The 62418-nt window shown below is 47.2% G+C and overlaps 2 protein-coding genes and 1 non-coding gene across 3 annotated transcripts; 2 read left to right on the top strand and 1 right to left on the bottom strand.

The window, feature by feature from the left end:
* The first annotated feature begins 7710 nt into the window (after positions 1-7710).
* MPO (myeloperoxidase) lies at positions 7711-18559 on the top strand. Its single transcript, XM_061140951.1, has 14 exons — positions 7711-7727; positions 7885-7962; positions 8112-8205; positions 8513-8688; positions 8877-9000; positions 9095-9224; positions 9296-9502; positions 10316-10634; positions 12725-12885; positions 14814-15069; positions 15508-15678; positions 16623-16860; positions 17606-17820; positions 18377-18559. The coding sequence occupies exons 2-13, from the start codon at positions 7887-7889 to the stop codon at positions 17811-17813; spliced, it is 2160 nt and encodes a 719-aa protein (XP_060996934.1). The 5' UTR covers positions 7711-7727; positions 7885-7886; the 3' UTR covers positions 17814-17820; positions 18377-18559.
* Positions 18560-20556: 1997 nt separating this feature from the next.
* On the bottom strand, positions 20557-47287 carry LOC133055574 (lactoperoxidase-like). Its single transcript, XM_061140727.1, has 12 exons — positions 47215-47287; positions 45400-45487; positions 40570-40730; positions 38790-38904; positions 38231-38370; positions 37281-37489; positions 35491-35836; positions 33712-33872; positions 23061-23313; positions 21816-21989; positions 20972-21209; positions 20557-20786 (listed from the first exon to the last, which is right to left on the bottom strand). The coding sequence occupies exons 1-12, from the start codon at positions 47285-47287 to the stop codon at positions 20579-20581; spliced, it is 2166 nt and encodes a 721-aa protein (XP_060996710.1). The 3' UTR covers positions 20557-20578.
* LOC133058092 (U6 spliceosomal RNA) lies at positions 42801-42907 on the top strand. Its single transcript, XR_009693216.1, has one exon. It is a non-coding gene; the product is annotated as a U6 spliceosomal RNA (small nuclear RNA).
* Positions 47288-62418: the final 15131 nt, after the last annotated feature.

The following is a 62418-nucleotide window of genomic DNA, read 5'->3' as shown; positions in this document are numbered from 1 at the left end:
AAGGGGTTGCAAGAGTCGGACACGACTTAGCAAGTAAACCAATGTTTTATAACTAGTTCTTTCCTTTCAGCAGCATATCTTTCTTTTTAAAACGATCTTTTTAAAAATCATTTATTTGTCTGTGTTGGGTCTTAGGAGCAGCAAGCTGGATCTTTCGTTGCAATGCAGAGTCTCTAGTTGTGCTGCGGGCCCCCCCCAGTAGTCACAGCAGGTGGGCTGAGTTGCTTCGAGGCAAGTGGGACCTTAGTTTCTGGACCAGGGATCGAACCCTCATCCTCTGAACTGAAAGGTGGATTCTCAACCACTAGACCACCAGGAAGTCCCAACGTAGCTTTATTGATACATATAGACCTCCCTCGTTAGTCTTAAAGGCTGCATTTATGTAGTAGTACTGTTGCAGGAAGGGGGACCCCTTCCAGGGCTCGAAACTGGGCTCTTGTCTAACACTCGGAAATGAATTGTCCAAGGAGACACATGCTGACAAAGCAAGAGATTTTATTGGGAAAGGGCACCCGGGTGGAGAGCAGTAGGTAAGGGAACTCAGGAGAACTGCTCTGCCATGTGGCTCGCAGTCTTGGGTTTTATGGTGATGGGATTTGTTTCCGGGTAGTCTTTGGCCAATCATTTTAATTCAGAGTCTTTCCTGGTGGCACATGCATCGCTCAGCCAAGATGGATGCTAGCAAGAGGGATTCTGGGAAGTGGACAGACACGCGGTGTTTCCTTTTGACCTTTCCCGAACTCTTCCGGTTGGTGGTGGCTTATTAGTTCCGTATTCCTTATCAGGATCTCCTGTCATAAAACAACTTATGCAAATGATTACTATGGTGCCTGGCCAGGGTGGGCGGTTTCAATCAGTGTGCTTCCCCTAACAGTACCGCAATATGGCAAAAATTTGTTGAGGACATTTGGCTTGTTTATAGTCTTCTTGATTGTTGCAAGTGAGGCTGAAATGAACACTCTTGTGCAGGTATCTTTCTGTTTTCCTAAGAATGCATCTGAAAAATAAATTCCTTCCTGGAAGTAGGAATGTTGAGTCAGAGCAAGTGTTTGGATTGTGACTGATTGTGCCAAACTGCCTTCCCATGGCACAGAGCCAATTTATACTTATTTTTTCACATGTTATCTGGCACTGGCTTTATCCATTCTTTTAAATTTTAACTAGTCTGTCTGACTGATAAAGATGCTGTTGAATTATTTTACTTTGAGTTTTGTGCTTCTTATTTTTAGTGTCATTTTTTAGAACTTTGTCTCATGGAAGCTTACCGCCCATCCCCGCTCTCTGCCCTCCCCCCCACCAAAACCCATCGGTATAAAAGGAATTAACTGAATAACCATTAAATATTTACGTAGTCATGTAGGTTAACCTGTCTTTACTTTTACTATACTATCCTACACAAATTTGAAAGTCATTATTTGAAACTAACAAGTCTGAATGCTCACTCTTTAAAAATTTTTACTCCTGTTCATGAAGTAGGAAGTGCAACCTTTCTAGAATAGAGGGTTGAAATTGTCCAATGCTTTTCAGCTCTATGAATCTACCTTCTAAAGAAAACCAAAAGAAATATGCTAAATTCTTTTCTTTAAAAATACTTACACTGAAAGCTTTGAAGGGAAAGAGAATATTTATTATTATAGATTTTATACGTTTTATGCAGAAACTCAAAGACCAAATTTATATACATTTTTCAAAAAGAAAGCATTTAGGAATAAACCTAACAAGAGGGTAAATCAATAACACTTCAATGAAGACTATAAAATAGACAAATAAAATGGTGTACTCTATTTCTTAAGAATGTAAACTCCATGAGAGCAAGTAATTTGTTAGTTACTCCCCAGTGCCAAGAATAGGGCTGGCACAGGCATGCTAAGTAAATACATGTTAAATGGATGAATGTGCGTGGATGGAAAGATATAATATCATAAGATGCCAATAGTCACCAAATTTATGCATAAATTGAATGCAATATTAATAAAATTCTATTGGATTTCTCAGGGAACTAGACACTCAAAAATTCACAAGAAGGAGTAAATATGTTAGAATGTTGAGGATTCTTTTGAAAAAGAAGAATGAGGAAGGAGAATTTATCTTACAAGAAATCAAAACATATTAGAAAGTTATGGCAACTGCAATGATTAGGTATTACGATAGAAACATATAAATAGCCTAGTAGATCAATAGGACAGAATAATCTAGAAACACACACATTTATGGTAAATGATAAAAGTAGCATCTCAGTTCAGTGGAGAAATAACAGATTATTCAGTTAAAGGCATTGGGACAACTGGTTTTCCATTTGGAAAGAAATGAAGGTAGCTCTCTCCCTTAAACTATTCACACACAAAAATTGCAGATGATTTAGCAATCTAAGCTCCAAAAGTTTCATCATCTGATGCAGAGAACTGACTCATTGGAAAAGACTGATGCTGGGGAAGATTGAGGGCAGGAGGAGAAGGGGACGACAGAGGATGAGATGGTTGGATGGCATTACCGACTTACTGAACATGAGTTTGAGCAAACTCCAGGAGCTAGTGAAGGACAGGGAAGCCTGACGTGCTGCAGTCCACGGGGTCACGAAGAGTCGGACACAACCTAAGAGACTGAACAACAACAAAGCTTTTAGAAAAATATACAGGAGGATATATATGCTTATGATTTTTGAAAAAGGGTAGATCCTCTTAAGTCTGAAAAGAAACTCCATAGAGGAAACGATTGATAAATCAGACTGCCTCAAAATTGAGACCCTACAAAAATTTAATGAAAAGTGACAAGATTGGAAAAAAAATATTAGCAACACACAAGACAGGTGACAGATTACTGTTTATCCAGAGTATATAATAACTTTGTACTTCAATAAAAAGAGTGATAATCAATAGGAAAATGGACAAAACCAAACACAGGAAATTTACAGAACTAAATACAACTAAAATGATGCACAAACTATTAATCGAAGAAGTAAAAACTGAACCACTAATGTGATTCTAATCTTTGCCTACAAGAATTTTACTTTTTTGGAAATATCTATTAAACATTTAAAAGGCATATGACCTACTTCTCCATCTGGAGAACACGTGTGCGCACAAAGAGGCTCTTGCTACATTGTTTTTAATAGTGAAAAATGGAAAAGTATCAGCTTCCAACAAAGATGAAGAGTTGCATAGTAGTGGTATATCATCTAAAGAATACTGTGTGTGCATGCTCAATTGCTCAGGAATGTCTGACTCTGCAACCCCCTGGACTGTAGCCTGGCAGGCTCCTCTGTCCATGGGATTTTCTAGGCAAGAATACTGGGGCAGGTTGCCATTTCCTACTCCAGGCGATCTTCCCAATTCAGGGATCAAATCTGTGTCTCTTGGGTCTAAAGTGAGACAGTTTTGTAAGTAACACATGATTACAGATCTGCAAGAGGTATTGTTGAGTGAGAAGAAGCATGGTGCTGAACAGTATGTATAATGTGATATCATTTATGGAAACATAAACAAACAAGAATATTTCCCACAGATCTACCCGCATAAATGAATGTAAGGTAAAAAGATTTGGAAGGACAAACACAGAAATGACAATAGTATTTATGTCTCAAGAGTGAGGGGAAAGGACTATAATTGAAAATGATATAATAACCTAATCCAGAAACTGACCTGTAATATTTTAATTTTATTCCAAATATACCCAGGTACAAATTACTTGCATACATCTATATTAATTTTTTTAAAACTTGAAGGGGAAAGAAAGCAAAGACTTTGGACTGGGTGCAATTCGGGTATTTGAGGGGTCACTGTCCCTACCCCTCCCCAGCTTCCATAACCTCCTTCACTCCAGCCACACACACACACACACACAGGAAATCTGACTGTAATCCCAACTGAACTGTTTCCTAAACAGTATTAAGAAAGAATAAACTGTTTCGCAAGCAGTAGCAGAGAGAGCCCGTTATCCCACAGACAGGTAAACTTTTTTGCAAGCAGTAGCAGAGAGAGCCCGTTACCCCACAGACAGCTGGACTTCACCCTAGGAGTGGGGATGTTTGGGAAGGTAAAGTGGGGAGAAGGAGGGCAGTGTGTGTGGGTGGAGGGGGTCTCCAGCAAAGGACTATAGTCTTAAAATATAGCAGTCTCAGCAGCGCCCTCCAGAGGCTACCCCAGGATGGGACGCTAGGAGTAATCTGGGCCATGAGGTTTGTCAGAAACATCTCTTCTGGCACACACATTCTCCTGGTTACTCTGCACGCTGAGAAGCCCTCTGAGCCTCAGTCACACCTGGGCTTTCCAGGTGGCGCCAGCGGTAAGGAACCCGCCTGCCAATGCAGGAGATGTAAGAGATGAGGGTTCGATCCCTGGCTCGGGAAGAACCCCTGGAGGAGGGCATGGCAACCCACTCCAGTATTCTTGCCTGGAGAATCCCATGGATAGAGGAACCTGGAGGGTTACAGTCCATAGGGCCGCAAAGGATTGGACATGACTGAAGCAACTTAGCCTGCATGCATTCAGACAAACAGGGCTGAGATGAGGAATCAACAATGATACAGACTGGTCAGCCTTGCAATGATGTCACTTGGCCCATTATTAATTAGTTGCAAACATCATAAAGAGCATCTCACATCGTTGCAGAGCATCTCAAACCTCTGCACACAAATGCAGGCCCACAGCCCCCACCGTGGGTCAAAGGCAGGTGGTTTGGGATGGTCCATCTTGAGAATCACCCCCATCCACACAGAGAATTTAGGGCATCTGAGCATCATTCTGTGAAAATGCTTCCGTTTTTCAGAATTCACTGCTTCATGCCACGTGTGTGTGAGAAATCAGGCCAGGTCTCTTGATGCCTATGAATCATTGTGATGCCTCATGCCTGGCCCTGGGGCTCTGGGACGGTCCCCGAAGTTCCCCTGTGAGCTTTCTAAAATGAACTCTGACCATGCACTTCAGGGCCTCCATGGCTCCCTGGAGCCTTCAGAACAAGGACTTCTCAGGAGGTCAGCAAGAGTGTTGTGTCCTAGACCTCGGGCCTGCCACAACCTCTCCCCCATGTTGGAACCGTCTGGATGAAGCCCCCCAGTGTCAAAGCTTTGCTGTGTCATTCTTAGGGGCCAGAGCGCTCTTCCTTCCTGTGTCCAACTTCTAAACACTCTTCAAGACAATCTCAAATACTAATTCCTCAAAAAGGCCTTCTTTGATGCTCCTGAAGAAGTCTGCCCAAGGTTGTTGGGGTGCTGTTGGTCCGCACCCTCCTGTGCCTGTTGAGGTCAGGGTCTTTGCTCACTACAGGGCACGGCCCCTGGCATGTGCAGCGGCTTGGCAATTACTCGTTGAACAATCCTGGGTGAAAGGTCAGGAACAAACTTTCAGAGGCCATTGGGTAAAGAGCACTTGTTTGTAAGTCAAGAGATCTGGCCAGTAGATTATTCTGAGCTGTGTCACACTGCTGCTATAGGCAAAGTCATTTCCTTTCCAGACCTCCATCTTTCTCTTCTGTGCTAGGAGGAGCTTGTATTAAATGTCTCTTCCCTCTTGGGCTCTGACCATTCCCTTAAAAGAATAAAGGGCCACTAACTGTCAGAGCTAATGAGGGTGATGGGGTGTTTCCACGCATGGCTGGGAGGGTGAATGCTTTAAAAATGTGGATACCCATATATGCAGCAATTTTACTTTCATGACTTTTCACCTAAGGAAATAATCGAAGAGGTGACTAGAGATTTACATGGACAACGATCCTAGTACCGCTTCTAACAGTGAAAATAGGAAATGACCCAAGTATCTGAACAAGAGAGGATTAGTGAATAAAACATAGCATCTCATACAAATATTATGCAGACATAAGAATGAAATAAATCTGTTTATTGACACAGATGTCCAGGCTAAATTAAGTATTAAAAGTCAGATTATAAAATAATATTTAAGGTATGTTCTTTTTTTTTTTTTTTTCTTGATCATACCTTGCATCTTGCAGAATCTTAGTTCCCTGACCAGGGGTTGAACCCAGGGCATGGCAGTGAAAAATGCCAAGTGTTAACCACTGGACCATCAGGGATAAGTATGTTCTTGTCACTGTTTGAAATACACATTGGACTTCCCTGTGGTCCAGTGATTAAGAATCCACCTGCCAATGCAGGAGACACGGGCTCCACCCCTGGTTTGGGAAGATTTCACATGCCAAGGGGCAACAAAGCCCAAAAGCCACAATTACTAAGCCTGAGCTCTAGAGCCTGTGTTCCACAACTACTAAGCCCTCATGCTGCAACTACTGAAGCCTGCATGCCTAGAACCCAGGCTTTACAAGAGAAGCCAATGCAATTAGAAGCCTGTGCGACGAAACTGGAGAGTAGCCCCTGTTTGTCGCAGGCAGAGAAAGCCCACAATCAGCAGCAAAGACCCAGGGCAGCCAACATGAAATAATAAATAAATAAAATACATATTATATCTACATCTACATATCAAATTATGAGATGGGATGATTAGTCAGTGCTAGGAATATGGGAAATTATTTTCCTTCCTGTTGCTTATTTATGTGAAAGATGACAAAGCTGGAAAGAAAAAAAATTACCCATAATCTCACCTGTTTGTAAATGATTTATTTATTCTATAACATTTCATGAATGGAAATACATTAGAGGATTTGAAAAAAAAAGTATTTTTCAAAAGCCTATAAAATTCTAGAACCTGATTCACAGAGAGCCACTTGTCCAAGTTCACACATAGCAAGCCCTGGAAGAACAAGGCTGGAAGAATGGCCCCTTTTCTCGTGGGGCTTCCTGGCAGGTGGGAAGGTACACCGGGAAGATGTCGCTATTCCTTGTTCCTGGGCCAAGAGGTGGTCTGGGGATAGATGGCAAGAGTGAGTGCAGGAGGGTGTCTGGAGGTAGGAGGTGTGGGTAGACCGAACAGGACACAGGGGCCACGGTGGGCATGTGCCCAGCCTGATGAGGGCACAGGAAGGCAGATGAACAGCGTCATGAGTCGTAGGGCACCTTTCCTGCTGGCACTCCCTTTGCCAGCCTTCCTCTGGGTCTGGGCTGCGTCACCCAGCTGACCACTAACCACAGCCAGCTCTGTTCTCCGCTGGTTCCTGAAATCTGGGAGCAGAGGGTGGGGGTGTTGGAGGCAGTCCCCTACCAAGAGCCAAGAGGAAAGGCGATGCGGAGAGGGACAGAGGAAGTTCCCTTGGTCCTCAGCCTGTAGCCCCCACACTCCTCTTTCTTGTGAAGTTCAACGGTCTCCAGTCAGATATCCTGTCCCCTTAGCCTGCTCCAAGAATGGGGGGCTGCCCACCACGGTTGGCCACAGGGGCCTGGTTACTGTTGAGCATGGGGGATCAGTGTCCGGAGGCAGATCGGGCCGTCATCACACCAATTTCTGTTTCCCATTATTCCTTGGGCTGTCAGTTCCTAACTTTCTTCCCTTGCAAAGGAACCCTAGATACTCAGGTGAACCAGAATTTTGGAGAGGGGGATACAATTTTGCACCCCCAGGGGACAGCACATGGGGAGCTGAGACTCTCCTGAGGTGTGCTAAGCTCAAAGGTTGGAGACGGTTTTCGTCCCTCCTCCACTGCCTGTTTCTCCCTTATGAGGGGGCTGTTTCTGTGCTCCCTGGCCCCAGTGGGGGAGGAGAGAGACTTTCGTCTCCAGGGGCGGGACCCACCTGTCCTGTCCCTCCTCCAGCCTTGAGGACATAAAAGCCCAGATTCAGCTAAGAGGTGATGCCAAAGCCAGTTGGAGCCCTGGAACTTCAGAGGTGGGATCCTAGACTCTGTCTGTAGGCAGAACCCACTGTGGGGGGGCTGGGTGAGAAGGAGCGGGTGAGGGGCCTGGGAGGAAGCGGCTGTGGGGCGCTCATCTCCCCAATGCACTGTGGGCTTTGCACACTTTGTGGGCACGGGGTCTTGTTGCAGGGATGAAGCTGCTCCTGGGCCCGGTGGGACTCCTGGCGGTTCTGATCATGCTCCAGCCCTCGGAGGGTGCCCCTCCAGGTAACGCTTCAGAAAGAAGGGAAAAGGTGGCATGTTGAGGGTAGTTCTGAGTCCCTGGGAATCCTTGCCTCCTTGTAAGCCACCCAGGCTCTGGGGCCCGAAGGGGGCTTTGGGTCCGTTCCTGACCTCCTGACCTCTGGTCTGGGCAGCTGGCCTGGGAGAAGTGGAGACCTCGGTGGTGCTGACCTGCATGGAGGAGGCCAAGCGGATAGTGGACAAAGCCTATAAGGAGCGGCGGGAAAGGTGGGGCTTCTGGGTGAGGCTGTCCCCTGCCTTTCAGAGAAGGAACACGCAGCAGGGAACGCGTGGCTGGAGGTGGGGCCTTCTGCCAGTCAGTCTTGCCGGTCGGTCTTTCTATCTTTGGGTGTGAAAACGTCTTCAAGACCATGCCTCCCACGGCCTTGTCTTTGGACTCCCAGCTCCAAACTGTGTTTACAAAGACAAACCTGCTTCCCGGCTCTGGGTCCTTCGAGCCCACAGCTCTGGGCTGGGGCCCTGCAGAGCGTCTCCCGCTCCGTTCTCTGGGCTCACCCTTCCCTCCCCCAAGCAGCATCAAGCAGCGGCTTCACAGCGGCTCGGCCAGCCCCATGGAACTCCTGTCCTACTTCAAGCAGCCGGTGGCAGCCACCAGGACTGCTGTGAGGGCAGCTGACTACCTGCACGTGGCCCTTGGCCTGCTGGAGAGGAAGCTGAGGGCCCTGTGGCCAGGCCGCTTCAACGTCACAGGTACAGTTCCCGCTGCAACGCCAGCGCCTCACTCAATCCCTGTGGTTCTCCCAACCCCTCCTTCCGGGGGGTATTCTAGCATCCCCACACTATGTCCTCAGACCACATCCCCCAAGCAAGGCTCCCCAGCTGTGGGTAGAAAACAGGGGCTCAGCACCCACTTGCCTCCTACGTTGCCCGGTCCACAGACGTGCTGACCCCGGCCCAGCTGAACCTGCTGTCCAAGACTAGCGGCTGCGCCCACCAGGACCTGGGGGTGACCTGCCCGGAGAAGGACAAGTACCGAACCATCACCGGGCAGTGCAACAACAGGTGCGGCCGCTGGGGGCTGGCCCTTGATGGGCGGTGGCTGGAGGCTGGGGACCCTACCAACTGGAGTCAGCGCCCTGTATTTCCGCCCCTGCAGGCGCAGCCCCATGCTGGGGGCTTCCAACCGCGCCTTTGTACGCTGGCTGCCGGCGGAGTACGAGGACGGCTTCTCGCTGCCCTTCGGCTGGACGCCCGGGGTCAAGCGCAACGGCTTCCCAGTGCCCCTGGTGAGCCCCGGCCGGGCGGAGGGGGAGCAGTCCGGCCGAGACTGTGGTTCCTGATGTCCCATGTTCCACAGGCTCGCGCCGTGTCCAACGAGATCGTGCGCTTCCCCACGGAGAAGCTGACTCCGGACCAGGAGCGCTCGCTCATGTTCATGCAGTGGGGCCAGCTGCTAGACCATGACCTTGACTTCACCCCTGAACCAGCTGCCCGCGCCTCCTTCCTCACCGGCATCAACTGCGAGATCAGCTGCCTGCAGCAGCCGCCATGCTTCCCGCTCAAGGTGCTTCCTCTGGACCCACCCTGCAGCCCGCCGGGTCGGGGAGGGGGGCATCATTCCCTAAGGGCCCCCCCTCCCTTCCTGCCCAGCTTTCCTTCCCCGGGTCCTAGCAAGCCTGGCCCTGACCACCACCCCCAGCATCTCCCACCCTCCCTGGGCTGATGACCTTCCCACTGTCCCTCAAACTTCTGTGTGCAAGCCTTGGGGGGGCTCAGTCGTCTTCCCTCCGCACTCAGGGGGCCCCCACCCCCAGCCCACATCACACAGAGCCTGGTAGTGGGATTGGAGCGGGCCTGAGAGTGGACACGTGCAGAGTAGGTAGCAGGGGAGAGAAGGAAGGAAGGAGGGTCCCAGAGAGAGGCGGACAGAGGCAGACAGGGACTGGAGTGAGAGACAGAGAGACAAAAGGGGGAAGGAAAAGAAGAGGCCACAGGAGACAGCAGACAGCGCCAGAGACCCGAGGAGAGAGGAACAGAGTCAGAGAAGAGGAGACAAAGGAGGCTGAGGGGGAGGGTCGGAGGACTGGTCAGCGAGCCTCCAGGGGGTCCAGCTCCCCCATGCCCCTCCAGCTCAGAGGCGCTCTGCCGGTGGGACCTTAGGCTCATCCCTGGGGGCCTTGAGAAGCCTTCCTGCCAGCTGAGGGGGCCCGAGGGGCGCTGTTTACTGTCTGGGTGACCCGCTCTGGTCCTGGCTTCCAGACAGCTTCCCCGGCGGGAATTCAGGGCCTAAAAAGGTGGGTGGACCAGAAAGAGTGGACCACTCCTGACCTCTGTTCCTGGCTGCGGCGAGCCCGCGGGGCCTCTCTCTGCACCTCAGATCCCACCCAATGACCCCCGCATCAAGAACCAGCGGGACTGCATCCCTTTCTTCCGCTCCAGCCCGGCCTGCACCCAGAGCAACATCACCATCCGCAACCAGATCAACGCGCTCACGTCCTTCGTGGACGCTAGCATGGTCTACGGCAGCGAGGACCCCTTGGCCAGGAGGCTGCGCAACCTGACCAACCAGCTGGGGTTGCTAGCGGTCAACACTCGCTTCCAGGACAACGGCCGGGCCCTGCTGCCCTTCGACACCCTGCACCATGACCCCTGCCTCCTCACCAATCGCTCAGCGAACATCCCCTGCTTCCTGGGAGGTCAGTCACCGGCAGGGACCTGGACTGATGCAGGGCGCCCCCTACTGGAGCCACGGCGAGCCTATTGCAGAGCCCCTTGTGGGATTGCCATTCAGAGAAGCTCCCCTCACCAAATCACATGATGTGAATCCAGTTGCCTTGGTAACAAGTTGGAAGGAGTCTGAAAGGCAAAACAAAAACAAACCCCCAAAACGACAAGAACAAAAAACCTCAAACCCAAGAAGGAGACTCAGGGACGACCAAGGCGCTTGGCTCCATCTGTCTAGCCCTTTTTCTGTTGCTCCCTTTCCATCTGGGCTCTGCAGGAGGGGAAAGCTGAATCCTCAAGGGACAGGAAACCAAAGGGACAGAGAGCAGGATGGCGCCCTCACCCTCTAGAACAACAGTACCCAATATGGCAGACACTGGGCACACGTGGCTATTTTCATTTATATGTGATTTAGCTTAAATTAAACACAAGCTTGCTCCACTGTGCTAGCTACCTTTCAAGTGCTCATTTCGAGTGTTCAGTAGCCCCACAGGCTAGTGGCTTCTATAGAGGACAGCTCAAATGTAGAATGTTTTCATCAGTGCAGAATTTCTGTGGGACAAAGCTGCTCCAGAACATCACCACCTACCCACCTCGATTCCCTGTAATAAAAGAGGGTGGGATTTTCGATTTAGACAACTGGCAGTCCTGAGGATAAGGCTGGGGCAGTGATGGTGGCTGTGCCCAGAAATTTTACTTGATACAGTGTTTTTAACTATGAACCCAGCAGCGAGTCTGAGGCCCTTCTCTCTGGCCTCTCAGCCTCTCCTCATGATGGCTGCTGCTGGCTGGGCCCTGGAGAGAAGAATCAAGGTCAGCCCCACTGTGGACTTTTCTGGGCTAGAGGGGAAGGAGTAGCAGTCTTCCGCCTCCACATGGTGTTGAGTCACATGTCCCCGGCCCGGGTGGTGTTGACCTCTTGTCAAGTAATGACAAGGAAAAGCTACTCTCAGGGAATTTCCTTGCCACTGACTTTTAGAGCTGGGGAGGACTGAACCCAGTGTCTTGCAGAAATGGGCCTGGTCCTGATCGTCCAGAGCAGGGTTAGGGGAGGACTAGAGGGATCAGAGGGTCACTCTTGGTTCTTTTGAACGGTCTCAGGTGTGGCCTTCAAACATCCTGTGCCCTGACGCCCTCTGCCAAGCAGGCTGCAGAGTTAGCATGTAGAAAGGTGGGAATGGCTGCTCTGAGCAGGTGGTAGTGCCTTTCTAGAGTCCTGTGTTAAGAAGGATTCTGAGGCTGCATCAAATTTCTTTTTTTATATTAATTTTTATTTTTGCCTCACTGGGTCTTCAGTGTTTCATTGACATGCTCAGGCTTTCTCTAGTTGTGGTGAGTGGGAACTACTCCCCAGTCACAGTGTGGGCGTCTCCCTGTGGTGGCTTCTTTTGTTGTGAAGTTCAGGCTCTAGGGCACACAGACTTCAGCAGTTGTGGCACACTGGCTTTGTTGCTCCATGGCATGTGGGATCTTCCCAGACCAGAGATCACACCCATGTCCCCTGCATCGGCAGGTAGACTCTTAACCACTGGACCACCAGGGAAGTCTGCGTCTAATTTTATCACAAGTAAAGGCTGTGATCATGTGCTGTGTCTGACATGGCGGGAAAACAGGGAGAGCCAACATGCATGCTCTTTTTGGCCTTCCCTAAATCAAGAAAATGTCAATGAAGCAGTGCTCATGGATCTCCTATTTTGTCCCAGGCAGTGTGTTAAAGCCCATGTGTTTGTGTGCACGTTGGGTGGGAGGGTCAGATGCAGAAAGGCACAAGCCATGGTCCTTGTCCTCCAGGTGCTAGCAGTCTCAGGTATGGGGAGGTGGCAAGTCTTGTGTCAGATCTGATGCTTAGTAAATAAGCATCTCCGGCCAGCGCTGAAGAGCTGGTATTGTGGACCAGGGAGTCAAAAGAGGCCTCCTGGATGGGGTGCAGACTGAGCATGGGGTGAAAAGTTGAGTGGCAATAAGCAGCGTTTGAGGCCTTGGCCCCGGAGGGAGTTTCAGCGGAGCAAGTCCTTTCTGGGAAGGAGGTCTTAGGAATGACAGTAGCTTTTGCTTCCCTAAGGGGACTCCCGTGCGAGTGAGATGCCTGAGCTCACCTCCATGCACACGCTCTTTGTGCGGGAGCACAACCGGCTGGCCACAAAGCTCAGGCGCCTGAACCCCCACTGGAACGGAGAGAGGCTCTATCAGGAAGCCCGAAAGATGGTGGGAGCCATGGTCCAGGTAGGCAGTCCTGGGCATCTGTGATAATACAGGTAGGCAGACTTGGGATGCCAAAGTGCCTCTACTGCATCTTAGCTGTGCAAATTAACCCTCATGAGCTATATGAAAACACCTGGCAGATACTAAGTGCCTGACAAGGGTCACTTGCCTTCATCCCCTCTTTCCCAGGCTTGCTCTCCTTTCTCCTGTCTACCAGGAATGATACTGACAGGTTTAAACAGGTGGGTCTAAAATGCTTGGCACAGTGAAAGTGGAAGTTGCTCAGTCGTGTCCGACTCTTTGAGACCCCATGAACTACACAGTCCATGGAATTCTCCAGGCCAGAATACTGGAGTGGGTAGCCTTTCGCTTCTCCAGGGGATCTTCCCAACCCAGGGATCGAACCCAGGTTTCCCGTACTGCAGGTGGATTCTTTAGCAGCTGACCCACCAGGCATACAGTAGGTATTCAGTAAATTCTTCTCCTTTCCTTCATCACATTGTCACTCTTGGCTCCTTTACACACTCCCTCTTCTTTATGGCTCTATCATAGCTCACCCACTCTCCTTATCCTCGCTTATCCCTGAGGGGTGTTCTCCCAATTTAGGGGGAAATATTTAAATGCTTTATTTATTTATTGGCTGTGCTACTTAGCTTTTGGGATCTTAGTCCCCCAACCAGGGATTGATCCTGTACCCCCTGCAGTGGAAACGCAGAGTCCAGACCACTGGACTGCCAGGGGATTTCCTTTCTCCCAAGTTTTGATGCTCCAGCATCCTCATCCTCTCCCAGGTCGTGAACATGCACTTGAGTGCACCCTCCACACACACACACACACACACACACACACACACTGCTTGTTAATACTCCTTAACTTTGGAGTAGAGAGAGTTGCTGGTGCTAGGGTGGCCAGTTTTCCATTGGCACTAAGAACTTAAATGAGATTTGTTTAACTCTGAGAGGAGATTCCAGAGTCTAGAACGTAGAGTGTGTCTTTTCCCTCTCCTCTCTTTTCACTGTGAGAAATCACCTGGGGCGGCCCTTTTCCGTTTTGCCTCCCCTCCGTCTACAGATAGCAGATTGAACCCTCCTGTGCCTGTGAGCCAGGCACTTTGTTGCATAACTGAGTAATTTCAAGAGAAATGAGATCCAACCCTTGCCCTCAAGGAGCTGGTATGCTAGTTAAGAGAAATGCTGCTGCTGCTAAGTCGCTTCAGTCATGTCCGACACCCAGAGACCCCATGGACTGCAGCCCACAAGGCTCCTCCATCCATGGGATTCTCCAGGCAAGAGTACTGGAGTGGGTTGCCATTGCCTTCTCCACATAAGAGAAACGAGACAGGAATAACTCAAGGGCAACGGAGCTATGAAAGGACTCACAAAGACTTTTATTTAATTCTCTAAGCAGAGTGCAGCATAATTACCCGTAATTTACATTTGAGGATCTGGGGCTCAGAGAGGTTAATAACTTGCCTAAGGTCACACAGCAGGCAAGCACTCGAGCCCGGTTTATGCCACTTGGTCCCAATCTGTGGGACCCAGGTCCAGTACTGTGGGAGGCAAATCCTTGGCCTTAGATGAGGGAGGGGAGAAGGCAATGGTACCCCTCTCCAGTACTCTTGCCTGGAAAATGCCATGGATGGAGGAGCCTGGTAGGCTGTGGTCCATCGGGCTGCTAAGAGTTGGACAGACTGAGCGACTTCACTTTCACTTTTCACTTTCACACATTGGAGAAGGAAATGGCAACCCACTCCAAAGTTCTTGCCTGGAGAATCCCAGGGACGGGGGAGCCTGGTGGGCTGCTGTCTATGGATCACACAGAGTCGGACACGACTGAAGTGACTTAGCAGCAGCAGCAGCAGACGAGGGAGGGATCCCCCCGAGTCAGGAGCAGGTGAAGATCCGCAGGGAGGGTGAGCGGAGAGGCCACTCTGAGTGACTTTCCTTTAGATCATCACTTACAGGGATTACCTGCCCCTGGTGCTGGGCCGGGAGGCCATGCGAAAGTACCTGCCCCGGTATCGCGGCTACAACGACTCGGTGGACCCGCGCATTTCCAACGTCTTCACCAATGCCTTCCGCTACGGCCACACCCTCATCCAACCCTTCATGTTCCGCCTGAACAGCCGATACCAACCCATGCAGCCCAACCCCCGCGTACCGCTCAGCAGGGTCTTTTTTGCCAGCTGGAGGGTTGTGTTCGAAGGTGAGCAAGACCTCGGCCGGGAGTGAGGGAGTGAACTGGCAGCCGAGGGTGGGGCGGGCGTGGACTTGGTCCCAGGGAGCTAGGGTGGAATAAATCGTCTTTCCTTCCGTCCTCGGGGCATCTGATTTCTGGCCTGCTTGCACTTCGAACAACAGAGAGTGGGGCAAGATGGCTTACAGGGAGCTGGCTCCTTCCTGTGCGTTGTGATCCTCAGGGACCCAGGAGGCCAGGGGTTGGGAGCATCTGAGCCTGACGAGTTTGAATGGCTTCATCCCCGAGACCGCAGAGCCTCAGTGAGGATCTGCCCACCGGGGGACCTTGGTGCCAGGGGCCACGTGTGCTCAGCGCTCTGTGCCACCGCCCCCGGGTCCGGCTCGCTGCAGTCTGAGCTCCGATACCGAGCCGGACCCTTCCCGCGGCGTGCTCCTCTTGCTCCAGGTGGCATCGACCCCATCCTGCGCGGCCTCATGGCCACCCCTGCGAAGCTGAACCGCCAGAACCAAATCGCGGTGGATGAGATCCGGGAGCGGCTGTTTGAGCAGGTCATGAGGATTGGGCTGGACCTGCCCGCCCTCAACATGCAGCGCAGCCGCGACCACGGCCTCCCTGGTGAGGGAGCTGCCCGGGACCCCCGGGCCCACCCACTTCCCAGTCCATGGCCTGTCCTCTCCAGTGCCCCCAGTTACCGGAGCACCGCCCCCTCCAACCCTCAGAACCTGGCTCTTAGGATGCGGCCTGAGGTCAGGCCCCTACCTCTCCCTGGGCCCCTCTGCCCCATTTCCAGCACCTTCCACGTCCTTTGTATTCCTGGAACCCCCCAACTTAGGGCATCACCATAATAACAACAAGCCCCTAGTGCCCTGAAAACCTGTCTCCATTCTATTCCATTTTGCTTCATTTTATGTGGATTCTGGGGGGGAAGAGATTATTATCATTTCCATTATACTGGTGTGGAGAAGGAAATGGCAACCCACTCCAGTATTCTCACCTGGAGAATCCCATGGACAGGGGAGCCTGGTGGGCTACAGTCCATGGGGTTGCAAGAGTCGGACGCGACTTAGTGATTAAACCACCACCATTTTACTGATGAGGAAACTGAGGCTTGGAGAAATTCTGAACCTGCCCAGCAGGTTCTCCAGTGGAGTCAGGGACAGAGCTGGAATGGGAGCCCAGATAGCCTACCATCCTGCTGATGCCTGTGCTGTGGGACAGCTGGCATGGGGCTGATCCTTCCAGACACACCGCACCCATCGCGGGTCTGAGATCTCCACAGGGGCAAGGAGATGCTCCTGTTCTTGGACTCAGCGGGAGTGATGATCATTTAGGATTTACCTTAGAGTGGGACGGGTAGGGGAAGACAGAGAGGCTCCTGGAGAGACCCAACTGTGCCCAGGCTCCCGGGGAGGCCAGAGGATTCCCTGGGGGTTTATAGATGGGTAGCAGCCCCTTTGTGTTCCCCTTTACTGCATGGACCTCTGTATGTAGCCTCACTGTTTTGGGAGGGTGAGCTTTCTGGGACCCACCCACAATTACCCTCTGCACCTCCCATACAGGGTACAATGCCTGGAGGCGCTTCTGTGGGCTCCCAGTGCCCAACACGGTGGGTGAGCTGGGCACAGTCCTGAGGAACCTGAACCTGGCGAGGAGGCTGATGGCCCTGTACCAGACGCCCAACAACATTGATATCTGGATAGGCGGCGTGGCCGAGCCATTGAACAAAAAAGGCCGTGTGGGCCCACTGCTCGCCTGCCTCATTGGGACCCAGTTCAGGAAGCTCCGTGATGGTGACCGGTGAGGACGGAGGCCCCGCAGCTCTGGGCCTGGCCCTGACCCTCAGGGGGACCCCCAGCTTCCTCGGGCTGGAAGGAGTCCGTGATTTTCCAGTGTGTTCTGGGGAGCCTCAAGGTCATCACTGATGTACCCTGAAGCTGTTGAGGGTGCAAAAAGGAGTTATCTGGACCTGTGGTTGTCAAGGAATGGGGAGAGAAAATGCCACCCTTAGTCACTGCTTCTCCGGGTCCCGTGTGCAGTCACGGGGCCACCAGTCTCCACTGGAAGGTCCCATCTTTGCTTCACCCGGCTGCTGCTCCTGTTTTCATTCCACCGTGGGCCTGTCCTCTGTCACACCCAGTTCTCACCTGGCCTGAACTGTGCCTTGGGGAAACTTTTTAACAAGGTGTCCCTCTCTGGGTGGACAAAGGAGACACCACTCCCTAGATCCTGTCTGCCCGCCTGGCTGTAGCCCTGTCCAGGGTGCAGGGTCTCATGGGGGAGTGGGCCCGTCTATCATTAGAGATGCCTGGAGGCTGCTGGGATGGCAGTGGGTTTGGGGGGGCACCGGGCAGCTGTGAGTGGGGCTCTATTTGTTTGAATCCCCCCCTCCCTGCCCCGGGCTGCCCGAGGGCCTGGAGCTCTCCTGTGCCATGGAGCCTCTGTCCGCCGTGGCCCTCTGTCACCCAGGAACAGCTCCAGCCAGTGGGTGTCCTCCCAGCCCAGGAGGGCCTCAGGCACAGTGGCCGTGGGTGTTCCCGTGCAGGTTCTGGTGGCAGAACAACGGCGTGTTCAGCAAGCGGCAGCAGCAGGCCCTGTCCAGGATCTCCTTGCCCCGCATCATCTGTGACAACACAGGCATCACTGTCGTGTCCAAGAACAACATCTTCATGTCCAACAGATTCCCTCGGGACTTTGTCCAGTGCAGTAGACTCCCGGCATTGGACTTGGCTCCCTGGAGGGAAAAGAACTAGAGTCAGGGTAAGGGGGTAGCGGGGAAGTGAAGGCTGGGCACCTCTGGGCTGGCTGGTTGGGCCCACAGAGCTCTCCCTTCTCTAGGTGAGTCCTCCCTGTTCTGGGTGCCAGCCAAAGACACCACTAACAACTAGACATTCATGTGTGTGTGTGTGTGCACAGTGAATCAAAATTGCATTTTGTGTGTGTTGCATGTGAACGTGGGTAGTTTTGTGTGCTGTGTGTACATGAGTGTGTATTTGCTGATACTAGGTGTGTGGAAGGCAGCAGAGTGGATTGGTGAGACGCACAGGCTAAGGAGCCAGACTGCTTGGGTTCAGATCCTGCAGCCTACCAGCTGTGTGACCTTGAACAAGTTCCTCAACCTTGCTAAGCCTGATTTTCCTTTGTAAATAACTGCTGTCATGGCTCCTTAGAGGGTCCGTTTGCATCCTCTAGTATTGGGTTTATTGAGCACTTATTACCTGCCAGGCACTATGGCAGGCATGGGAAACACACAGAAAGAGTCAGACACCATTTCTGCCCTCATGGAGCTTACACCTTGACTGTGTCCTGTTAACAGAGGTGAAGCAGCGACCCTGGAGGAGTGACGACCCCGGAGGAGTGGCTATTAGCAGTTGGGCTGTCCATAGGCTGAGTTATGGGCCCAGGCTCTCCAGGCTCAGTCCACGGCTCCCCTTTTTCTTCCTTACCCTGTTCTCTTGCTTATTCACAGGAGCTGCCTGGAGAGCAGCTTTATACCACTTGTTTATACCTGATGACTATGATAATAAAGCACCGCAGATGAGGATCTTTGTTCTGTGTCTGCAGTGGGGCTGGACCCTCAGCAAGAGGCTTGCTCTGGGCTCTGAACTTGAACCAGAGTGGTCTGGGCCCTTTAAACTGGGGGTGAGGATGGCCAGGCGTTCTCCTCGGGCTGATTCATACAGGGAAGGCCGTCAGTCCTTGGACGCCTAGGAGCCAGGCCAAACTGAGCAGACCCTCTTCCCTCACCTTCCCCGGAGAACGGGAACCGTGGGCACCAAGCCCTTCTGTTGGTGCGCTGCCCCGGGAAGTATCACGCTTGCTACATGCTCGCTACATGCTCGCTCTGCATCAGGCCTGTGCTAAGTGCTGGGAAACAGGGGGCACTCAGGAGAGGCAAGAGCAGGAGGTTGATGGGAAGGTGGTTCCCTCCCCAGGTGGCAAGACACCTGGGGACCCCGTCAGCTGGCCCGGGGGGTCAGAGGCTCCAAGACGGTAGACGCCTTCTCAGTCTTGCTTTCGCGTGGCCGGGTGCCCAGACCAGGAGAGCAGGCAGGGCTGAGGGAGGGGAAGGACCAGGCTCCCCTGATGAGCGTGCCTGGAACTTAATCCCTCTGCCTGCCTGGTGGAGTCCCTCCCGTTCTCTCCCTTCTTCCCACATTTGGGGAGGAGGGCACCCACAGCTGGGGCCTGAAAGGATATAAGGCTGGCGTGCCCACGGGCGCCCCGGACATTAGCACCTCCCCCAAGTGGGAGAAACCCTGCTCAGCCCCCTCTCACTGAGGGCAGGAAGGGACCCCGTGGGGTTAAGGGACTCATGAGACCTCCAAGAAGGGGGTCCCAGAGCCAGGGCCGCCCGGGTCGCCCGGCTCCCCAGCTCTCCTGTAGGATGGCTGCAGGCCTCCCACCCCCGCCCCGCCAGTCAGGGGGCCTCGGGATCCCCACTGGGCTGACCTTACCCAGGAGGGTCTTTGAGAAAGAACTCATGAGTGTGTATTGGGTGGCAAACTAGGAATATTCTGGAGCTGCCAGTCAGAGGCCTCACAGGCTCCCAGGACTAACCTAGAAGAAGAGGGTATTTCCCTGAAAGACCCCTGGAAAAGAAATTAACTGTTTTTTTTAAACTGCACATCATGGTAGGTGGGAATCTTAGTTCCCTGACCAGGGATTGAAACTGTGTCCCCTGCAGTGGAAGTGTGGAGTCCTAAATCACTGGATTGCCAGGGAATTTCCCCAAACTAGCTCTCGGGGAAATCCAGCCTTGGATTTCTCTGCCCCTGTGGCAATGCCCTGAAAGCTCTCCTGCCACCCCATGGCCATGCCTTCTTTTCGCAGGAGCCCCTTCCTTCCTCCTTTTCTTTGAGAGCGTTTTGAAGCTGAGGGGACCAAACCGGGCCCTCTCACTCCCTAGACTCATGCATGTGACCTCTTTGTGGTGAGACATGTCCGAACTGTAAACACCATTACTCCTTTGGCAGTGATTCCAAGGCCTGCCTTCCAGAGGGGAACAAGGTCATCGCCAGCATCTGTAGTCAATCATCAGGTGTTTATTGAACACTCACTGTGTGCCAAGCACTATGCTGGGGGCCCCAGGACATGCGTGGAAGCAGGCTGAAGGCAGAGCTCAAGAAGTTTACAATCTAGTTCAAGGGGAGGAGAGATACGTGTGTCAAGGCCACAGCCTCAGCCAAGACATTTTGGGGAAAGGATGGGTGACATCTGGCAAGCAAGATGGGAAGGCATCTTGGAGGGTGTAAGTCTTGACAGAAGGAGGGTTTCCGAAGATGGAGAGGATGCGGGTGGAGCGATGGGACTCAAGAGGAAGAGCTGGAGAGGCAAGGCAGCTGCCTTGGGCTTGAGCAAGGTGTGTGTGGGGGGCGTGTAGAGAGACTCAGCTGGGAAGAAGGCCTGGGACGGGGTAGGGAGCCCGAAGGGGCCAGGTCACTGAGTCTACTTGAAATGGCATCGTGGCCAAGGACAGCTCTACTGCACAGTGTGGGAGGCTGTGGAGTCCGGGCCCCTAATTCTCCCTGGAGGCCCAGGGTGAGAGATCCAGCTTATCAACGGCTGAGCAATCCACAAAGTCATGTGGGTAGTTGTTGGCCTGGAAGGCGTGCAGTGGGACCTTGGTGATGTGGGTGTTGTCACAGACGAGGCGCGAGAAGGACACTTTCTGGAGAGAGTCCCGCTGCTTCTCAGTGAAGACCCTGGGGTTCTCCCACCAGAACCTGCAGAGACACAAGCAAGGTCTCCACGCAGCCCAGCTGCTGGCCCCTTCCCACTCTGCCAAAGGGGAAGGGAGGAGGTCCCTGGGAACATGCCAAGGTCTGGCATCGGTCCTGCAGGACCCACCCCAATGCCCACCTCCGAGAAGGGCCTCCCTCCCCGCCCTCCCTGCTGAGGTCTCACTCACCTGTCCCCATCATGGATCTGCTGGAATTGCCTCCCTAGGAGGCAGGCCAGGAGAGGCCCCACCCGGCCCCTGTCTACCATGGGCTCGGCGTTGCCCCCGATCCAGATGTCAATGTTGTCGGGGGTCTTGTAGAGATCCAGTAACTTCTTAGCCAGTATCTCATTCTTCAGCACGGCCTGCAGCCCCTTCAGCGTCTTGGGTTGTGAGAGGCCACAGAAGCCCCTCCAGGAGTTGTACCCTAGGGCAGAGCGGTGGAAGCTGTCTAATGCCCTTTGAGGACATGCCCACTCCAGCTCCATCAGCCCCAGAGAGTCTGCGTTCACAGCCTCTGGGAACAGACAGGCGGTGAGCCATTGTTTATCCTGTGGCACTCGGGCTTCAAGGGAGCCAACAGGATATGTGGTGCTTACTGTGGGTCCAGGCCTGCTCTAAGCCCTGTACCCATATGTAAACTGAAGAACAGAGATGCTAAGTCACTTGTCTGACGTCACACAGCTAGAATTTGAAACCAGGCAGTCTGGCTCTTAAAGTTCTACATTTAGGAAGGTCCAGTAGTCATCGCTTTCCCTCTTTTCTTAATATTTTCTGGACTTTTAAACTGGTTTCACAAGTCAGTGGTTGATCTCTTTCATTTGAGGAGCCCGGGAATAGTACCAGATATGTTCTCTGGCCTCTGTCTTAGGGACACTGGAAGATGCCATTTCACAGGTGACTTTTTAAAACAGGCATCTCTGCCTTCTGTTTTAGAACTGATCAGCTCCTCGGGGCTATAGAGGAGAGTCCCTGGGAACCCCAGAAGTAGCAAAACATTCCCCAGGCCTGGCTGGACCCTGGGCCCACTCACCAGGCATCCCATGGTCCCGGCAACGCTGTAAGTTGATAGCAGCCAGGTCAAAGCCGTGGATCTTGTGAGTGGGCTGGAAAAGCTTGTTTCGCAGCTCACTCGTCACCATTTTATCCTGATTCATCAGCTTGGACTTCTTGGCCAGCAGACCCCGCACCAGAGGGTCAATTCCACCTGCAAGGGAGACCCGGAGGCCATGCTGGGGGTGGGGCAGGTGGGGATATCCTCCATTGCCGGGCACACCCTCCTCCTGACAGGTTCTCTTTCTCAGGTGAAAGACGGGCCAACTGGCCCTCTGGGGCTGGAACTGGGGAAAGAAGAGCCCAGTGCGGCCCACAGGGTGTGTGGGGGTTGAAGGCCTGTCCATACCGCCTGCCATGCTGCGGTGATGCATGAGCATGAGCTTCAGGGTTTCTTCCAAGCTCCCGTTCAGAGACTTGGCTCCTTCTCCATATGGTCCCCCAAGAAACTGTGCACCATGAGAAGAGATGGCAGAAATCTCTAGAAATGCCCTGACTTGTCAGGCCTTAAGTGAAAGCCTGTTTCAACACAGCCCAGCCCAGGATAAAGGGGTGTGGGGTCCAACCTTTGGCACTTAATGGAGGTGGAAAGTTATAGAGAACAGCAGAAGAGAGCAATTTATTTACTGTGCGTGTGCGTCAGCTGCTCAGTCGTGTCTGGCTCTTTGTGACCCCATGGACTATAGCCCGCCAGACTCCTCTGTCCATGGGATTCTCCAGGCAAGAATACTGGAGTGGGGCGCCATTGCCCTTCTCCAGGGAATCTTCCCAACCCAGGGATCAAACGCACGTCTCCTGCACAGCAGGCAGTCTTTACCATTTGCGCTGCCCGGGGAAGCGCTATTTATTTATTGGACACAGGAATTCTTTCTGCAAGAGTCAGGGAAGCCTGAGGGAGGGAAAGGAAGCAGGGAAAACTTGGTACCTTAAAGGCCAGTGCAGGAAAGAAAGAATAATAACTAATACTTGGTGACCACCTCCTGTGTGTCAGGAGCCACCGTAGGGCGCTGTATATATATATATTTGATTTCCCTAGTATCCTAGTGAGACAGGCATTATTAGTGTCCCTGTTTTACAAACGAAGAAACTGAGGCTCAGTGAGGTGAAGTCGCTTGCCCAAGGCCGCATAGGAAGTGGCGGAAGCCTGACTTACATGCCAGGTTTTTCTACAAGCAGGCTGCAGAGTGAGGCAGCCAGGTGATACTGTGTCCCTGAAGGGACATACCGTCTTTGATTATCCTCCAGGTGTTGAAGAAGAGGGTGTGCAGGGGGAGCTCCGCTTCCGGACCCCATGGCTGGTAATTCTCATCCAGGCGGGACACAGTGGGGGGAACCTCTAAGTGGCCAAAGCGGAAGGCAAAGGTGAAGACATTGGAAATTCGGGGATCCACAGAGTTGTTATAGCCTTGGTATGGCGGGACCCACTTCTGCATCTCACCACCTAGCACAATGGGCAGGTAGTCCCTAAAGGTGATAATCTGCAAGGAAAAACAAGTCATGAAAAAAAGGATGTGAGAAGACTTAAAGCTTTGTGGAGTGAGGTCGGAGCCAAGGACGCGTGGTCAAAAATCAAGGATGGCAAAGGGATTGCATGTGTGTCCTACGGACTGCATGTGTCCAATTCTCCTTCCCATAACCCTAGCAGACACTACTAACTGATCATGACATACTTTCTGCTGATCTTCCATGATCTGTCTCAACATAGGCTCTACTGATCAGTCACTTGAATTTGACGTTTGAAATGTACTCTCTTGGCCATCTTTGCTCTAAATTTATGATGAAGCTAACATCACAGTCTCTGTGTATCACTTTAACATAAAATTATATTATTAAACTTTTTCCCAAAGGCCAGGGCAAGAGGAATGGAGAACCACAGGAATGAGTCACAGGGTAATCAAGGGGAGTTCATTCCATCCCCCATTCTGAAAGAAGTGCTGCTCCATAGAGAGGTCAGTTTCTTGTTTTGTTTTGCTCAGAAGAGTGAATTAACACAAACTGAGAAAATTTTGAAAAAATAAAGAGTCATGCCATCCCACCACACAATAATTATATTAACTGTTTATTCTTTCTAATCTTTATAGTATACATATTTGAACTTGGTCGTAATCCTAGAAAACATTTATGTGAAATGCATTCTGCTTTTTTACCTAACATCTCGAATGTTTCTACCTAGCTCACGATTATTATGTCATTGAACGTGTATAATATTCTCTTGCCCTCATGGGTCCTTCCCATTCCCTCAGCAGCATAGACTCTGGGGACACCATCCTTGGGGCAGGCCACCTGCTCCTCAAGCTCTGGGAGGCAGCAGAAGACAGAACCCTGCCCCTGGCCACAGTGGCCTGGCCTGACTGGGGCCCCAGACTAAGCTGGTTAGTCAGATTCTCTTGCTCAGGGAATTTAGATTTCAGATGCAGCTATCCTAGACTGTTTCTGATGGTGCTCGATTGAGTGATAGAGTGATATGGGTTGTCATTTTCTACCATGAGCAGAAACGCAGAGAAAACCCGTCTGCAGAGAAAGAGAGATGGGAGGACAGGAGAAGAGGGGAGGGAGAGACAGTGAGAGTGACTTGCCTTAATTCCAAATGATTTCCAGTCTCTGGCTCTCACCCTTGCTGAGGCCTGACTACACTACACTCATTGCCCTGAGGTTCCAGGAGAAACCCTTAGGAGCTCCCATTTGATTTATGTGTAGGGTGAACGGACACTGAACATCTCAATTATCCTGAGTGGGTTTCTTTTTCTTGTAGTCCAAGAAACCCTATGCTGAAGCTCTAACTCTCTCAGGTGACTGTATTTGGAGATAGGGCCTGTAAAGCGGTAATTAAGGTTAAATGATGTCATAAGGGTGGAGCCCGAATCCAGTAAGACTAGTGTCCTTATAAGAGAGCAATGCACACGGGGGGTGGGGGTGGGGTACCACTTGAGAAAAACGTAGAGCGAAGGTGGCCAAGCAAAGGAGAAAGGCTTCAGGAGAAATCAAACCTGCTAACTCCTTTAATCTTGGATTTCCAGTCTCCAGAACTGTGAGAAAACACCGCTCTGTAAGCCACGCAGTCTGCATTACTCTGTTATGGCAGCCCAACAAACTAATAAAAGCCTCAACTCAGACAGCCTTCAGGTAGATATTTTTTATCCTTTGATTTCCTATACACATCTCCAGCAGCAAGATTTATGGGTCTACATTAAAAAAAAAAAAAAAAAGTATTGAACTGTAGAGATTTTGCTAAGAAATGAATGGAAATAGTTCTCTTTGATGGTTAAAAATATGTGCATGGGGCTCCTGGTTCCAAAACAAGATGGAGGTCACTCAGTTTTCCTTACTGAATGTAACTAAATAAACCTAAATGTATTCTCCACTAAACAGAACTAAATGCCCTGCAAATTATCCAACAGACAGCACTAAATAGGCTCTGAAAGCTGGAAAGATGGACTGGCTAAAGACCTTGTCAAGGAATGACAAAATGGTGAGTCCCTACATGCCCCAGACTAGGTCCATGAGAGGATGGTAGTCTTCAGCCTCCAACAGAAATAGACAAAAGCAGTTAAGAAAAACCTTCTCTCTCATTCTACAGAGGACCTGGCTAGGGGGAAGTTCAGCAAAAACCTAGTAAAGAGTCCCCAAATCTGCTTCACAATTCAAGCCATTAGCCATCTCAACTCTTGATCCACAACCCAACCCACGATCTGCCTGCAGCAGTGAAGCCCCGTGTCTCTGTTCTTCACCCAATGGTATAGAGACTCAGGCACAGTGGCTTCTACAACTCTAGAAGGTTAACCCATAACTCTAGAACGTTACTCAGCAACAGAAGGCAGCCAGGAATGTACCTTCCTGCCCCGCAGACAGAGTCAGCAGGGATTGGGTGGGGACCCCAGAAGAACAAAGAAGAATGAAACAGACCAGAATAGCATTGCAAGGGCTCAGAAAGCTAAACTGTCATTGGAACTAAAGCTTGCAAAAGCATTCCAGAACCTACAACCAAACCTATACAGGGTAACTTATTATTGAACAATATATGCCTAAATAGAAGATTTAAATAGGATCAGGAGTCTCCTAACATAATAACTAAAATGTCCAGGATAAAATTGAAAATCACCCATAATACCAAGAACCAAGAAAGCCACAAGTTAAATGAGAAAGATAATAAACTGATGCCAATACTGGCATGAATCAGTTATTGGAATCATCTGATAAAGATTTTCAAGCAGCTGTCATTAAAATGCTGCAATAATCCATTTTAAGTTCAGTTCAGTTCAGTTCAGTCACTCAGTTGTGTCTGACTCTTTGCGACCCCAAGAATCGCAGCACTCCAGGCCTCCCTGTTCATCACAAACTCCCGGAGTTTACTCAAACTCATGCCCATCGAGTCGGTGATGCCATCCAGCCATCTCAGGCTCTGTCGTCTTCACCTCCTGCCCCCAATACCTCCCAGCATGAGGGTCTTTTCCAATGAGTCAACTCTTCGCATGAGGTGGCCAAAGTACTGGAGTTTCAGCTTCAGCATCAGTCCTTCTAATGAACACCCAGGACTTATCTCCTTCAGGATGGACTGGTTGGATCTCCTTGCAGTCCAAGGGACTCTCAAGAATCTTCTCCAACACCACAGTTCAAAAGCATCAATTTTTCGGTGCTCAGCTTTCTTCACAGTCCAACTCTCACATCCATACATGACCACTGGAAAAACCATAGCCTTGACTAGACTGACCTTTGGTGACAAAGTAATGTCTCTGCTTTTCAATATACTATCTAGGTTGGTCATAAATTTTCCTTCCAAGGAGTAAGTGTCTTTTAATTTCATGGCTGCAGTCACCATCTGCAGTGATTCTGGAGCCCAAAAAAATAAAGTCTGACACTGTTTCCACTGTCTCCCCATCTATTTCCCATGAGGTGATGGCACCAGATGGCATGATCTTAGTTTTCTGAATGTTGAGCTTTAAGCCAACTTTTTCACTCTCCTCTTTCACTTTCGTCAAGAGGCTTTTTAGTTCCTCTTCACTTTCTGCCATAAGGGTGGTGTTATCTGCATATCTGAGGTTATTGATATTTCTCCCGGCAATCTTGACTCCAGCTTGTGCTTCTTCCAGCCCAGCGTTTCTCATGATGTACTCTGCATAGAAGTTAAATAAGCAGGGTGACAACATACAGCCTTGACGTACTCCTTTTCCTATTTGGAACCAGTCTGTTGTTCCATGTCCGGTTCTAACTGTTGCTTCCTGACCTGCATACAGCTTTCACAAGAAGCAGGTCAGGTGGTCTGGTATTCACATCTCTTTCAGAACTTTCCACAGTTTATTGTGATCCACACAGTCAAAGGCTTTGGCATAGTCAATAAAGCAGAAATAGATGTTTTTCTGGAACTCTCTTGCTTTTTCGATAATCCAGCAGATATTGGCAATTTGATCTCTGGTTCCTCTGCCTTTTCTAAAACCAGCTTGAACATCTGGAAGTTCTCGGTTCATGTATTGCTGAAGCCAGGCTTGGAGAATTTTGAGCATTACTTTACTAGCAGGTGAGATGAGTGCAATTGTGCGGTAGTTTGAGCATTCTTTGGGATTGCCTTTCTTAGGGATTGGAATGAAGACTGACCTTTTCCAGTCCTGTGGCCACTGCTGAGTTTTCCAAATTTGCTGGCACATTGAGTGCAGCACTTTCACAGCATCATCTTTTAAGATTTGAAATAGTTCTACTGGAATTCCATCACATCCACTAGCTTTGTTTGTAGTGATGTTTTCTACGTCCCACTTGACTTCACATTCCAGGATGTCTGGCTCTAGGTCAGTGATCACACCATTGTGATTATCTGGCTCGTGAAGATCTTTTTTGTACAGTTCTTCTGTGTATTCTTGCCACCTCTTCTTAATATCTTCTGCTTCTGTTAGGTCCATACCATTTCTGTCCTTTATCGAACCCATCTTTGCCTGAAATGTTTCCTTGATATCTCTAATTTTCTTGAAGAGATCTCTAGTCTTTCCCATTCTGTTGTTTTCCTCTATTTCTTTGCATTGATCACTGAGGAAGGCTTTCTTATCTCTCCTGGCTATTCTTTGGAACTCTGTATTCAAACGGGAATATCTTTCCTCTTCTCCTTTGCTTTTTGCTTCTCTTCTTTTCACAGCTATTTGTAAGGCCGCCTCAGACAACCATTTTGTCTTTTTGCATTTCTTTTCCATGGGGATGGTCTTGATCCCTGTCCTCTGTACAATGTCACGAACCTCCGTCCATAGTTCATCAGGCTCTCTGTCTATCAGATCTAGTCCCTTAAATCTATTTCTCACTTCCACTGAATATTCATAAGGGATTTGATTTAGGTCATACCTGAATGGTCTAGTGGCTATCCCTACGTCTGACAGGATGTGGCCCACTGGAGAAGGGAATGGCAAACCACTTCAGTATTCTTGCCTTGAGAACCCCATGAACAGTATGAGAAGGCAAAATGATAGGATACTGAAAGAGAAACTCCCCAGGTCGGTAGGTGCCCAATATGCTACTGGAGATCAGTGGAGAAATAACTCCAGAAAGAATGAAGGGATAGAGCCAAAGCAAAAACAATACCCAGTTGTGGATGGGACTGGTGATAGAAGCAAGGTCTGATGCTGTAAAGAGAAATATTGCATAGGAATCTGGAATGTTAGGTCCATGAATCAAGGCAAATTGGAAGTGGTCAAACAGGAGATGGCAAGAGTGAACGTAGACATTCTAGGAATCAGCGAACTAAAATGGACTGGAATGGGTGAATTTAACTCAGATGACCATTATATCTACTACTGTGGGCAGGAATCCCTTAGAAGAAATGGAGTAGCCATCATGGTCAACAAAAGAGTCCGGAATGCAGTACTTGGATGCAATCTCAAAAACGACAGAATGATCTCTGTTCGTTTCCAAGGCAAACCATTCAATATCACGGTAATCCAAGCCTATGCCCCAACCATTAACGCTGAAGAAGCCGAAGTTGAACGGTTCTATGAAGACCTACAAGACTTTTTAGAACTAACACCCCAAAAAGATGTCCTTTTCATTATAGAGGTTTGGAATGCAAAAGTAGGAAGTCAAGGAACACCTGGAGTAACAGGCAAATTTGGCCTTGGAGTACGGAATGAAGCAGGGCAAAGGCTGATAGAGTTTTGCCAAGAGAACGCACTGGTCACAGCAAACACCCTCTTCCAACAACACAAGAGAAGACTCTACACATGGACATCACCAGATGGCCAAAGCCAAAATCAGATTGATTATATTCTTTGCAGCCAAAGATGGAGCAGTTCTATACAGTCAGCAAAACAAGACCTGGAGCTGACTGTGGCTCAGATCATGAATTTTAAGTTGTCTTAAAACAAATGAAGAACAGAACATTCCATAAAAGAAGTGCTAAATCGCTTCAGTCGTGTCCAACTCTTTGCGACCCCATGGACTGTAGCCTGCCAGGCTGCTTTGTCCATGGGATTCTCCAGGCAAGAATACTGGAGTGGGTTGCCATTTCCTTCTCCAATAAAAGAAGTAGAATTTATATAAAAAAGGAACAAATTGAAACTATATAACTGAGAATACCCTAACTGAAATAAAAATTTGTTGACTAGACCCAGTGGTAAGGTGGACATGGCAGGATAGAATTGAGAACAGATCAACAGAAATTAGTCAATCTGAAAAACAGACAGAAAATAGACTTAAGAAAAAAAAGTCAAACAAACCAGAGCCTCCATTTTCTGTAGCACAATAACAAAAGAATCTAATGTTCATATTAATGGAATTCCATATTTAGAAGAGAAATTGGATGGGACTGAAAGGTATTTGAAGAAATAATGTCTGAAAACCCCCCCAAATTAGTGACAGACATACATCTACATATATAAGAAGTTGAATTTCAAACAAAGAAATCTACTGTAAGACACATCATAATCAAGTTTGTGAAAACTAAACACAAACATTCTTAAAAACAGCCAAGGAGAAATGATATATTACCTACAAAGGAACACCAATTTGAATAGCTTTACTCATAGCTCAGTTGGTAAAGAATCCACCTGCAATGCAGGAGACTCTGGTTCGATTCCTGGGTCGGAAAGATCCCCTGGAGGGGCTAGGCTACCTACTCCAGTTTTCTTGGGCTTCCCTTGTGGCTCAGCTGGTAAAGAATCCGCCTGCAATGTGGGAGACCTGGGTTCGATCCTTGGCTTGGCAGATCCCCTGGAGAAAGGAAAGGCTATCCACTCCAGTATTCTGGCCTGGAGAATTCCATGGACTGTATAGTCCGTGGGGTCACAAAAAGTTGGGCAGGACTGAGCGACCTTCACTTTCAATTTGAATAGCAGTGAATTTCTCATTTGAAACCATGGAGGCAAGAGGGAAGCAGCACAACATTTTTCAAATGCTGAAAGAAAAGAACTGTCAACCTTGAATCTAGTATCTGGTAAAACTATTCCTCTGGAATAAAAGGGAAATAAAGACATTCTCAGATGAAGGAAGAGAAGAGCATTTACTGCGAGCAGACCTAGCTTCAGAGAATGGCTAAAAAAACTCTTTAAATATAAAGAAATGATAACAGAAGAAGGCTAGGACCTTCAGAAAGGAAAGAACAATGTAACAGGTAACATTCCACCCAATAGCAGAATGCACAAACACTTCTTAAGGATCTGTGGAACATTCAACAAGATAACTGTACCAGAGTTATAAAGTAAACTTGAACAAATTTGAAAGAATTGAGATCATATAGAGTATATTATCTGACAACGATGGAATCAAACTAGAAATCACTAACAGAAAGGCAGCAGTGAAATCTCTGAACACTTGGAAATAAAATAATTTACTTCTAAATAACCTACAGGTCAAAGAGAAAGGAAGTAACAACAACAAAACATACATAATGAATTAAAATGAAAACATAGTGTATCCGCATTTGTGGGATACATCTAACAGTGCCAGGGGGAAATTTATATCACTTCTAATACTTCTATTAGAAAAGAAGAAAGCTCTCAAATCAATAATCTAAGGTCCCACCTCAATAAACTAGCACTAAGAGCAAAATAAACCTAAAGCAACCAGACTAAAGAAGAAAAGTCATATAATTATAAAAATCTATGCAGGAAAACCACTTGACAAAATTCCACATCTATTCATTTAAAAGCTTTCAGTACACTAGGAGAAGAGCAGAATTTCCTCAACTTCATGTAGAGCATTTACCAAAAAATTCACAATTAACATACTTAATGGTAAACCTTGAATGCTTTTCTTTTACTGTTGGGAAGATGAGAATGTCTGCTGTCACCACTCTTATTCGGTATAGTACTGGAAGTTATACTTTTCTTGCCTGTAATAAGGCAAGATAAAGAAATGAAAAACACACAAATTAGAAAAGAAGGAATATAACTAATTATTTATAGATGACACAACTATCTGTAGAAAATCCCAAGGAATCTACAGATTCCTAGAACTGGGTTTAGCAAGGTCACAGGATACAGAATCAGCACATAAAAATCAATTATATTTTTACACACTGATAATGAATAAGTGGAAACTGAAAAAAGAGATGTAACACCATTTACAATTCTTCCAAAGGAAGTTAATATTCAGGTATGTAACGAGCATGTATAGGATCTGTGGGATTAAAATTATAAAATGCTGATGAAATAAATCAAGGAAAATCTAAACATTTGGAGAGACATACTATGTTTATGGGCTTCCCTGATGGTAAAGAATCTGCCTGCAATGCGGGAGACCTGGCTTCGATCCCTGGGTTGGGAAGATCCCCTGGAGGAGGGCATGCCGACCCAGTCCAGTATTCTTGCCTGGAGAATCCCCAAGAACAGAGGAGCCTGGTGGGCTACAGTCCATGGGGTCACGGAGTCAGACATGACTGCATGACTAACACACACACATACTGTTTATAGGATGCAATTCTTATCAAAATCTCTTATCAAGACTTCTTTGTAGACATGGATAAGCATGTTTTAAAATGTATAAGGAAAGGTAAAGACCCTACGATAGCCAAAATAATTTTGAAAAAGAAGAGTAAAGTGAGAAGAGTCATTCTTCCTAATGTTAAGTCTTCTCATATAACTACAGTTATTGAACACTGGTACTGGAATAGGAATAGACATATAGATTAGTGGAATAGAATGGGCAATCTAGAAATAGACTGATATAAATATGTCCAAATATTAAGAATTTTTGACAAAGGAGCAAAAGCTGAAAGATAGCCTTTCCTTAAGTCGTGTTGGAGCAATCAGGAATCCATAGTCACCCTGCCCCTCAATGAACCCTGACCTAAACCCTATGCTTTATACAAAAATTAACCTCAAATGGATCATGAACTTAAATGTAAAAGATAAAACCATAAAACGTCTAGAAAAATAAAACCAGGAGATAAATCTTTGGGACCTAAGACTTAGGGACAGAATTGAGACTTGACACCAAAAGCACAATATGTGAAAGGAAAAAACTGATAAATTTGACCTCATTAAAATTAAAACCCTTACTCTGCAAAGAACTCTATTAAGAGAATGAAAAGACAAGGTACAGACTGGGAGAAAATATGTACAGTCACATATTTGACAAAAGACTCATAGCTAGAGTGTAAAAAGAACTGGCTTCCCTGATGGTTCAGATAGTAAAGAATCTTCGTGCAATGCAAGAGACCCAGGTTTGATCCTTGGGTCAAGGAAGATCCCCTGGAGAAGGGAATGGTAACCAACTCCAGTATTCTTGCCTGGAGATTTCCATGGACAGAGGAGCCTGGCAGGTTATAGTCCATGGGGTCACAAAGAGTCAGACACAGCTGAGTGACTAACACACACTGAAAACTCAACATGAAAAGACAAACTCTAATTTGAAAATGGGCAAAATAGGGACTTCCCCGGTGGGCCAGTGGTTAAGAATCCACCTTCCAATGCTTCCAATGCAGGTGACTCCGGTTCCAGTCCTGGTCTGTGCACTGAGATCCCACTGTGGACAGCTACACCGGTGCACCCAAACCACTGAGCTCACAGGCCACAGTGAAAGATCTCACGTGTCATAACTAAGACCCAAGGCAGCCAAAGAACAAACAATATAAAATAAAAAAATAATAAAAATAGAAAACGGGCAAAATATGTGAGCCAAAGTTTTACTGAAGAGGATATCCAGATGGCAAAAAAAAATAAAAAAATAAAAGCGTGTGAAAAGATGTTCAGTGTGATCAGCCATTAGGTAAATGCAAAGTAAAATCACAATGCAGTATCATTACATACCTATCAGAAAGGTTGAGTGAAGTGAAAGTCGTTTAGTCGTGTCCGACTCTTTGTGATCCCATGGACTATACAGTCCATGGAATTCTCCAGTCCAGAATACTGGAGTGGGTAACCTTTTCCTTCTCCAGGGGATCTTCCCAACCCAGGGATCAAACCCAGGTCTCCCGCATTGCAGGTGGATTCTTTACCCGCTGAGCTACAGCTGGTAAAAAGGCAGAACAAAGGAGTGGTGTGGTGATAGAAGAGGTCAGTGTCTTTATTGTGGTGGTGGTTACATGAAACTATGCATTTTCATGATACAATTGCATGGAGCTACACACACACACATACACACCACACACGAAGAGACTGCATTTATTACTGGTGAAATCCAATTAAACTTTATGGTTCATATCAATGTTAACTTCAAGCTTTTGACATTGTACCATAGCTATGCAAACCAACATATGAATGACCTGCTGACACCCTGAATCCAGGGATTCATTTTGGGGCAGAGAAGCTGAAGAAACAGAAGGGAGGGCTTACAAGAGTGAGACAGTGGGAAAGAAGCAGGAGAGGAGAGGAAGGGGGGATGGAGGTCTGGCAGCAGGTAGAAGGCAGAAGGCAGAGCCAGGTGAACAAGCGAGGCTGGTGTATAGGCAGTGCTCCCGGGCTTCTCACCTGTATGAAGGCTCCCAGGATTTTCCGGGCTTCCTGGTAGAGCTTCTCTCCATCCCAGTGAGGGTTGAGTTTCTTTAGTTCTCTGGCCAGCCGGTTGTGCTCTCGGAGAAGGAGCGTGTGGGAAGTGGCCAGCAGGATCTGCTCTGAGGCTCGGGAATCTCCTGAAAGCCCAGAAGGCAGGAAGGTGGGCTCACCCTGAGCAGCCCCTGAACCCAGTAACCTACACAAAGAAATACATATCCCAGCGGGAAGCTCTCTTAAGTCCCTCCTTCTCGTTAATTGAAGCTGGAAAGAGATATGAGTTGTGATTCATAGATTTGAATCCCAGATCTGCATACACACCTTTTAGTTCTGTCACTTTGGACAAGTTACTTAATGTTTCTAAGCCTCAGTCTTTATATCTGTGAAAATGGGGATAATAAAGTTGACCTCCCCCCCCCACCAACTAGACTGTGGTAAAGACTACAGATGACATTAAGAAGTAAAATTTTGCTAATTAAATCCAAATTGCCTTCTAAGACAGGACGTTCAAATGAGCGAGGGGCTTTTTATTGTTCCGAGCAACTCTGACAGTTTTAGGAATGCAAGTTTGAGGGTGGGAACCTGTGAAGGGTTAAATTATTCCGTGTAATAAGGGAGAAGAATCTAGACATGGGGGCTGTCGGGAGGAAAAGGTCATGTAGATGCTGAAAGACCAGGTGCTTTACAGGGGGCTTCTCTTTGTGTCCTCTAATCTTCAGGAAAGTCTGTGAAATTCACAAATGCTTGGTCTTAGTGGATATTTTTATGGAAAACAGGAAGGGCTTGGTTTTGTGTCTGGACTGATGTGAGATGTGTGCGTGGACACAGAATCCAAGAGATCAAGCAAGAGACCTGGGCCTTCTGCCATCTCTGGGTGGGTTTCATCTAGAAGACTGGATTTTTGGAAGAGATAAGACCTCTGGAAGCCAAAGGCAGAGAGGACCAGGAGGGCATGAGCCCCTAGAATGAGAAATGGAGGGCTTCAGTTGCACAGGCTGCATGGAGTGGGGGCTCTGTGCCAAGATTATAAAAAGCCTTAAAAATATACATTCCTTTTGATTTATATAGAACTTCCTCCTCTAGGAAGTTATCTTAGTAAACTTACTGAAACTCAGCACAAGGATGCGTCAACAAGGATGCTCACGACCTTACAAACAGCAACAAAATCACAGAAAAGCTAAAAATGACTTAAACGTCTCCACATAGGGTTGGTAAAATAAATTATGATAAACATATGCCATGGAATGCTAGGTAACCATTAAAGATTGTGATGTAGAAGAAAAAATATTTAAAGATGTGATAGGTGAAGAGAAAACATCAGATTACAGAGCTGCACTCTAGTATGACCCCCAACTGTGTAAAACAGTGTAGAACAAGATCTATGATAGGAAAAAAGCTGGAAAGATAGGCCTTAAAATGTCAAGGATGATCATCTGTGAGTAGTGGGATTTTGTGGATTTTCTTATTTTCTTTGTGCTTTTCTGGATTTCCATATTTTTTTTTTTTTTTTACATACACTGAACACATGTTCTTAGATCCTGTATCTGTTTGGGCCCTTCTGCCAGTCCTGGACCAGTGCCTGCAGTAGTGGTGGCTTTCAGTATTTTTCCAGAAGACAATGAGAAGAAGCAAGGGTCAGTCTTCCAGTGCTTGGAAGCCACTGAGCACCCTCGAGAAGCTTTTCCGGCCTCCCTCTGCTCTCAGTCCCCAGGATAATCCCTTTGTCCTTGGGCCCCTCTATTCCCAGCCTAGACTCACCCGCCAGGAAGCAGGGCACGCGGGTAGTGGTGTTGATGAACTCACAGGGGCTCGGCTTCTTGTCAAAGGGCAGGTAGGCCAGCCCGTGGTCCCGGGCTTCTTGGTGGACAGCCATGAGACCCAGCGGGCTGCTGAGGTTCCGGAGACGGCTGGCCAGGCTGGGCTCAGAGCCGTACACTAAGCTGGCGTCCAGGAAGGAGGTCACAGCATTGATCTGTTCTCGGGCCAACGACTGGTAAGGTGGAGTGGGGCAGACAAACCCGGCTCGGAAGAAAGGCATGCATTTCCCTTGAGTCTTCAACTTGGGATCATTTTTCGGGAATTGCAGAGAGATGGGGGTGGGTGACTGCAGAGGTGGTACAGCCGGCAGCCTCTCCCCAGGGCAGGTCTGGATGCATCTGGCCAAGATGCTGATGGTGCCCTCCTGGGACCCTAGTGCCAGACACTGGCTCCAGAGGCCTCGTGCTGACGCTACATCCTGGGCCCCCAGGACCCTGAAGTTCACTACCTCCTGCTGTGTAAAAGGGCCAAGAGGAATCATTCCAACTTTTACAGCATAAGCCTCAAATTTTTGGTTGTAAGGGAGTCCTGGGATCCCGGCACAGGGAAGCAGGGCATGAGGCAGGAAAGAGTTTGTTAATAATTACTACCAACAACAGCTACCATTTATTTCTTTTGGACCTACCATGTGCTTGGTATCGTGTATACTTTATCTCACTTTACCTCATAAAACCCTGTAAGGTAGGTAATTCTGTCTCACTTTACATGCAAGAAAACTGAGGCTCCAAAAGGTTAAGTGATTTGCCCAAGAACTTACAAACTGAAAGAGAAAGATGTGGGACTCAGATCTAGGTTGACCTTACTCCACAGCTTATGTTCTTCATGTGCTGTGCTGTGCTCAGTCGCTTCAGTTGTGTTCGACTCTTTTCGACCCTCTGGACGGTAGCCTTCAGGCTTCTCTGTTCTCCAGGTAAGAAAGCTGGAGTGGGTTGCCATGCCCTTCTTCAGGGGATCTTCCCAATCCAGGGAGCGAATCCATGTCTCCTATGTCTCCTGCATTGGCAGGTGGGTTCTTTACCACTAGCGCCACCTGGCAAGCCCATGTTCTTTATATCACAAGACATATTCTTGATATGCTTGAGTGAATAAATCACGCTCTCACTGTAAAACCCACGAATAAGAAGAAAGGTGCGCCACTGCAAATTCATTTCCCTTCCTGCTGGAAATTCCCATAAGTCCCTGCCGCTCGTTCTGACTCATCCATCACGTTTCAGCTCTTTCTGGGAGTAGCCTTCCTGGACTCCATGTTTATTCATGGCAGCATTCCACAAATTTACTGGGTATACAATGACTCTCCTGGGGATCTGGATAAAATGTAGATTCTGCTTCCCAATGTTTGGGGTGCGGTTGAGATTTTACATTTCTAATAAGACCCCAGGTGACATCAGTGCCGCTGGGCCAGGGATGAAGAAAACCCTCCCCAGAGCTTCCCAGTTTTGCCACTAGTGATTACTTGTCCATTTTCCCCACAGGTCATCTTTCCTCGAGGGAAGGGATGCTGTCTCCTTCATCTTTGAATCTCAAGTGCTTAGTTGTGGCCTGATGATGGCAGATGATGGATGTCTATTTACAACATAAGTGGGCAAATGAATGAATAGAACGATTGAGGCTTGGGAAGCTGTCAGATCAGCATTCAAGATCTCCAGGAGGTCCTGGGTGATGGGCTGGGAACACCTGCTACACCAGGGAGGCAAGCAGTTTGCCAGGGACCCGCTGCTGCAGGGGCCTACCATGATGGGGAAGCAGTTGTCTCCCTGGATACAGTGCTCCTCACACTGGGCTTTGGAGTGCTCGCTGTTCCCCAGTTCCGTTTCCGGGGCGAAGTCCAGGTCGTGGTCCACAATTTGACCCCACTGCATGAAGAGCAGGGACCTGTTTTGGTCCAGAACACCCTCTTCGTCCAGGTAGCCTACAATTTTGTTGGATACCTTACGGATGTCTCACAGATGGAGACAGAAGGAGAGGGAAGAAAAGGTGCATTGAAGATTCAGATTGAATGCAGTATATTCAGTACCCATGACGTAACAGGTACACTTCATCTTCAGGACAAGCTCTGAAGTGGGTGGCATTACTCCCATTCTGAGTCCAAGAGGGGTGAGAGCAACTCACCAACGTCCTACAGTTACAAAGGGCCAGGTCTGTATGACTTGATGGTTTCAAGGCCAATGCCCTTTCCACTCAAAGAGGGGAAAAAAAGGCAGGCTGTCCCTTAAGTACATACCACGGAGGAGATGCCAGGTGTCTGGAAACAGGACATGTGCTGTGCTGTGCCCCACAGAACAGAGGGGCTCTGGGGAGGGCCTGCCAACTCAGATAAGGCCAATAGATGGGACCTGCAGGCAAAGAACAGCTGATGCACTCCAGGGGTTGCGGCAGGACAAGCTCCAGCAGGATGGTGCAGGGAACCCATCTGCCTGGGAGACCCCGGGGTACTTGGCTTGATGGCTGCTGGGCCATGACCACCACGTGGCTGGGCTCGAGACGCGGGATCTGCAGCCCTCTAGTGGCGTTTCCCGGAACACCACGAGGGAGCGAGTCCCCATCTCTGTGTCTCCCCGGGTGTGGCTCTGCCACGCGTCTGTCTGTCCTCGCGCCCGTGTCTGCGTCCTCTCCTTGGGTACTTAGGGGACCGCCTCCCTTCCCCTCTGACTCCATCTCTCCGCGCCAGCTCGGAGCTCGCCCCCTCCCCGCGGGACGCGGAAGCCGTTGCGCGTCTTCCTCTGCGTCCAGCCGAAGGGCAGGGCGAGCCCGTCCTCGTACTCCGCCGGCAGCCAGCGCGCCAGCGCCCTGTTGGCGGCGCCCAGCGCGGGGCTCCTCCTGAAATGGCAAGGGTGGCCCTCAGCCTCGGCCGGCCAGCTCCTGGGTCTGCTTGTCCGCACACCCCAGGGGGATTCCCCCGGGGAAGGACGGGAGCCTCTGCCCCAGGGAGACGGGATGCGGAGGAGGTGCCTCTGAAGTGTGCGGTGGTCTGGACCACTCCCATCCCCGAAGGCTCGGGGCTCCTCCGCCCCAGGGAAAGGCGCTCCTTCCGGCCGGATAGACGGTGGTCTCTTTAGACAAGTTGGGAAAGTGAGGCAGGTGGGTTCCAACAGAATGGTTTCCAGCGGGCGCTGGCCCGGGATGGTGAGGCCATGGGAGTCCTGCCTCTCGTGCTCAAGGGGCCAAGCCCCTGGCTGGGCCGCGCGGGGCAGGTGGGCCAACCTGCGCACTACACATCCCCACGGCCTGCCGCTCAACTGTTATTACAGACTCCCGTGATGGTGCGATAAGGGCTGTTTTCATCACATTTCACCAGAGGAACAGGGGCGCCGCACCCCACCTCCCAGGAGAGTGCAGTCAGGTCCAGGCTAGGGTCTGAAAGAGAAGAGACGCCAGAGGGCAAGGTGGTGTCAGAAAACCCTCTATCCCTCCTGGGCCTGGGTTCTTCCTCCATTCCGAGGCCCCGAGGGGAGGTTCATCTTTTGAACTGGATTTTTGGGAGAATACATTTTACATTCTAAGGGAGCGTTTCTCAGGGGTTTCACCCTTCATCCTGACACCTCATTAAGGTAAAACTTTTAATTCTCATTTTACAGAGAAGAAACTGGGACCACAGGGTTCCCAAGACTTGCCCAAGGCGGCACAGATTAGTAATAGCTCCAGTGAAAGTGAAAGTGAAGTCACTCAGTTGTGTCCGACTCTTTGCGACCCAGAGGACTGTAGCCTACCAGGCTCCTCCATCCATGGCATTTTCCAGGCAAGAGTACTGGAGTGGGTTGCCATTTCCTTCTCCAAGAACTGTTAGTAATTCTTGGTCTATCAGATCATTTGAATCACTGGAGTTTTCTTTTAGAATGAAAGTACCCCCTGAGAGTTTAGGTGCATGTTAGTATGAGTTTGTTTGATAAGATTGCTTTTCTAGAAGCTCCACTGATGGGTATGTCCCTGGTGGTCCAGTGGTTTAGACCCCACACTTCCACTGTAGGGGGTTAGAGTTCAACCCCTGGTTGGGAAACTAAGATCCCAGATGCCACATGGCATTGCAAAAAAGAAAAAAATGTAAAAAAGTTCTACTGACCTCTAAACTACTAAGCACACAGGAATCTAAATGGGAAAGATATTGGGAAGGGACAGGCCATTTTTAAGTGAGGAGCGCTGTGGTCTTGGGAGGTGTAACATAGTGGAGAGTTTTAGGCATCAGAGGGCTTCATGAGGGCACAGAAGAGAGAGCCGCCCAAGTCCTAGAGTAGCCTGTACTCCATCCTGGTACCTGCTGGGAAAAGGCGTCAGGGGGATCCAGCCCTGGGGGGCTTCTTCAGGGGGCTCATCTGCAGAAATGGGCAGGGGCCAAGGTTCAAGCCCAGCACCTTTTGAGTCTCATCAAGGTCAAGGCAGTACCTTGTCCGGGCCTCCTTCCTTCTTTGGGAACTTTGGAATTTGCCCATGTCCTAGGCCAGGGACTTCCCCCACTTGAAGTTTTCCCAGCAAGAACCTGCAGTCTCTTCCTCCCGTCAAGATCCATCCCCTTCCTCCATGACAGTCCATGAACTGTGACATTTGGCAGGGCATGGGGTGGAGGGGTTGAGGAGTGCATGATCAATTGGCAAGCTCATTGTTTCAGCTCCACAGTACCCAGAACGAGAGGGACAGTTCCTCACCTGTGACATAATCCCAGTAAATCTCCCCTGACACAGGTGGCTTAACTGTTCCTTTCACAGGCAGAAGTGGTGGCACTGTGGTTTGAGACAGGGAGCCCGTGTTTATTGACTTTAGTCCTTCCTCTGGACAGAGGCCTTACAGCTGGTATTATGCCAAAGGGCACGAATGTCCCCTCATTTGGAGTTGGCAGTGTGACCTTGCTGGGCCCGAGTTCCTTTCTCTGCCGAAAGGGCATTGACCCGGCTGCCCTCCTGGCCCCTCCTTGCTCTGAGGAAGAGAGAAGAGAGGGCTCCCAACAGGAGCCGCAGTCTTGATGGCTTCTGCTCTTTCCTGCAGGGAGACGAGCCCTTCCTGCCGTTGGGGGCTGGTGGGTTTCCGTACCTGTGACGTTGGTCAGGGCCGTGTCCCGCCTCAGCCTCTTCAAGGACTCCTCCCACACCTGCCCGTTGCGAATGGCCGTGCGGGTCCGGCCCCTGGCGTTCTTGAAGTACTCTGAGAGCTGTCGGGTGGTGGGTGCCTCAGAGCTCAAGGTCGTCTTCAGACTGCAGTGGAGAGCAATGGGGCAGCCATGGGGGTGTGGGCAGCAAGCAGGAGACCCCCACGTCTGTGCCCTCAGGATCTTTACTCAGCTCTCCTCGGATGCCCCTGGAAAATCTCCTCTGGGAGGCGGAAGCTGCAGTGTGTCTTTAAGCTTGGTTAAGTCTGGCTCTGAGGGAAGGCAGGCAGGTGGACCTGAGCGCTTCCTGAATCAGAGGGTTGCCGCTGTAATGGCGGCTTCCCGCTCAGCTGGGGAAAGTTAAATACGCCTAAGTCTCCGGATGTACCGATTCGGACTGAGGAGCTCCTGACCATGGAACCCCCTCTTACTGCGCCTTGGGGACAACCAACTGATGCCAATACTGGTGTGAACCAGATGCTGGAGACGTCTGATAAAGATTTTAAAATGATTTAAAATCCAATGTCTTTAAAATGGTTCAATAATCAATTTTAAGATTTTCTTAAATGAAGAAAAACAAACAAACAAAAAACCCCCAGAACATTCCATAAAAGTAGAATTTATTATGTATGGCTGAGTCCCTTCGCGGTTCATCTGAAACGACCACAACATGGCTAATTGGCTATACCCCAGTATAAAATACAAAATTTAAAGTTTGAAAAAAAGAGTAGAGTTTATTAAAACCAGAAAACAAGTTGAAATTATAGAACTGAAAATACCCAAGTGAAATTAAAAGCTTGTTGGCTAGACCCAGCAGTCAGGTAGACATAAGAAAACAAAATTGAAAACAGGTTAATAGAATGTAGTCAGTTTGGAAAACCAGAGAGGAAATAGACTTCTACTACTAAGCAAGGTGAGGTGGGTGAAATCCTGGATGACAACCCTCTCCCCACTCCTGTGTGAGATGTGGGGTCCTGTGAGATGATCTTTACGGCTCTAAGACTCTGAAATTTTGGAAGTGGTTCAAAGTCTAAGGAAGACAACCTTGCTTTTGGGATATACTTCACAGGCTGTAACTCCTGGCCTGTCCATGTGGATCAAGTCGTTAACTCTATTTCTAGCATGCAGGGGCCTGGTGTTGCAGCCTGAGAGGTGACATGGACAAGCAGGCCGACCTGGGCTCCGGGGGAGCAGGCCGGGCGTGCAGGGACTCTTTTTCCATCTCCAGGCCTCCTCCCTGGTCCTAGTCATCATCCTCCCCCATCTGGATGGCCACAGCAGACTACTGCCTCCCCTCCTGTCCTCCTCCCATCCATTCTCCACCTGGCTGCAGGAGGGAGCTTTTTCAAATGAAAAGCAGACCAGGCTGCTCTGATTTAAGCTCTTTCTTGGCTCACCTTGTGGCCCTGTGGTGTACCTGAATCCATTATAACGTACGTGCTCATGGTATTATGCAAGCTTTGCCTCCCTCTAGCTCCCAAACATCTTCATCATCTGCAAAGGAGACCCTACACCCATGAACTGTCATGCCTGATCCCTCCCCTTCTGCCCCAGCCCCTTGCACCCGCTACTATGCCTCTGACCCTCTGACTCTCAGGCTCTACCTGTGTGTCCTTTTTTCCTCCTGCCGCCACCAGCGTGGACTTCTTTCCGTGGCCTGAGCACCTGAAGCTCTTCCCTGCCTCAGAACCTTTGCCTTCATCGCTCCCAGCCCCTGTAATGCTAGGCCCTGGCTTGCTACCTGGCTGGTTCCTTCTCATCCTCCATCAGGCTTCCCTGCTTCCTGCAACTAGAGTAGCAACCACTGCTCTGTTTATTTCCTTCATCGTCCTCATCACAGTTTGTGGGTCGCTGGATTGTTTGTTTGCTTGTGAACAAAATGTTTAAATGTGATTATGTCTCCACGAGGCCCCTGAATCCAGGAACTAACCAGTGGGGATGAGTTCCAAGGCAGGGCTGGTCATCCTGGGCAGCATGACTCAAAAAGGAGGTGTTGAACATGGATTTTGTGGCATTTAGTCTACCCCTACCTTGGGCTATAAAAGGGTTGACTTTAGGAGGGAGTGAGAAGATTCACTGGGAGACAGTGGCTGAAATACCAGATATTTCCCTCCCGCCACTGTGGGGCTTCCTCTTTGCTCTTAGTCCCGTGACAGGGTCCTTATGAGGAGGACAGGTGGTTACTTTGGCAGCTCGTATCTTAAAATTGGAACTATACAGAAAGGATTAGCATGGCCCCTGCACGAGGATGACAGGCAAATTTGTGAAAGCTTCCATAGTTTTACCTAGAGACAGATTTTTACCTTTGTCATAGAGAGTGAAGTAAGTCAGAGAGAGGAAAAACAAATATTGTATAATATCACTTACATGTGGAATCTAGAAAAACGGTATAGATGAGCTTATTGGCAAAGCAGAAACAGAGTCACAGATGTAGAGAACAAACTTCTGGTACCAAGGGGGAGGATGTTATGAATTGGGAAATTGGGACTGACGTATATACACTCTTACGTATAAAATAGGTAACTAATGAGAACTGAGTGTGTAGCACAGGGAACTCTATTCAATGACCTGTGGTGAGCTAATTGGGAAGGAAATCCAGAAAGGAGTGGATACATGATACATATAGCTGGTTCACTGTGCTGTACAGAAAGTAACACAACATTGTAAAGCAACTATATGCCAAAAAAATGTTAATTAAAAAAAAAAAGTGAAAAAGAAGAGGGTGAGGCTCTGTGTCCTGGAGTTGTGGCTGGTCGTTGACACCTGCCCAAAGAGCCTAAAGAAAACAAGAAAAGAGGAGGTGGCTGGCACTGCGCAACTAACAGCAGAGTAAGCCAGACAAGCCGGAGCTGGGCCCTGAATCCACACATCCTCCAGCGGCAGGGCAAAGCTTTTAGTCCTCTGTGCGTACCTGTGTGTGCATGCTCAGTCGTGTCTGACTCTTTGTGACCCACGGGCTGTAGCCCACCAGGCTCTTTTGTGTTTGTTTTTTGATCCATGGGATTCTCCAGGCAGGAATACTGGAGTGGGTTACCATTTGGTCCTTCAGGGGATCTTCCTGACCGAGGGATGGAACCAGCGTCTCTTGCATTGGCAGGTAGATTCTTTACCACTGAGCCACCTGGGAAGCCCCTCTCTGTACACTGGTCCCAAATCAAATCCCGGAGACAGTTTTGGGTGAAGTAGAAAAGGATAACTTTATTGCTTTGCCAGGCAAAGGGAGACACATCAAGGTCCTGCCTCGAAAAACTGTTTAGTCTTCTGGAGCCTCTTTAAAGAGGACCTGGGTCAAGATGATATGTGGAGGGATGAGGTTGGGAGTCACAAGCTCCCGGTCTGAGGTTTGGAGCTGTGAGCTACTGGTCAGATACTTTTCTGGGTCAGAGACTTGGCAGCAAAGTGTGTGAGAGCCGAAAGTGCCCAAGGAGGGAAGGGCCTCTGATCCCCCCACCCCACCCCCAGGCACTACATTATCCAAGTGATTTAGGCTTTGTCATCCTGTATCTCTCCTACCTCCCCTCAGCTTAACCCCTAAGAGTCAGAAACCAGCTTGGGGGATGGCAAGAAGCCCAGGAAAGAGGGACGACAGACCATGGACCCTTCCTTCTCTCTGAAGCCTACAACAGCTCTGAGCAGAGGAAAGTGAGAGGCTCGGGGCTTCATCTTCTCCTGCTGATACTCGAGTTCCTGAAAGGAGGCTGTTCTTGGGACTAGAAGAGATCAGAGCACATCTTGTCCTCTAAAAGTCAGCCAAAAAGTTGTGGGACCTCTTGAGAGTTTATGCAAGGGTCAAGGGAGAGTGAAACCCCAAGTTCAGTAAAGAGACAGCGAGAGGAATGAGCAAGGTGGTTTTCAGCTCCGTGAAGTGGTTACTCTGGTTTGTCTGCCTCTCTGTCTCCAGCATGTGCTCCCTGAGGGCAGGGATGCAGGCTGCACTGCTTATTTCAGGAAGCCCAGCCCCTCCACAGGGTTGGGAGGTAGCTGACTCTGCCGGTGTCCTGTATGATCCCCGAGTGCCTGTGGGCCCCTCCCCTGGCTGCTGCGGGTGCAGCTGCTGATGGCTCATGCCTCTAACTTTCTTGGGCAATGGCTTCTGAGCCTGGGGAGCTGCATGTCCGGAATGCCTGGGAGTCACACAGTGTCCTACACCCTCTAACCCTCCCCTCCCGCCCCAGTACCAAGCTTGTAGCACATCTGGCTGAGTCAAGGACACCTCTGGCAAGTGAATGCTCTGCTCCCTTGCTCAAGGTAGGACAGGCTCTGAGATACAGCCCACAGTCTGGATCTCCCTGGGGGGTCAGCTGGGGCTGGACCTGAAACTGCATCCCTGCTTATCGGCCTTCCTTTTACCCATCTGGCCTCACTCCTTCACTCTGCTAGAGCTTCCTGAGAGTGCTCCCTGGTAAGTCACCTGTATGTGAATGCAGCTCTTAGCTTCTGTTTCTAAGGGCTTGCTCTAAGTCATGCTGAATGAACGAAAAACTACTGACTGGTTTTCTGAGACTCTGGAAGGCATGACCCAAGGAATCACTCAACTACAGGAAAGAAAGAACTCATGGGATCAGATGAGACATCCCCTTCGAGGAAACTTAGAGTCTGAGGGTTTTAGGAGCTGTGAGTTCTTACTCCTGCTTGCCCCCTGCTTGCAGGTGAGGTGTGGGAGGGCAGGCTGTATAATTGCTTTGGCTCACTCGCCTGTCAGGACTGCTCTAGATGCACTTGTCCTTAACAGGAAGCCCAGGAAGGAATGTGTGTGGTGTGTGTGTCTCACCCACGTGGTCTGGGAATCCAGGAAGGCCTTGTTGACCTGCATCTTGACCTTACTCACAGCATCAGAGATGGTGGTGGTGCTGGTGGCCTGTGCTTGGAGCAGGGAAACAAGGAGCAAGGTATCAGACACCACTGTTTGGAGGAGCCCTTTGCTCTGTCTCCCTCTTTCTCTGCTATTATCCCCACTCCTCAAATCTGAGCAGGAAGAGGTCAAGATTAGGAAACATTCCCCAGGAGGAAAAGCCAAGAATGAGACGAATACTCTCTGATCCTCAATAAGGTATCTTTGCTCTCTAGGAGTCTGCTAGAATACAGTCATCCCTCCGTATCCAGGGGGGTTTGTTCCAGGAACCCCCAAAATGCTCATGTCCTTTTTATAAAATGACATAGTATTTTTATATCTATCACATCATCCTATATACTTTAAATCATCTCTAGATAACTTATAATACTTAATGCAATGTAAATGTCATGTAAATAGCTGCCAGAGTGCATTTTTTTTTGAGGGAATGCTTTCTGGAATCTTAAAAAAAATTTTTTTTTATATATTTATTTAGTGGTGCCAGTTGCAACATGTAGCATCTTTAGTTGCGGCATGTGAACTTCTAGCTACAGCATGTGGGATCTAATTCCTTGACCAGGGATCAAACCCAGGTCCCCAGTACTGGGTGCATGGAATGTTAGCCACTGGATCACCAGGGGAGTTCTTGGAATCTTCTAAAAAAAATACTTTCAATCCACTGTTGATTGAATCTGCTGATGCAGAGGCCTGCAAATATAGAGGGCTGGCTGACTGGATCCAGTGATGGGGTTAAGAAGGTGTGTGACAGGAGGAGCCAAGATGGTGGAGGAATAGGACGGGGAGACCAGTTTCTCCCCTACAAATTCATCAAAAGAACAACTGAACGCAGAGCAAACTTCACAAAACAACTTCTGATCGCTAGCTGAGGTCATCAGGTGCCCAGAATATCAGCCCATTGTCTTTGAAAGGAGGTAGGACAAAATATAAAAGATAAAAAGAGAGACAAAAGAGCTAAGGACGGAGATCCGTCCCAGGAAGGGAGTCTTAATAGAGGAAGTTTCCAAACACCAGGAAACTCTTGCACTGGTGGGTCTGGGGGAAGTTTTTGAATCTCGGAGGGCAACCTAACTGGGAGGGGAAGAATAAATAATACCCACAGATTACGTGCCTAAAAGCAACTCCCAGCAGAAAGGTACCCCAGACGCCCGCATCGGCCACCAGCAAGTGGGGGCGGAACGGAGAGGAGCGGGCGGCATTGTTTAGGGTAAGGGCCAGGCCTGAGGGCCCTGAGGACAATTGGAGGGAGCTTTTGTGAGTTACCAACTTAAACTGTGGGACAGCAAAAGAGAGAGAGAAAATTAACCGGCCCAAACACACTGCCGGCCGTTGGCAGAACAAAGGGTCTGAGAAAGTCCAGAGAAAAGCTCGCAGGCTGCGGACCAGCCCAGCCCCACCGGTGGCAGGAGGCAGGGGGGAGGGGAAAGGGGCAGGCTCGGCCCCAAGGACTGCATCCCCTACCACACTGCAAACAGGCCTCCAGTTTCTAATCAAAGACCTCCTGAGATTCTGGATGGTCGACATCCGCCCTGAGGGTCACGGGGAGACACAGGGAGCAGGCACCTGATCAGCGCAGGCGGGGACTGGGGCTGGGGACAGGGAGGGGAGAAGGCGCACGCACCCGACTGGCACGGGCGGAAACTGAGGCTGGGACCGTGGAGGGGAGAAGGCGCGCTGCACCCAGGGAGAGTGCGCCCTTCAAAGCTCCTGGCTGCCTGAGCCGCTCAGGCGGGGAAGGCACAAAACGCAGGTGCAGCCAAGTCCACGCTTTTGTGGAACAACGGAGGGCTGGAACCGCACGCAGCGCAGGGCATGCTCCATATAGAGCAGCCGGGAGCCTGAGGAGCGTAGACGGGGGAAAGCAGCGCCAGTCCCTCCCCGCAGCGCGACGGAACTAGCAACCTGAATAAGAGACCACCTCCACCCGCCTGTGCCAGGGCGGAAATTAGGCACTGAAGAGACCGGCAAACAGAAGTCAAATAAACAGAGGGAACCGCTTCAGAAGGGACCGGTGCAACAGATTAAAATCCCTGTAGATAACACCGACTACACCGGAAGGGGCCTGTAGATATCGAGAAGTGTAAGCTGGAACGAGGAGCTATCTGAAACTGAACCGAACTCACACTGACCGCAACAGCTCCAGAGAAATTCCTAGATATATCTTTACTTTTTTTTTTTAATTAAAAAAATTTTTTTTTCTTTTTTCTTTTTTCTCTTTTATTTTCTTTTAAAATTCCCTATTACTCCCCCTTTACTCCTTAACTTTCATTTTCATAGATTTTAATGATTTTTTTAATTAGGAAAATTTTTTTTCTTGTTTTTTTTTTTTTTCTATTTCTCTTCTTTTTTCTTTTTCTCTTATTTCCTTTTAAAGTTCTCTATTACTCCTCTACTACTCCTTAATTTTCATTTTCATTTCAGTATAACCTTGCCAAAAAAAAAAAGGAGAGAAGCCCTATTTTAAAACTGAAGTTCATATATATTTCTAAAATGTTTTGTGTTTTTGTTTTTGTTTTTAATATTGTATTTTTAAGAGTCTAACCTCTACTCTAGAATTTTAATCTTTGTTTTTCAGTATATGATATAAATTGTAGACATTTAAGAATCCAATATTCAGTTCCTATTTTTATTCAGGAGTGTGTTGATTACTCTCTCCCAATCTTGACTCTCTGTTTTCTACCTCAGAACACCTCTATTTCCTACTTTCCCCTTCTCTTCACAATCCAATTCTGTGAATCTTTGTGGGTGTCTGGGCTATGGAGAACACTCTGGGAACAGACAACTGTGTAGATCTGTCTCTCTCCTCTTGAGTCCCCCCTTTTCTCCTCCTGCTCATCTCTATCTCCCTCCTCCCTCTCCTCTTTTTCATGTAACTCTGTGAACCTCTCTGGGTGTCCCTCACGGGGGAGAATCTTTTCGCCATTAACCTAGAAGTTTTCTTATCAGTGCTGTATAGTTGCAGAAGTCTTGAGACTACTGGAAGAATAAAACTGAAATCCAGAGGCAGGAGACTTAAGCCCAAAACCTGAGAACACCAGAAAGCTCCTGACTACATGGAACATTAAGTAATAAGAGACCGTCCAAAAGCCTCCATACCTACACTGAAACCAACCACTACCCAAGAGCCAGTAAGTTTCAGAGCAAGGCATACCACGCAAATTCTCCAGCAACGCAGGAACATAGCCCTGAGAATCAACTTACAGGCTGCCCAAAGTCACACCTAACACATAGACCCATCTCAAAACCCATTACTGGGCACTCCATTGCACTCCAGAGAGAAGAAACCCAGTTCCACTCACCAGACCACCGACGCAAGCTTCCCTAACCAGGAAACCTTGACAAACCAATCATCCAACCCCACCCACTGGGTGAAACCTCCACAATAAAAAGGAACCACAGACCTCCAGAATACAGAAAGCCCACTCCAGACACAGCAATCTAAACAAGATGAAAAGGCAGAGAAATACCCAACAGGTAAAGGAACATGAAAAATGCCCACCAAGTCAAACAAAAGAGGAGGAGATAGGGAATCTACCTGAAAAAGAATTTAGAATAATGATAATAAAAATGACCCAAAATCTTGAAAAAAAAAATGGAGTTACAGATAAATAGCCTGGAGACAAAGATTGAGAAGATGCAAGAAATGTTTAATAAGGACATAGAAGAAATAAAAAAGAGTCAATTAAAAATGAATAATGCAATAAATAAGATCAAAAACACTCTGGAGGGAAGCAAGAGTAGAATAACAGAGACAGAAGATAGGATAAGTGAGGTAGAAGATAAAATGGTGGAAATAAATGAAGCAGAGAGGAAAAAAGAAAAAAGAATAAAAAGAAATGAGGACAACCTCAGGGACCTCTGGGACAATGTGAAACACCCCAACATTCGAATCATAGGAGTCCCAGAAGAAGAAGACAAAAAGAAAGGCCATGAGAAAATACTCCAGGAGATAATAGCTGAAAACTTCCCTAAAATGGGGAAGGAAATAGCCATCCAAGTCCAAGAAACCCAGAGAGTCCCAAACAGGATAAACCCAAGGCGAAACACCCCAAGACACATATTAATCAAATTAACAAAGATCAAACACAAAGAACAAATATTAAAAGCAGCAAGGGAGAAACAAAAAATAACACACAAAGGGATTCCCATAAGGATAACAGCTGATCTATCAATAGAAACCCTCCAGGCCAGAAGGGAATGGCAGGACATACTTCAAGTAATGAAAGAGAATAACCTACAACCTAGATTACTGTACCCAGCAAGGATCTCATTCAGATATGAAGGCGAATTCAAAAGCTTTACAGACAAGCAAAAGCTGAGAGAATTCAGCACCACCAAACCAGCTCTTCAACAAATGCTAAAGGATCTTCTCTAGACAGGAAACACAGGAAGGTAGTATAAACGTGAACCCAAAACAACAAAGCAAATGGCAACGGGACCACACCTATCAATAATTACCTTAAATGTAAATGGGTTGAATGTCCCAACCAAAAGACAAAGACTGGCAGAATGGATACAAACACAGGACCCCTATATATGCTGTCTACAAGAGACCCACCTTGACACAAGAGACATATACAGACTAAAAGTGAAGGGCTGGAAAAAAATATTTCACGCAAGAGGAGAACAAAAGAAAGCAGGAGTCACAATACTCATATCAGATAAAATAGACTTTCAAATAAAGGCTCTGAAAAGAGACAAAGAAGGACACTACATAATGATCAAAGGATCAATCCAAGAAGAAGATATAACAATTATAAATATATATGCACTCAACATAGAAGCACCACGATATGTAAGGCAAACGCTACCGAGTATGAAAGAGGAAATTAATAGTAACACAATAATAGTGGGAGACTTTAATACCCCACTCACAACTATGGATAGATCAACTAAACAGAAAATTAACAAGGAAACACAAACCTTAAATGACACAATGGACCAGCTAGACCTAATTGATATCTATAGGACATTTCACCCCAAAACAATCAATTTCACCTTTTTCTCAAGTGCACACGGAACCTTCTCCAGAATAGATCACATCCTGACCCATAAATCTAGTCTTGGTAAATTCAAAAAAATTGAAATCATTCCAGTCATCTTTTCTGACCACAGTGCAGTAAGATTAGATCTCAATTACAAGAAAAAAATTGTTAAAAATTCAAACATATGGAGGCTAAATAACATGCTTCTGAATAACCAACAAATCATAGAAGAAATCAAAGAAGAAATAAAAATATGCATAGAAATGAATGAAAATGAAAACACAACAACCCAAAGCCTATGGGACATTGTAAAAGCAGTGCTAAGGGGAAGATTCATAGCATTACAGGCTTACATCAAGAAACAAGAAAAAAGTCAAATAAATAACCTAGCTGTACACCTAAAACAATTAGAGAAGGAAGAAATGGAGAACCCCAGGGTTAGTAGAAGGAAAGAAATCTTAAAATTTAGGGCAGAAATAAATGCAAAAGAAACTAAAGAGACCATAGCAAAAATCAACAAAGCTAAAAGCTGGTTTTTTGAAAAAATAAACAAAATTGACAAACCATTAGCAAGCCTCATTAAGAAACAAAGGGAAAAGAACCAAATTAACAAAATTAGAAATGAAAATGGAGTGATCACGACAGACAACACTGAAATACAAAGGATCATAAGAGACTACTACCAGCAGCTCTATGCCAATAAAATGGACAACTTGGATGAAATGGACAAATTCTTAGAAAAGTATAACTTTCCAAAACTGAACCAGAAAGAAATAGAAGATCTTAACAGAGCCATCACAAGCAAGGAAATAGAAACTGTAATCAGAAATCTTCCAGCAAACAAAAGTCCAGGACCAGATGGTGTCACAGCTGAATTCTACCAAAAATTTAGAGAAGAGCTAACACCTATCTTACTCAAACTCTTCCAGAAAATTGCAGAAGAAGGTAAACTTCCAAACTCATTCTATGAGGCCACCATCACCCTAATTCCAAAACCAGACAAAGATGCCACAAAAAAAGAAAACTACAGGCCAATATCACTGATGAACATAGATCCAAAAATCCTTAACAAAATTCTAGCAAACAGAATCCAACAGCATGTTAAAAAAATCATACACCATGACCAAGTGGGCTTTATCCCAGGAATGCAAGGATTCTTTAATATCCACAAAGCAATCAATGTAATACACCACATCAACAAATTGAAAGATAAAAACCATATGTTTATCTCAATAGATGCAGAGAAAGCCTTTGACAAAATTCAACACCCATTTATGATTAAAACTCTCCAGAAAGCAGGAATAGAAGGGACATACCTCAACATAATAAAAGCTATATATGACAAACCCACAGCAAGCACTACCGTCAATGGTGAAAAATTGAAAGCATTTCCCCTGAAATCAGGAACAAGACAAGGGTGCCCACTCTCACGGCTACTATTCAACATAGTTTTGGAAGTTTTGGCCACGGCAATCAGAGCAGAAAAAGAAGTAAAAGGAATCCAGATAGGAAAAGAAGAAGTGAAACTCTTGCTGTTTGCAGATGACATGATCCTCTACATAGAAAACCCTAAAGACTCTACCAGAAAATTACTAGAGCTAATCAACGAATATAGTAAAGTAGCAGGATATAAAATTAACACACAGAAATCCCTTGCATTCCTATACACTAACAATGAGAAAACAGAAAGAGAAATTAAGGAAACAATACCATTCACCATTGCAACAAAAAGAATAAAATACTTAGGAGTATATCTACCTAAAGAAACAAAAGATCTATACATAGAAAACTATAAAACACTGATGAAAGAAATCAAAGAGGACACAAACAGATGGACAAACATACTGTGTTCATGGATTGGAAGAATCAATATTGTTAAAATGGCTATACTACCCAAAGCAATCTATATATTCAATGCAATCCCTGTTAAGCTACCAACGGTATTTTTCACAGAACTAGAACAAATAATTTCTCAATTTGTATGGAAATACAAAAACTCGAATAGCCAAAGTAATCTTGAGAAAGAAGAATGGAACTGGAGGAATCAACCTGCCTGACTTCAGACTCTGCTACAAAGCCACAGTCATCAAGAGAGTATGGTACTGGCACAAAGACAGAAATACAGATCAATGGAACAGAATAGAAAGCCCAAAGATAAATCCACGAACCTATGGACACCTTATCTTTGACAAAGGAGGCAAGGATATACAATGGAAAAAAGACAACCTCTTTAACAAGTGGTACTGGGAAAACTGGTCAACCACTTGTAAAAGAATGAAACTAGAACACTTTCTAACACCATACACAAAAATAAACTCAAAATGGATTAAAGATCTAAATGTAAGACCAGAAACTATAAAACTCCTAGAGGAGAACATAGGCAAAACACTCTCCGACATAAATCAGGCAGGATCCCCTATGACCCATCTCCCAGAATATTGGAAATAAAAGCAAAAATAAACAAATGGGACCTAATGAAACTTAAAAGCTTTTGCACAACAAAGGAAACTATAAGCAAGGTGGAAAGACAGCCCTCAGATTGGGAGAAAATAATAGCAAATGAAGCAACAGACAAAGGATTAATCTCAAAAATATACAAGCAACTCCTGCAGCTCAATTCCAGAAAAATAAATGACCCAATCAAAAAATGGGACAAAGAACTAAACAGATATTTCTCCAAAGAAGACATACTGATGGCTAACAAACACATGAAAAGATGCTCAATATCACTCATCATCAGAGAAATGCAAATCAAAACCACAGTGAGGTACCATTACACGCCAGTCAGGATGGCTGCTATCCAAAAGTCTACAAGCAATAAATGCTGGAGAGGGTGTGGAGAAAAGGGAACCCTCTTACACTGTTGGTGGGAATGCAAACTAGTACAGCCACTATGGAGAACAGTGTGGAGATTCCTTAAAAAACTGGAAATAGAACTGCCATATGACCCAGCAATACCACTTCTGGGCATACACACCGAGGAAACCAGATCTGAAAGAGACACATGCACCCCAATGTTCATCACAGTACTGTTTATAATAGCCAGGACATGGAAGCAACCTCGATGCCCATCAGCAGACGAATGGATAAGGAAGCTGTGGTACATATACACCATGGAATATTACTCAGCCGTTAAAAAGAATACATTTGAATCAGTTCTAATGAGATGGATGAAACTGGAGCCCATTATACAGAGTGAAGTAAGCCAGAAAGATAAAGAACATTACAGCATACTAACACATATATATGGAATTTAGAAAGATGATAATGATAACCCTATAAGCAAAACAGACAGAGAGACACAGATGTACAGAACAGACCTTGGACTTTGTGGGAGAAGGCAAGGTTTCAATGCTGTTTTGAGAGAACAGCATTGAAACATGTATATTATCAAGGGTGAAACAGATCACCAGCCCAGGTTGGCTGCATGAGACAAGTGCTCGGGCCTGGTGCATTGGGAAGACCCAGAGGGATTGGGTAGAGAGGGAGGTGGAAGGGAGGATCGGGATGGGGAATACATGTAAATCCATGGCTGATTCATGTCAATGTATGACAAAACCCAATACAATATTGTAAAGTAATTAGCCTCCAACTAATAAAAATAAATGAAAAAAAAATAAAAAAAGATATAGCTCTATCAATCTCTCTACAGAGGGAAAAATCTCTCTTAGCCATAGGGCTGTGTGCCTGCCTGCTCAGTTGCTCTCTTTTGTCTGACTTCTTGCAACCCCATGGACTGTAGGCCACCAGGATCCACTGTCCTGGGCATTTTCCAGGAAAGAACACTGGAGTGGATTTCCATTTCCTACTCCAGGGGAGCTTCCTCACCCAGGGATCGAACCTGCATCTCCTGCATTGGCAGGTGGATTCTATACCACTGAGCCACCTGGGAAGTCCAGGGTTACCCAGTTCCTTAAAAAAACAATATGATTCAATCACTCTGTATTCTCCCTGGATGAAACCCATTTAAATATTGCTGCAATTCACAAATCTGATTAAGAACCAAGTGTCCACAGGACATTGGAGACACCTAGAACTAGACTTTCTGGGTTAACTAGATGTCCAGGTCTTCTGTAGATAGCATGAGATAATATTGAGAGAAAGAAGATGATATTATGTGAATGGCTACGATAGATAACCCTTTTAGATCATATCGTATTGCATCAGTCTCAAGAACACCATAGAGAGCATCATTCTGTTACCATTTTCCCCCAACTTTGTGAATATCCTGGACACATGGTCTCTGTTAGGCTTTAGTTCCCAAACAGGATGGATGAGAGGAATATGGTACCTTCAAGCCCTGAGAGTTTACGATTCTACGACTCTGTTTTCAGGCTCAGAAAAACCTCTTTTCCCCACAGTGAATTCAATAATATTCTCCCTTACACTGAACAGGGATGACCTTCCAAGGTGGCAGCTGAATCTGGCGCTAGAAAATGCTGGATGATGACAAGTGCAAATCCAGTACTGTAAGCCCCCTATATATGAATGAATTCCATTCTGAGAGCAGATTTGTAAGTCCAATTTGTTCATAAGTCCCACAAAGTTAGCTTAGGTACCCAACTAACACAATCGGCTACATGGTACTGTACTATCATAGGTTTATAATACTTTTCACACAAATCGCACACACGAAATCAAACACAATAGAACATTTGAGATCTTATAGTACAGCACCGTGGAAAGTACAGTGGGACAGTACAACAACTGGCATACAGTGGCTGGCACGGAGTGTGCAGGCAGGAAGAGTTCCTGACTGGAGGAGGGAGAGGAGGTGGGAGATGGTGGAGCTGAAGGATTGCCAGCAATAGGGGACGGAGGGCAAGGTGCACTTTCACTAACACCTGACGTTGACATCTCGCACCTTCCCATCTTTGAAAGTTCAGAACTTGAAGGTTCTTATGTAGGAGGCTTACTGTACCAAGCTTTCTGAGAAGACTTTAGGAAATTTCATCATTGACTTTGCAGACACCAGGAAAAATTAAAGTCAATGAGTCTTACCTATAGAGTGCCTTGGCCTCCTGTGGCAGCCAGGGGGAGTTTCTCTGCTTGGAGGAGCTGGCCTTTTATATCATCTATCAAGAGTTAATTTCAGAGAAAGGCCCAGAAGGGAAGATTTTGAGGGGCTGATGTGGCTGGCAGGAGACTCAGGTTCAGCGGGAAACACTCCGTGACTAGACAGATGCATGAGGAAATTGCCAAATGGCAGGGTTTGGTTGTCTTTTATACCATCTATCAGGAATTAATTTCAGGGAAAGGCCCAGAAAGAGATTTTGAGGGGCTGGGATGTGGCTTGGAGGAGACTCACGTTCAGGAGGAAACACCCTGTGACTCCGAGCACACGCAGGAGGAAATGGCTGAGTGGCAGGGATTGGCTGATACACTGTCACTGACCCTGGATGAGACAAATCCTCTTCTCATTTTCCAGCTTAACTACATGGTCCTGCTGCCATCATGGAAGGCAAAACTCCAGTCTCTGAGCAGGCTTGTCACTTTAGCTCTTAAAATTAGGAACAATTAAATGGCTTCTTCCCCATTCCTTTATCCACTGTCCTTTTGAATTCTCTTACTTTTCATCCTATCATTGTGGAAGCCAATAGATTCATCTCTGAGATTTACAATAGTTTTCAAATGTTCACTTTTTGGATGGTCACAATTTCAAAATACAGTTCCATTTTGGCCACCAGAGAAGTGACAAGAGCCCTGGACTTGCTGTCAAGTGTAGATTAAACTCCTGTCTCTGTCACTGTGTGTCTCTGGACTAGTCACTTCACCTTCTGTTTCCTTGTATACTCTAGTTGCAAAACCAGTGGTTGGCTTAGATGATTCCTAGGATTCTATGACTTCATACCTTCTACAGGCTGAGCCATTAAAAAACACCAATATCCAAGACCTTATTGATTTAAAGCCCGATTATAACGTTATATACCATCAAGTTCATTAGATCATTATAGGAAGGAAACAGGAAGGTTCAAAGAATAGAAAACTTCATGAAAATGGATTTGACAGACAGACAAATTAAAATGTAAAATTACACTTTGCATTGGAAATACTCCGGGACTGTCAGGAATTCATCACTCTCAAACCAGTTCCCTGAATTTACCTTCCAAAAAGTGGTATTCCTTTCCTCTGGCTGATGCAAGGTAGTTAGAAGCTGCTTCTCTTCTGATGAATCCAGGTAAATGAGCTGGGCGTCTCAAAGGAAGGCAGCTGTCCAGGAAAGACAAGTGAGGGACTACAGGTTCTTCTTGTTTTCTTTGAGAGACATTTCTGCTTCTCAGCCAAGTTTTTCTTTTTCTGACCATTCCCTGAACTCTGGTACTTGATTCTCAAGTCTCGCCTCTGGGTTTCATGCTTTATGAGTTAATGAAGATGTATGTCTAGGTGGATCTTGACATAGTTGGTTCTGAACAATTACAAGTTGGAAATTCCTTCTGGAAGACTGTGTAGGATAACACTGTCTTCCTATGTGCATATAGTGAGCTACTGGAGTCAGGGTTACAGGTCTGACTGTCCCTGGCTCTTGGTCATGGTATGATGTGATATGTCTTAGGTTTGAATTTTTTTGGAATGGGCAGAGATGGGGGCATTGTCAGCTCCAGACTGGGCTGGTCCTTCTTTTGCTCTGGGTGTGAAGCAGACCTGGAGGCTTCACAGTGGACATGTAACTGTCCTGTGGCTAATTTGTATTTTCAGAGCTTTGCTGACATGGGATGACATGTGTTCTTGGACTTATCACAGTCTAGTTATATCTGTTTAACACAGTTAGATACCTCCCCATTAGGGAAGTGGCCTGAGAAATAGAGACTGGAAGACAAGTAGTCCAGTCTAAAAGGCCAACAGTTTCTTATACATCAGCACAGAAAGTTCAAGGCATTTTAGTAATAGCAGCATCAGGAAATATCTGATGCCAAATGCTCAGCTTCTCTGTATACCGGTGGCAAGTCAAATCTCAGAGATAGAGTTTGGGGTGAAGCATAAAAGGACAGTTTTATTGTTTTGTCAAGCAAAGGGGTCCACAGTGGGCTAATGCCCTCAAAACCATGAGTCCCCACTTGGGGAAGATAGTGAGAAGTTTTATAGTAATTGTTCAAAGAGGGCGTGATCAGTTCATGGACATTCTTCTGATGGGTTGGAAGTGAGGTAAGTAGCAGTGCACATCATCATTCTTGAGGTTCAGCTGATCTGGGGTCTACATGCCTATGGGCAGCATACTATTTTTAACCATTACCTGCAAAGGGTTTCAGTATCTGCAAAACAGGTCAAAGATATTGTGTGCATCCAGTGATGGGGAAACAGGACTTTGCCTCAAGGCTGCTCTTGACTGTTTATTTGTCTCACCTCCTTCCACATTGCTAAGAACGCTTATTCCCAGGTCTGGCAAAGATTTCACTGATCGGCCACTCAATGTGCTGCTAATATTAGACTAGGCCTCATTAACACTGTCAAAAGGCTCCAGACCACCTGTCTCACTGGCCTCTTATGGTCCAGGAAAACATTCCCTCTTGTTCCTTCTTCCCATGCCCAGAGTTACACTATTACAATCAGTGATCTCATATGGAACTATATGTCATCATTCTAGCAAAAGCCCATCACACGTGTGCTTATGCAATAAGCAAATTTTGTAAAACAGGAAAACAGAGACTGATCCAGGCCTGTCTTTGTGTGTTTGTGGGTCTCCTGTGGAGGCACAAGTTAGAAGTGGTTTGCCGCAGGGACTGGGGCTGTGGCAGCAGCAGTCCTGGGAGACACAGTGTGTGGCATAAGTCCGCTACAGTGACCCAGTCAGTCCCTGGCCATATGACTGAATCTGTTGAGCTCATGTGATTTGCTATTATTGCTCGATTACATAAAGATTTTGGTAAGAATCCTAAAGGTTTAATACTGTCAGGATATAACTTGGTATGATTATTTTGTCCACAACAAATGGGAGCTGTTTTTATCAATTGTTCCTTTTCTGGAGTTATCCACATATCCTGGTCCGAAATTTGGTATATTTGTTGGGCAGTGTATCGTGAAGTGTTAACTTCTCTGTGGGCATGGCTAGTATTGGTTGTTTCTTTTATATAATAGCTATAGGTATCTCTTTCTGTTCAATCATAATCAAAATGTATATCATGTCCCAGTCCATTCGTATTATTACACCAAGTCAATAAAGTCATGTTACAGACATTTAAATTTTTGATTTGATCTTCTTGACATAACTTTTGAAAATTGGGTCCATCTAAGGGTGACACTAACCAAGGCAGTCCATGAATGGAGGATAATTATAGGGCTACACAGACCTAACAGTCTGACCAGTTTTGGAACACTGCATAAGAATGTGCCCATGAAATGAAAACATTATCCTGTGTCCAATCTAAAGGCACTTGAGAGGTCATTATTACATTACAAAGAACAAAATAGAGTAGTGTGTGTCTGAGCATGTTGTGTTAGAAGAGTTACTTATCTGGGCCCTTTGGACATGATCTTGGTTCCACTATAACTACCTAGCTGGAATATTTGTGCCATCACTTGGCACCACTGACATAATGCTCAAAGTAGAAGCCTTGACTAATTTTACAAGACAAGCTTTAAATGATAGTACAATGGTGATTGCTGCCTTAAATTCAGAACAAGCTTTACTGTGCAAAGCTGTACTCTAAAACAGAATGGCATTAGATATATTAATGGCTGCACAGGGAGGAAGCTGTGCCATAATTCATACAGAATGTTGTATGAATTATGTGTATATATATATATATATATATATATATATATATATACAGAATGTATATATACATGATTGCTCACAAAATGTGTCTGATTCTCTTCAAGACATGAAAAGTCCAGTCCAGGAGATGGCTGAGTCCGCTCCTCCTTTTGGGACTGTCTTATGGAGCTGGATATCTTGTGGAAACCCCTGGTCCTCATTGGAAGCCTTATTTCGCTCTTATTGCTTTTTGGCCCTCATATTCTAAATTGGCTCTCTTGCTTTGTAATGTCCCACATAGAAGCTATCCAACTTCAAATGGTTATGGAAATGGAGCCCAAGATGATATTTCGAGATCCACTGGATCACCCCACTGGTGGAGAACCTAACTGCCATTCCCTAACAATGTCCTTACACAGCTCGAAGAAGCCAGATCAGTCATTGCCTCTCTCCCCATAATGGCACTTAGAGTCTCTATCTCTAGAGGAGTGGATTGAATAGAAGTTGCTAGGCAGTCAGTGTAAAACTCTGAGACTATATCATTTGTCTCGAATTCCTGGAATGTGTCCTTGGTCTGATAAATTATCAGCATTCAGATCCAGGGAAGGGCAGTAATTAACTTTTGCTCCATATGCCTAAAGGAAAAACAACTGGTGATCATTAATTTTCAGTTCAGTTCAGTTCAGTCGCTCAGTCGTTTCCGACTCTTTGCGACCCCGTGAATCGCAGCACACCAGGCTTCTCTGTTCATCACCAACTCCTGGAGTCTACCCAAACCCATGCCCATCGAGTCGGTGATGCCATCCAGCCATCTCATCCTCCGTCGTCCCCTTCTCCTCCTGCCCCCAATCCCTCCCAGCATCAGGGTCTTTTCCAACGAGTCAACTCTTCGCAATAGGTGGCCAAAGTATTGGAGTTTCAGCTTCAGCATCAGTCCTTCCAATGAACACCCAGGACTGATCTCCTTTAGGATGGACTGGTTGGATCTCCTCGCAGTCCAAGGGACTCTCAAGAGCCTTCTCCAACACCACAGTTCAAAAGCATCAATTTTTTGGTGCTCAGCTTTCTTCACAGTCCAACTCTCACATCCACATTAATCTCAAGCCTATACATTTGGTCCATTGTAAAATGGCCAAGGGGCATGAAAAAGGGTGGTGACTTAAAGTGTCAAAAGAAGCCACAGAGATGTTAAGTTAAGCATTTTGACCTTTAAACTGATTGACTAGAAATAACATGATTTAAGTGAAACGTTGTTGCTGAAGGATAAGACGCGGGATTCTTGGCCTCCGGAGGAGACGAATTCAATCCGGGGCCAGAGACGAGGCTGGATCGCTCAGAGCTTTTGTGTAATAAAGTTTTATTAAAGTATAAAGGAGATAGAGAAAGCTTCTGACATAGGCATCAGAAGGGGGCAAAAGAATACCCCCCTCCTAGTCTTTAGCTGTATGTTTATAGTCACTCACAGTCTGTTAATGAAAAGAAAGGAATGTCATAAAATTTAGAATGGCACCAGATAATTCATCCCTGGCCATAAAACGATTGACTTGAGTCTTGTAGAAGGGCAGAATACCAACAAATAGTTTCGTTTACATAGATTAGGGGAACAATACCTGAGTAAGTAAGTTAGGCCGTTTGGCGGAACCAACTTGAACATAGAGTCTGGGGTACATTAACATAGCTTAAGACAACATTTTTATAAGAAAAAGAAATGTATTGGTTAACTCAAGGTTTGAGAGTAGTTAGCTTTAGGTGAGACCAGGTGTCATGGCAACACAGCTTTTGAAGAGAAACCTCCTTTTAAATTTGTATAGAGAAGGAAAAACATATCTCTGGTTTGTTTCTTCCTGCCGCTTAAGAGAGATAAAAATGTCTGGCACTTGCAGCCTCTTTCCTCCATTTGGAGACCCCCTGGCCTTCCTGCCTGTTACCTGCTCATTCCCCCCTTTTCTTTTAGGAGAATTATGTTGCATAGGGAAAAGGGGCGTCGTTCTCATTCCATAACTGCTTCCGAGCTGACAAGGGGCATTGTCCCTAAATTGGTGAGGCAACATATTCTCCTAATCCTCATAGTGAGGATGTCTGATCCAGGGGCCCCAAATAGTAGTCGGAAGAAGCTGCAGTGATAGCTGGAGTTTGAGCAACCATTTGTAACTTAAAAGCTTTCATCCGACTAGAAACAAATCCAGTTACACAGTTACAGATGCAGGGAGCAAACAGCAAAAACAAAACAATCAGAATTATTGTAATTAAGATAGTTTTCCACCAGGGGAACTAGTTAACGTTTCCCCAAGTGAGGTGACTGAGGCTTCAGGAGTATCCATGGCCCCAATCATCTTGTTCATGTGTTTAGTGAAGTGAGTAACATTAGTGCTCATATCAGGTATATATGTACAGCACTGGGTATGAATGATGGCACAAGTTCCTCCTTGTGCAGCTGTCCGAATATCTAAAGCCAATCTGTTTTGTAAAACCACCTTTCTAATTTGTGCTTGTTCAGCATTAAGAGCTGAAATAGCTTTTTGAGAATCTTGTAATGCCTGTTGAGTAAAATTAGTCAAAGCATCTACTCTTAGCATAACATCTGTAGTTTCCAAAGAGGGGACAAACACTGCAGCCAAATAATCATACCAGTGAAATACACACCTTGCCCACCGAGTTTTAAGGTGGGGTAAACTAGCAGGCTTTTCTGGAAGCTCTGAAAATATAAAGCCATGAGTAAAGGCTAGACCCAGGGTGCATCTCCCTATCCAGCCAGGGGGAAGCCAAGCCCATAGGTAAGAGCCACATATCCAGTAAGTCCTGTTTGGAGCAAGCCAGCTTGACTGAGATATCCAGTCCCAATTAGTGCCTGGCCAGACAAAGGGAGATCCTGAACTGGGGTTGGAAAACAGGGGAATGATTACGTTACATATTTCCTGAGGCAAAAATCCCAATTGTTTCCAATCATTGTAATTAAGCTGTTGGCTAACTTTGGGGGATGGCTCTGTTTGTTCCCAGCATATAGGGGCAGTAGATATTAGACGTCCCTTCTCAGGAGTTAGCCATATAACCTCATCCCATATTTGATAAACGTCAGGTAAAAAACCATCAGATCTAGACCTATTTGTCTTATGTGCAGCAAAATAGTGATTAAACTGAGACAGTGTATAATCAAAATTAAAAGTCACGTTATGTCCATAGTTAAGGTACAAAGTATTACACCAGTCCATTCTAGGGTTGTTAGATGTCATCAGACGAAGAAGAGGCATCACATGTGATTGTTGTCGAG

This window comes from Dama dama, chromosome 5 (assembly GCF_033118175.1).
Source record: "Dama dama isolate Ldn47 chromosome 5, ASM3311817v1, whole genome shotgun sequence".
NCBI classification, from domain to species: domain Eukaryota; kingdom Metazoa; phylum Chordata; class Mammalia; order Artiodactyla; family Cervidae; genus Dama; species Dama dama.
The sequence above is the reverse complement of the archived record's forward strand: the minus strand, read 5'-3'. Positions and strand labels throughout refer to the sequence as shown.

Bases quoted from the DNA above. Each gene is read 5' to 3' on its own strand.
- MPO (XM_061140951.1), top strand. From the start codon at position 7,887: ATGAAGCTGCTCCTGGGCCCGGTGGGACTCCTGGCGGTTCTGATCATG. The intron at 15,070-15,507 runs GTGAGCAAGACC...CTCTTGCTCCAG, and splicing joins CTGGAGGGTTGTGTTCGAAG to GTGGCATCGACCCCATCCTG. The intron at 15,679-16,622 runs GTGAGGGAGCTG...CCTCCCATACAG, and splicing joins CCGCGACCACGGCCTCCCTG to GGTACAATGCCTGGAGGCGC.
- LOC133055574 (XM_061140727.1), bottom strand. From the start codon at position 47,287: ATGCCCTGCGCTGCGTGCGGTTCCAGCCCTCCGTTGTTCCACAAAAGC. The intron at 37,490-38,230 runs GCGAGCTCCGAG...TCCATCTGTGAG, and splicing joins CCGCGTCCCGCGGGGAGGGG to ACATCCGTAAGGTATCCAAC. The intron at 21,990-23,060 runs GTATGTCCCTTC...TCTCCCTTGCAG, and splicing joins CTGGAGGATAATCAAAGACG to GTGGAATTGACCCTCTGGTG.